The sequence below is a fragment of the Centroberyx affinis genome, unplaced genomic scaffold, assembly GCF_046629955.1.
Source record: "Centroberyx affinis isolate AG114_WGS23_722 - 3 ecotype Tasmania unplaced genomic scaffold, CSIRO-AGI_Caff_v1 ptg004174l_1, whole genome shotgun sequence".
NCBI classification, from domain to species: domain Eukaryota; kingdom Metazoa; phylum Chordata; class Actinopteri; order Beryciformes; family Berycidae; genus Centroberyx; species Centroberyx affinis.
Window position 1 is genome coordinate 24,543 of NW_027281930.1, and position 72,089 is coordinate 96,631.

The 72,089-nt window shown below is 41.1% G+C and overlaps 3 protein-coding genes across 6 annotated transcripts in view; 2 read left to right on the forward strand and 1 right to left on the reverse strand.

The window, feature by feature from the left end:
* Positions 1 to 3,362: 3,362 nt before the first annotated feature.
* On the reverse strand, positions 3,363 to 15,827 carry LOC139663937 (leukocyte elastase inhibitor-like). Of its 4 annotated transcripts, none has more exons than XM_071542728.1 (10): positions 15,694 to 15,827; positions 14,568 to 14,749; positions 12,473 to 12,592; positions 10,982 to 11,122; positions 10,670 to 10,787; positions 9,942 to 10,084; positions 8,459 to 8,536; positions 7,713 to 7,802; positions 7,442 to 7,622; positions 3,363 to 4,181 (listed from the first exon to the last, which is right to left on the reverse strand). In XM_071542728.1, the coding sequence occupies exons 2-10, from the start codon at positions 14,742 to 14,744 to the stop codon at positions 3,955 to 3,957; spliced, it is 1,275 nt and encodes a 424-aa protein (XP_071398829.1). In that variant the 5' UTR covers positions 14,745 to 14,749; positions 15,694 to 15,827; the 3' UTR covers positions 3,363 to 3,954. The 4 variants fall into 4 exon arrangements, with proteins under 4 accessions (XP_071398829.1, XP_071398830.1, XP_071398828.1 ...); XM_071542729.1 differs by having other exon boundaries at positions 12,476 to 12,592; positions 15,690 to 15,788; XM_071542727.1 differs by having other exon boundaries at positions 15,690 to 15,788.
* A 6,409-nt stretch (positions 15,828 to 22,236) lies between these two features.
* snx16 (sorting nexin 16) lies at positions 22,237 to 38,961 on the forward strand. The gene is made up of 8 exons (XM_071542731.1): positions 22,237 to 22,357; positions 23,993 to 24,538; positions 26,852 to 26,938; positions 29,934 to 30,082; positions 31,043 to 31,112; positions 32,113 to 32,249; positions 32,512 to 32,634; positions 36,055 to 38,961. The coding sequence occupies exons 2-8, from the start codon at positions 24,149 to 24,151 to the stop codon at positions 36,170 to 36,172; spliced, it is 1,074 nt and encodes a 357-aa protein (XP_071398832.1). The 5' UTR covers positions 22,237 to 22,357; positions 23,993 to 24,148; the 3' UTR covers positions 36,173 to 38,961.
* Positions 38,962 to 62,689: 23,728 nt separating this feature from the next.
* Positions 62,690 to 72,089, forward strand: part of LOC139663939 (agouti-related protein-like) — a 12,701-nt gene continuing 3,301 nt past the window's right edge. Inside the window, exon 1 of the mRNA XM_071542733.1 lies at positions 62,690 to 62,762. Within this exon, the coding sequence (XP_071398834.1) occupies positions 62,690 to 62,762 (73 nt within the window). The remainder of the gene's footprint in view (positions 62,763 to 72,089) is intronic.

The following is a 72,089-nucleotide window of genomic DNA, read 5'->3' on the forward strand; positions in this document are numbered from 1 at the left end:
CTGTACAAATGCATTGTGATCAGGGCGGGATCATGGTCCCGCGAGGACCCTGGGCACATGTCCTTGGAGGCCCCCCCTTTATCTGCAGAGGGGCCCTAGTGGTCAGCTTGCGCTTTATGTGCAGAGAGGCCCTAGTGGTCAGCTTGCACTGTGTGTGCCGAATGGCAATAGTTGTCAGCTTGCACTGTATGTGGCTTGTTCAACTAGTAAACTTATTAAATTTGTAAACTTGCTACCTACCTCTTCACTTGTCATTGTGGGACATGTAGCTAACCTTCAGCAGGAGAAACATCTGGCAAAGCGAGTCTGGTAACCGGTGACACTCCGTAGGTACATTTAGCTTACTCAGGCAGTCAGTCATACACCTGTCTCTTCGTTAGATGTCGCTTCGTGAGATGGCCTCTAGAGAGCGTCTTTGAGTAAGAGATGGCCTCTTGCCTATGGACTAAAAGCCACACTCAGTCCCACACACTGATAAAATGCCAGTCCCACACAGTGAGCCCCACTCTCCGCCGATTTACCTGCCGATTTACAGACATCCACATCTTCTGCTGCCCTGCAAACCCTAACGGTAGGTAACGTTATTGTGGTATTGAAGTGGCGTAAGTGAGTATGAAACAGAAATTAATCTTACACCAGAAAACTGTTAACCCTGTTAATTGCAAATAATTTGAAAATACCTATTTATGTTAGGGATAGGCTATATGACACATAGGCGATGTAGGCCTTTACAAAATAGAATATTTTTCCATAGGCTACGTATTTTTAAGTGATGAATACGTGGCTGCATATGCTTAGATGCCAGTCAGAATATATAGTCTAATAACAATTCTCAGACTCAGCCAGATTTACTATGCTGCACCGCAAGTCCACACTGACTGGAAAACTTGCGTACACGAGTTGATACTTTGCGAGGAAATGACCATACGCCCAGTTTTCTGTCGTACATTCGTTTCATAAATGAGGGCCATTGTGTCTGTCTGTCTCCGTAAATTTCAATTAATTCTCAATAAGAGCTGTCTGTTGTCCAGACAGGACTGATGAAAACGGTACAACCAAAACAAAGATAAAACTGAGAAATCCTGGTATAAAGTTGGGATGACTGTATATAGCTACTGTATTTCTGCCTCTCCCACCATGATGACATTCCAAAACAGCCCAACGGACAGAAATCTATTCGTCAATAATTCTGTCTGTTTTCCGTCGGATCAGTGTGGCCGCAGCTAGTGGAATTCAACACATGCGCCGTGGGCCTGTACAGCATCTGTACTTGTTCTCTTTAACCCCATAAACGATTATTCATCTTTTGTTTGGCTGACAAATATAAATATACAAAGATATAAATCTAATAACACAATGTATATAACATACATACACAGATGTATGCTAATAGCTATATACAAAACTATAAAACCTCTATTTAACAGCTAGAATTTCCCTCCATATTTATTGTAAGGATTTAATGTATTTTGAAGGCAATTCTAGCTGCAGTGTCTCTAGTTGGCTTGGTGCAGCCAGTACAACATCATATGCTTGTGTTTACTTTTGCCAGACCAAATTTTGTCAAACAACAAACCAAGTTACAGAGATAAAAGCTTCTACTTTAGTGTTGTAAAAAACTGTTTCTTCTGTCCACTACCCATCTATACATAATGATTAGGTTTGTATAGCTTACAGTACACGGTCTGTGTCTCTGCTCATGCATTTTAAGGGAAAACTCCACTCAAAAGCATTTAAACATTGCTAAAAAAAAAACAGATAATGGCAATGTACATTGCGTTGCTGAGTCCATTTTGTTGTTTGGTGGAGTATTTTGAAAACTGGGGGGTTGAAGATTTGTAATTTGTTGCATGTTGGGTTAGACTGATATGGGTTTTTGAAGTCTGATACCGGCCTGTATTGTTGCATTGTAGAGTGGCCAATAGGTCTGATCATTTGTGCCAATATACAGTCTGACCATTTTCATGCCAAAAAATTCCAACAGAGACAGCCCTCCTAAGGGTGACTAATGATCTTTTGCTTGCTGCAGATAAAGGTCTCTGCTCAAGCCTAATACTCCTTGATCTTAGCTTTTGATACGGTTGATCATGCAATACTACTCAATTGTCTGGAAAACTGGGTGGGGCTTACTGACTCAGCCCTCAGTTTTTTCAGTTCTTATCTTGCTGATAGAACTTTCTCTGTTGAGATAGGAAATAGCGTTTCTTCTTCTGTTCCTCTTAAGTATGGTGTCCCTCAAGGATCAATCCTGGGCCCATTACTTTTCTCCATCTATATGCTTCCTCTCGGCGATATCATCCACAAATATAATATACATTTTCACCGTTATGCAGATGATACGCAGTTATTTATTCCCCTAAATCCTAGTGATTCGACCATCATCAATATTCTTAATAATTGCCTTTCCGATATTAAGTGCTGGATGTCTAAAAATTTCCTCCAACTCAATGACAGCAAATCAGAAATCATTGTATTTATGCCTCAAAACTCAATCAACCTAATTCAATGTAAAGTTGCTAGCTGGTCAGCCAATATAAACCTTTCGCTAGGAACCTGGGTGTTTTTGGTTCTGACCTCTGTTTCAAGGAACAAGTCAAAAGTGTGGTACGGTCCTGTTTCCTTCAGTTGAGGAACATATCAAAGATAAGGTCCTTTTTGTCATTTGCCGACCTTGAGAAGGTTATCCATGCCTTCACTGCATCTCACGTAGCCTACTGTAACTCTCTCTATTCCTGTCTAAGCCAAAAGTCCCTCTCTCGCCTGCAATTAGTGCAAAATGCAGCTGCAAGGCTTTTAACTAAGAGTAAAAGGCGGGACCATGTAACCCCCATTTTAGCTTCTCTTCACTGGCTTCCTATTAGAATTGATTTTAAGATTTTGCTTTTAACTTTCAAGGCGCTACATGGTCAGGCTCCTACTTATATCTCTGACCTTTTAATCCCCTATGAGCCGAAGCGCAGCCTGAGATCCTCCGGCCGGGCCCTTCTGACCGTTCCCACCTCCCGGGTTGCATCTAAAGGGGACCGGGTATTTGCTGTCAGGGCTCCTAAACTTTGGAATGCCCTGCCTGAGAATCTCAGGCTAGCAAACGCTGTGTCTTCTTTTAAGTCTCTCCTCAAAACACTTTTTTATATAAAGGCTTTTGTTGCTGTAACCATTTTTTATAATGATTTTCATTTCATTTTATTTATTTGTGTTTATTTTCTATTCTGTTTTTTCTAGTGTTTTTATTCCATGCTTTATTGTGAAGCACTTTGTAATAATTATTTTGAAAGGTGCTATATAAATAAAGTTTATTATTATTATTATAAGCCATTTAATAACAGAACAAAAATATCACACAGAATATATCCAAAGCACACTTTTATTCCATTTGCATAAGCATAAGGACAAGCATAAGGATACACAAACCTTCATGTAAACTCTCGTTTTTTACATTCTGTTTTTTACATTACAACTACGTGTAATTGCACTTTTGCATGGTTATAATAAAGTGACTATTAAAACGAATTGTAATTATAATAATATAATATCATGATAAGGCTTATAGTGCAATCTGACGGTGAATCACAGATAAACAGTATTTGGGCAGGACGCCTATGCAAAGCAGTGTGGGACATAAAATGAGCTCTACAGTGCAACCGCCTAATGTGGCCATGATGAAAGGCATAGGATAGATTGTGTAAGGATGGATGCACACTACAAGATTTTAGCCACAATGAATCCAACCTACACAAAAATCCAACACCATAGTTTCCACTCAAAGGCGTTCTGGCAACATTCTGGTCTCCAAAATATGGGACGGCAAATCTGGGTGTAAGTGTTGGAGAAATCTTGTAGTGTGCATACATATTCATATATTTGTATATATCTTTGTATCTATCTATCCTTGTACATATCTTTTTCAGAACTTTTTCAACACAACAAGAACCGCTGCCCTACAGGACGTGGTGCTCATGCAGGGGAGCAGAATCGGCCGGCGAACAGGACGCTCATGCTGGGGTTGTGTCGGATGAAGAAGAGGAAGGGGTGGTCCGCGACGAAGGTGACGGGGATCGTGGCACAGCGCAGCATCATGACGGCGGCGGTGGCGGCGGCGGCCTCCGTTCCCTCCTCGTTGACCTCCACGAAGGCCTTGTGGACCACCTTGGACAACACCAGGTCGTTGGCCGGAGACATGCCTGTTGGCAGAAGAGAGGGAGAAAGAGAGAAAAACGTATAATACTTACAATAATCCTTGAGAAAACGTTTAGCTATAAGCTATAAGAGATGACTAAGTATTAGGGATGGGACGATATGCTTATCTCACGATACGATTTCGATAATTCGATAAAACCACGATACGATGTAATAAATAAAAGTTAAATGACTGTATGACTGTGCAGCATTATGTTTATTTCTGAGACACAAATCTTCCAATTTAGCAAAAGAACTAGCTTGCTAGAATGTAAACGACAATATAAAAATGTCTTCACTCTGATAAAATGGATTAGAAACAGCCGTGCAGTGTTGCAGACCGTTACAGAGGAACATAAGACTAAGGACTTGAAGGAGCTGGATCTGGATAGAGGTGAGCTTCCAATCGAGACAGCCCTTAGACTACAGTGATCTGTGGAGACCGATTCATTTAAGTTCAAGATGGTGGTGAAGGAGCAACCTCATACCAGCGTTGGGACAATAAAGAACCTTGAACTTCTCAGATTGGAGAAGACTTAAGATTGCAGTTGCCTGGTTTCTTAAGTTGAGGAACATTCTTCTAGAGTTGAATCAAAAGAGGAAGGAGTTGCAGGCTTCTGATGGCAACAGAAAAGGTGCAAATAGCCCATCCAGCCACTACAGTTGGAGATGCAAATGGTCAAATGAGCATTAGGAGGTCAGAGCTCGTCACCAGGTGATCTTTTGGAGGCTGAAATTTCCATCATTCACTATAGTCAGCAACAAAAATTCAAAGAAGAAATTGCTGCACTATCAGCTGGAAAATCTGTAGTTAGAGACAGTGCCATTTACAAATTAGACCCACTCCTGGAGGATGGACTCCTGAGAGTTGGAGGGTGACTGAGTAAAGCAGCAGTGCCTGAAGAAACAAAGCATCCAGTCATCCTGTCCAAAGATCAATACATCTCCAGACTCATACTAAAGCACATTCACCAACAATTTGGTCACAGCAGGAGAAACCATACACTGTCGAAGCTGTGCAGGAAGTTTTGTAACACAAATGCCAATTCAGCCATGAGAAAAATGATATTGCAGTGCTGCTCCTGTAGGCGTTATGGTGGAAGGGTAGGTGAACAAAAAATGGCGGACCTGCTGAAGGAAAGGATTTCTTCTGGATCTCCTTCCCTTCACCAATTTTTGAGTAGACTACTTTGGGCCAATCGAAGTAAAGAGAGGTTGAAGCCTTTGTAAGCGCTATAGCGTTATGCCTGGCAAGTAGAGCTGTCCACTTGGAAGTGGCACAATCGCTGGACACTGACTCATACGTCAATGCTTTACAGACATTCATTAGCCGGAGAGGTCAAGTTCCTCATATGTGGTCTTACAATGGTACCAAATTTGTTGGAGCAGAAAGAGAACTAAGGAAGGCTCTTGCCTTTGAATCATAACCGTATACAGGGAGTTCTACTTCAGGATGGTATCCAGTGGAGTTTTAACCCGCCTACAGGATTACATCATGGCGGTGTATGGGAATGCATCATCCACATGGTCAGGAAGGTTCTCAGTTCAGTTCTGCATCTGCAAACTCTGGATGATGACTTCACAGTTTCGTGTGAAGTTGAGGCCATATTAAATAATCTCTGCATCACCAAGCTCTCAGACGACCCCAATGACCTCAAACCTCTCACTCCCAATCGCATTGTCCTTATGAAAGGTAAACCAGTCTTACCACAGGGACTACTCAAGAAACAAGATCTGTTTGCTCCTAGAACGGCAAAAATGGAACCAAGAGAGAAGAACCTTTTTTCAGGCGGACATTGTCGTGGTGGTTGACGCTATGGCTCCTTGTGGCTCTTGGCTGCTTGGCAGAGTCCTGGAAACCTTCCCAGACAAGAAAGGTCTGGTGCGCTTTGCGTGTCTCCAGACAAAGACAAACATCTTAGAAGGAAGAAGCTTTGTCTTTTGCAGGAGGCTATAGGCACTTAGGGCAGTAAAGTAGTGACCTCTGACCCAAAGAACGTTATGTTTTAGACATGGTCTGTATTTTCTCAGTACTATTGTATACCTGGTAATTTTGACTCCCCGTGTTTGAATTTGAATGCAATTGTTGTGTCTGCCTACCAGTAACAATTAGGGGCTGGTGTGTTGGAGCCATTTTTGTATTGTGTTCATTGTGGTAATTCCCCTTTTTGCACAGTCGGTGGTATGTGGCGTATGGGGAAAGTACACATAGGCGAGAGGGTAATCACAGGTCAGGTGTGTTGCTTGCCGGTAGAGGCACACAGTTTGACAAGTGTAGCGTATATATGTAGGGCCTAACTATGTGTCGTTTACAAGCAAATTATTGATGGATATTAAATGCGTGTGGATCGGCGTTGTGGATGGACTTGATTATGTGCGCAATAAATACGCTTAGTATGGCTAAATGTATATGGACGTTTGGACATTGAATTATTAAACCCACACACCGCTACACGAAGGGCTATGCGTCAATAAGGCAAGTACGAGTATAGCAGCCCCTCAGTGGCTTGTAGACTTTTGTTTTTTTGGCAAGCCAAGTCACTACACATTGCATCCAGATTTTGAAAGACTCTTTGAATGATTTCTGAGCCCCGCCCCCTGCTTCATGAATATGTAATTTTCATCATCTGTGTGATGTCCATGATGGAGGAATTTTGTCTTGAGGAAGCAATACTATTGCAAAACATTAAGTATACCAAATAATAACAGATGCTTAAGAAAATATATGTATTCCGGTTCATGTAGGCCTATCCCAAATTTTAGCATGTGTTTTGAATTGTTGGTGGAGATTGAAGTTAAACCACCTCAGAACTTAGTTAGCTACTAGCTGCACTTCCTCCACAATGCATGTCATGTCTTTTTGTCATTCTTATATAGTTTTGACTTTGGGGTTATTTGGAAGAAGAATCATTTTTTCATTTTATGACATATCTGTATATTTCTGAAGGTGTTTTGTCAGTCAGTATTTAGAATGACAATCCACCAGATACTTAATTTATTTTGTCTCCATCTTGTTGGTGCTCAGTGCTGTGGTGTTTCTGCACTGCACTTCCCAGAGATCACCTGTCAATCAAACAGTGTTTCCAACGCTGTGACGTCTTTTTCCTTGGATTTTCTGTTGATGAAGTTTGATTTTCTGTAGGTGGTGTGGATTATTAATCTAACTTCTCAACAGAAATTAATTTAGAAATTATCAAGCAGTGGCGTTTTCTGTCTCTTTAAATGATTATGTGGACAGCTGATATGGTCCAGCCTCATGTCCTACCAGAGAAGTCACTCATTCCCATGTCAAAGGCGTCCACCATGCCCATGCTGCTCAGGATCTCCTTCAGGTCGTACTTCTCCTCCATCTTGAACCGAGGCAGGGCCACCTGAACCTCGACTGTGTCCATCATGTCTGGACGAGTCCACTCCACAAACTTCTCATAAGTCAGCACCTTCTCCAGCTGTGGGAGACAATGTCAACAATTAGTTTGTGTGTATGTGTGTGTGCGTGTATATATGTGTGTATGAGTGTGTGTGTGTGTGTGTCGTACCTTCTCCAGGCCTGTCGTATCGTCCTCCATGTTGTTGGGCAGGAAGATGAGCATGCTGAGGTCCTTCCCCTTATAGGGCATCTCCAGGATCTGTCCAACACAGCGGGTTGCAACCGTTACAGCAAGTGCAGACTGGACTAGTAACAGCTTGACTGTTTCTTTTGAATCAAAAAGCTTGCTGATAAGATTACATACAACAACAAAAAAAACATGAACACATTATTGTGATTATGTGATGGATTGAGTGTTTGATTGGTGGCTTAGCTGATTTAGACTTGTTTTTCTCTAATTCTCTATTTTCTGTTACACCCAAAGACATCATTCTCATCACTTCAATTTTAAGTTACAGATATAGTTACCTTTATGTGAATTAGTTTCATGGTTATGAATAAAAATTAAAAAATATATCTAATTGTGTCATGTTGGAAATACCAGATCTGGATCACCACCAAAATCTAATCAATTGTTTTTTGGCCCATGGCTGATCTGTCCACCAACTGATGGAAATCCATTGGTAGGTTTTTGAAATATTCTGCTGATGGGCAGACAGACTAACAGGGGCTAAAACAGGGGCTAAAAAGCTCAAAAATTATATGTATATATACAGTATACGCTAATTATTTGACCAATTTATTGATTGAAAGAACGTTGCTGTTGCTTAGTCAGTTAATAGGAATACAAATAAAATTGAGATGGATTGAGTGACTTGATTGATTGATTGATTGATTGATTGATTGATTGATTACCTGGCAGTTGGCCTCGGGGATGAAGGTGAGAGGGAACTTAGTTTTCTGGTGCATCATCTTCACCGGCTTAGTGTCATTCTGAGGACAACAACAAACAGAACAAGCTCTTTTTTCACTGAGCTTCTAACTTGTAGCTTGTTATAACTGTCATGTATAGCATGGCTGTCTTTGATGAGTCCCATCTTCTGCACATTCTGCCTTCTTCAGACATTCTACATACTGCATGTATAGTGTGTACACTAAGCAATCTGTCATGCTCCTGTTACAGTTCTGACCTGAAGACTCACTTTTCAATATCCTGTGGTGTGGAAGTGACGAAAGTCTAATGCAACTTTCTCAGCAACTTTTGCATTAGTGAATCATTTCTCAGCAAGATAAAGAAAGGTCAGGTCAAATGTGTGGAAGTCTCATGTTGCACAACTCGGGCGTGGCCGCAGCCTCAAACTTGGTGCACTTTCTCAAGCACCACCTTTTTATTTCTTTACCACTCTGTGTGGAAAAAAAGGTGTGTCTGTCCACGCCACGAGGAAGACTCATAAATCATCACAGCTTTACTGGACCGTAGCAGCCCAAGAACGAAAGGATCTTTGATGTTTAAGGTCTTTGGAGGTCTTGGAAGTTTGGAAGAACCAGTGTGAAATGTTACCATGCCGCTTCTGGCCTTGACTAACAGACCTATGTAATGCAAAAAAAATAAAATGTTTCCTACAGATCACCCCTTTCTGTCTCTGCTTTCAACGGTTACCTATGGTCAGGGTTCCCACTGTGGCCCTGATGTAAAATTCCATGACTTTTCCATGACTTCCCATTACTAAGTCAGAGCGCTTCCATGAAGAATATGATTCCTTGCTGGTTTGGCAATGTTGCTCTTAAAAGGTCCCATATTCTACGCTTCCCAGTTTTTTATTTTATGTCTTGAGGTCCATTAAAAAACGTTTGTATGGAGTCATGTACCAAAAACACTCTCAATCCATTTTTACACTTTTTCCAGCATCTCTCTGAGCCTTTCCAAGAACAGGCTGTTTCTGTTGCTGCGTCTTTAAAGCTCATTAATATTTACGACCCCTCTGTTCTGATTGGCTAACCGTGTCAAGAGTGAAACGTGAGCCACCACAGACCGGCAGCTAATGGCAGCTACAGGTAGGGAAAACTCTCCGGCAAATGGACAGTGAGAACCACTCAACTGTTAGTTGTTGCCTATTATTTCTTACTATTTCTTACTAATATTTTTATCTATGAGCGAACCTTTGTGACGCCACAAAGTTACAACAAGATAGAGAAAATCACTTCCAAATCCCAACCAATAACTCCCTATCCAACTCAAAAACAACCTAGTTACATCATCCTGTATTTTACCAGTAACCCTGCACATGCCAGTGATTAGAAACCTCAGTTATAGTATATTCTACCATGCAATATCATTTTAGAAACCAATACAGACTGTTGCTTTCTTTGGTCAGTTTTTGCCTTCGTATAATGTTACCTTGTTGACTCTAAACTGAGTGTCTTGGGTGAAGTCCTCCTTGAACTTCTTGTCCCAGTTGCCTTTGAAGTAGATGGCGTTGACCAGCACTAGCCTGGTCATGTCGTCCACCACTCCTTTGACCAGCACCTCCTTGATTTTATCTGGTGAACGGCACAGACACAAACACACAAGGAACCGATGACGTTTGAAACAAAGATGCAGCACTGGATACAACAGACTATAGCTTTGTTTCCATCCAAAAGTCAAGCAATTTTTGAGCCAACTTTATAAATGATGGAAAAGTTAAATGTGCATTATCACTATTTTAAACCTGCAATAAGGGATTTCAGACCCTATAACCAATAACCTATAACCAAATATCGACACACGTGGGCCAGCTGTGTTGTGATTTCTGTCACCCTCTAGTGGTTGGAAAATTGCTTAGTGTAGTTTTAATCAGAAAAACACGACGACAAGTAAAATGGGAAGAGTCTTTAAGCTATGTCATTACTTATTTGACAAATGCATTTCCAATACTGTTTATAACAGAATTTCTACATCAATACAAAACTTTCCCGCTTAAGGCTAACATAAAAACCGCAAAAATGTACGCACTCATGCTACTGTAAGACATTTTGCTAAAACTGTCCACAAAATGGCATACATGTGTGTGTGTAAGCTTGTCTGTCTCTCTCTTCCCAAACACATGGTTGATTTTGATGAGTGTGTGTGTGTGTGTGATCCACCTTGGGTCTGCTTCTCCACCCAGCTGTTGATGTTGTTCCTGGCTGCCTCTGGACTGGTTTTGAAGTCCACAGACTCCAGCTCTGCATTGTAGTGCTTCTTGGTTTCTGCTAGGAAATCCTGAAACCATCAATATGCATTTAGTACTACTGATTCCTAAACAAGCTAATTCATTCATTCATTCACAGTAATGGCACAAAAAGGTATTACAGCCAGCATAAAGATTCCTATCTGTGCCTCTCATTCCATCAGGACTACCTTTGTGTAGACACACCCACACCTGCCCATACAGGTGCACACACACACACACACACCTCAACAAACTGGTAGGACTTCTCTCCATACAGCCTGTTGGCCAGGCTGAGGGCGTACGGGGCTTCAGGCTTGTTCAGCTCGCTCATCAGTTTGCTGAAGCCCACATGGACATGCTCCTGATCCTTCTGGACGTTCAGGCACTGCGGACAGCCGGAGAAGACCAGATTTACAGAGAGGCATTGAGCTAGTGACAGAGGAAGACTAGTTTGAACCAAGTTAATATAGACTATTGTATAATGGAAAATGTGGATTTGAAGGAATACCACAGGAATACCCTTTGGTCAACTTACCTGTTGAGTAAAGAGAACACAGACCAGCCTCCTTCCGTTGACCATCATCCATGTGTCCCCATAGAGATCATTGGCTGTGGTGCTCCATGCTAACACTTTAGCAGACACTATGGTGAGTGATAGTAGGCGACTAGCATTATCTCAAAGTGACAAAATGAGAACTTGTAGCAGCTCTAAAGCTAAATGGTTAGTAATCTTAAATTTTATTCAGCTTAGTCTGGCAGTTTTGTGTAATCATAATAAAAAGGTCAGTCTTCATACTTTGGAGATAATGCTAGTCGCCTACTATCACTCAACATAGTGTCTGCTAAAGTGTTAGCATGCAGCTCCAGAGCCAATGATCTACTGGGGACACATGGATGGTTTTGGTGTCTATGTTCTCATGACTTAAGAAGTAAGCTGACCAACGGGACAATCTCCCTTCCTTTAAGTTGCAGACTTGTCAGCAGTGTCAGTTTTTCTTTATCTGAGAACACCACCCGCTGCTGTTTGCATGTCAGTTTCACATCACAAAATTCCAACTCCATATTGGGTGAAGGAATATGGAAAAGGAACCGTAGATGAGAGTGAGACATGAGAAAACAGCAGAAAAAAGAAAAGCATTAACACCATTAACACTGGCGTAAAAGAACCCAAGCAAATGTCAATGTCTCTTTCCAGAAACATTGGCAAAAACAAAACCAACCAGCCACCAACTCTGATGTTGTTTTACAGTCATCTCCATTGTGGACAAAAAAAAAAAGCCCATCTACTTTTCAATGGGCAAATTCAGTATGGTGTGCATCCAAATCAGCAAGACACCAACCATCAACTTAAACTACAAGTTCATAGTCAGAGTGAAGCTTGATAAACTGGACATCAACTACATACTGTATAGCACATACAAGGGTAATATCAGAGTGATATCAAAGTTGTACCTTAAATAAAGTGACAGCTTAACTTGCATGTAGCATGTTGAATTTACAGTATACAGCACATAAACCAGGGTTGCTCCCTTGCATCGCTCTTTAAGCCTAATATTTCCCAGTTGTATTTAGAGAGACGAGAAAGATCGGACATCAGCAAACAAGTGTGAGATTCTCCCAGGAAGCACCTTCTCCTTCCCTGTAAGGATCCCCTCACCAATGACACCAACCAGCCCCTCTGTTAGTACAATGCCCCTCAGTTAGTTCATCATTCCTTTACTGTTGGCTCTGTTACCACCTTCAGCAGATACTGTGGCAGTCTGCTGAGCTGGACCTGCTGCTGCATCTGCATCTGCATCTGCATCTGCTCTGCTCCTGCCTGCCTCGGCTGCTCTGCTTTAGTGAAGCAGAGGACCTGGAGGTGCAATCAGTAGCGTTTCCCATCATTAGGATCACTGTGAAGTTACACGTGTGTGTCTGTGTGTGTGTGTGTGTGTGTGTGTGTGTGTGTGTGTGGAGGAAAAGAACAGACCTATCAACAGACTGTGGTATGTGTGACGTAATTGTTGGCCAACGGGTTAACAATCAGGTTAAGACGCTGCACTCTCTGGTAACTAGGTAGTGAAAATAATCCTCACAGCAGCCTCATGATACTGTCGCCTCTCCTCTTTCACACACACACACTCACAACACACCCAGGTACGCATGAAGACACACACTTTCATTACCACAGCTGATGACTCAGCATCACACTCTTCTGTTAACCGTCAACGCTCCTTGCAAAGTGCCATGAATGTATAAGAATTTGTTTCGGTGATACTGGTGAACAGACATATTGACAGCTTACATAGTAACACAGCACATACTAATGCAAATGGAGGGACAGCGGAACTAAGGTTGGACTGATATGGGCTTTTGACGGCTGATGGTGATACCGATATTTCTGGATTGAAGCTGCCAATAATATATGTGATAATATGAAATATATTTACATTCAAACATTTTCATACCAAAAAATAAAATAGGTCTAAATATAGGTGTAAGCCTGAGCAGAAGCTCACATAGGTTGCAAAGGGACAATGCTGCAGGCTTTAAAAGGTCAAATAACCTGATGTGCATTCACAACTGCTGCTTTTAATGTTTGTACCATCAAACAGGTCCTTTGCCCTTTTGACTGGGCCTTTAGTTTACTGAAATTAAGCCAAGGATAACATTAAGTGCTACAGGCTGCTGGTCGTTATTATGGAATAAAAAAAGATATGCTTATAGACTATTAGTTATGACAGGGTCTCTCATAGGTTTTCATGTCACATACCACCAAACAGACATATTGTTGTTGTTGATTTAGTGTTGAACTGTAGGACTGTATATGCTGTACACGCAGAATAAACAGTGGTTGGAGTGAAATCTGTGACCACAATAGTCATTATTATAGATTTTCTAATTGGGAATAATATGTAGTGAAATAAATTATAGTGGGATTTTGCTGGAGACCTCCTGGAACCTCTTCAAGGACCCCTGGGGGACCCAGTCCCCACTTTGACAACCACTGAGTTATGACAGCCAGACAATGGGACAAAACGTTTGCATACATGCTGCTGGACTGATAAGGTGAGCCGATTGCTTCACCGTATCCAAGGTGTTTATTGCCCCTACACTTCCACATTCTGTATGTTGTTCCTATAGCAACACAACAGAGAGCTGCCCACCATAAAAACTAAGTGAGTCAGAACAGATCAGGCTCCAGACACTTTTGCTGACACAACTGTGTTTCATACTGAATGAAGGCCTATGCATAATAGTCCCATGATGTCACATGCATTTTCTACCAATAAGGTGCTTTACCATACACAGCTCATTGGCTGTGGCTGTCATTTGATTATAATCATCTGTTAATTTATCATAATCACCTGTTATTTTCCTACCAAGATGGCCAAGTGGTGATGTAACAGAATACTATGATATAGATCTGGCAGAACAGGCACTGTCTCCTGCCACACCCACTCCCCTCTGCCAGACAGTTACTTTAAAGTAACTGTAACTTTGCCTTATGATGATCACCAACTGGAGATTATTGTTTTACCCATTTTTCAATTCATCCATACATCACTGGTCCTAATATCAATCTCAATATTCTCACCCTCTGAAGGTAAAATCTGAACAGACATCCACAAAGAAGGATAGAAAATAACTCTGTTGAACCCACACCTTTTCTTTTGCGGTAATGTAAAAGAAAATTATTGAAATTCCAACATCCATCTTAACCAGGTACACTGCCTTGCAATGACATGTGAATGTATGCTGTAGAAACACTCCTCAGGTTCAAATGGGTGTGTTTTGTGGTATTCATTTTCAGTGGGAGAGGTGTGTGTGTGTGTATGTGTGTGTACCTCTGACATCTGTGAGGCTGTGTTGCCCCTGGCTCCCAGCAATACCATAGCCAGAGCTGAGGAGATGCTGAAGGGAGAGTAGAAGACATTGCCGGTCTTGTTGTTTTCACTCAGCTTTTTGAACAAAGCCAGGGAGAAGCTGGTGTTGGCCTCGGTTAGTGGGGTTGATGTTGCCATTGTGTCTGATGCAAAGAAAATACAGCACATTATTAATCATTACATTATCAACTGTATCTCATATCCCTTTAGATCTGATATGTTATATTATCTCTCCTACAGAAAAGCTTTCGCCGAACTCCATTGAAAAATCTGGCAATTTTACGTTGCTTTGATGATCTGCAAACGTAGATACATGATAGAACATGACTTAAGAACTTTTACGAAATAATAGTACCCAGTCTTCATTTCGGCATGCAGCCAATACACCAAGCAGCACTTATTTCAAAACAATTTTAACTTTAAGAATTGGTGCGCCTGTTATTACTACGATCTTCCACCTAAATACACCGTGATGGGTAGTAGCGAATCGTGTGAACCAGTTATAAAAGTTGTTATTTTATTGAAATTAAGAACTGTTTGGTGGATTACACGTATGCCGAATTTAACAGCAGACCGTATTGATTGGGAGGAAGTCTTAAGTCATGTTTTACCAGGCACGATAGGCAACGCAACATTAATTTTACAATTTCTTCAATGGAATATGGTGTACTGTAGTTTCCATTTAAAAGAATGGCACCTATCGGTACTGCTATTCCTTATGGGATGGACTAGGCATTAGTCAGTCAGTTTAGGCAGACAGCCGGGAATGTCGCATCATGCCGTATCATTATAGACATTATACTTATTACACTGTACTACAGACCTAAAATCAAGCAATGGACAAGCAACAACATCAAAAACCCCTTTTCTGAATGTCTTTGAGAAAAGTTACAATCCTGAACACTACTGTCACTTGTTTTGTTTTACATAAGGCCTGTCCCCATCGAGAGGCTGTTCATACAACTGTCTCAGAGAATTAGTTGTGTATCACTAGTGGATCAAAATGACTCCCTACAACCCTCATCACAACCCATTTATGGGACTGAATGAGGGATGAACCTCCCAACAGTCTCCTGTACTTACTTACAGACGCGCTTCTTCTGGTCGACAGATGATCAGTACTGTGTCTGTCACAGGAAGACTTTCTCAGGTTGAGCCATCTGCGTTGTATTTACTTGGTCGACACGCCCAAGCTGTCAAAGTGCACTTCCTCATTCTCATGTGTCAGTCTACGGCAAGCCGAAAGGGGAAAACTAGGTTTGAACAGGTGACACTTGAGCTCCAATCAAAGTGCATTGGAGACGTTACAAGGGCTGATGCGTTTCCAAGGTTGGATCACATATGGATCGGAGAAACGTAGAGATACATTATTCAAAAAGTAGAAAGCATATAAAAGAAGAGAAGCAGAATCTCAAAGTATTACTTCTTTTGACTATTGCACTCCTAACTATTGGTTGTGTGATGTAGGGCAGTTTGGAATACAAGCTTACCGTATTGTTGCAGTCATTCTAAGGTCTTTCTGGTTAAAACTGTTAGCTAAATGTCTAACATATTAATGTAAGATGTAACCTTGCCTATTTTTTACATCAACCCAATAGCAAATGTTCCCAAGCTCTTAATGAAGTTGTTGTATTTTAGTCTAATTTCGTCTAGACCCACTTGTGATTGTGATTCTGGTGGTTAGTTGATGTATCTAAATTACACAAAAAATAAGACCAAATAACTGTAAAATGTTGACTATTTGTAATGTGCATGACTAGCCCCATATAAAAGATTATTCATCTTTTGTCACTCTGACAAATGTCAATATACAACTAGCTGGCTTGGTGCAGCCAGTGCAACATCATATGCTTGTGTTTACAATTGCCAGACTAAATTTTGTCCAGCCACAAATCATGTGTGGTTATGATTTTATCTGCAGTTAGCAACCAACTTGAAGGTGCGTTGCTGCCATCTACTGGACTGGGCTAGAGGCATGGAGGGCCTCAACTCTACCTTTTTACTGCCCACTACCCATCTATATGATTAAGTTTATATAGCTTACTGGTCATGGTCTGTGACTTTTTTTTATCCATGCACTTTAAAGGATACTTTCACGCTGGTAAAAACAGCTGTTGGCTGTTGACCGGCCTGTATTCTTGGATTCAGGAGTAGCCAATAGCTCTGATATGTTGTGCCGATATACAATAGCTTTAAATCTGACCGTTTCATGCCAAAAAAAATCAAATTCTGTGTGTTCCCCCAAATTTTAGGGTGAGAGAGCCTGTGGATCAGCATTTAGACCATCATGTGACACTAAAACTCTCCACTGAAACACAGACTCCCTTCATGTCTGACTAAGATCGCCACAGACTGTACTTACAGTATTGTGCAATGTTGTGTAATGATACAGCTGAAGGACAAATACTGAGCCATTTTTCATGATATAATTCTTTTTGTTAGTATGAGAATATTAAGATTTTCTATGGAGGCATCTGTTCTCCTCAGACCAAAGGTTGAAGAGTATACAGACCATGAATATACAGCAACTTGTGTGACATGAACTAATACTATCTATAATCAAAATGAGCCTCTCATTCTTTCAAACACACACACACACACACACACTGGTAGCCAGTGATGCCCAACTCCTCTGGAACAGTTTAGGGTTAAAGGTGTCATATTATACAAAACTGTTTTTTACTTTCCCTTCCAGATGTAAGCATTTAGTCATCATATCTATACCCTCCGATGAGGCGGCCAATCAGATCAGTCGCACACAGGCATCAATGGCCACAGAAAACAGACTGCTCTTTACAGTGGAGCTACTGAGAACCCTAATGTAGCCTATAAATTACACATCCCTTAAAAATAATAACAAAATGACCATACTTTTAAATGCTATGACTCTTTATTGCTATGGAGATTGTTATTTTAGAGAGAGCGGCCGGCTGGTTTCATCATCTTCCAGATACGACGGAAGAAGGCACGCACTCCTTCTTTTTCTTCTTCTTCTTCTTCTTCTTCTTCTTCTTCTTCTTCTCGTTTTTGTTTGCATCTGTGGAGAGAAAAAGCACCTCTGGAGTCTGAAAAAACAAAAGACAGATGATTTAATTATCACACTTAATTGTTAAACTGATCCTCTACGTTTAGCGCAGATATGTCACCAGATATCACCAGTCTCCACACTGACCAAGGACACTTTCACTGACTGTGAGCACCAAGGATTTTAAATAAATAAAAGTGTGTCAAGTACCATGGTTTGTAGTTGCTTTAAAACAACACATTTTTTGTGTCATAATGTGAAAACAGCTAGCATTACTAGCTCAGAAATCAGCTCTTCATCCTGAGAGTCTTGTGGAGAAGCTTTCAGCGGGTGAAGCTCCTCTTCCGGCCCCTCAGAACTGGCGAGGTGACGGTGAGGCGGGCCGGCTGCGGCGGTCTGGACTCTGTAGTCCATCTCCTGGACGGCACACATGACGGTCTCCCTGGCGGTGAAGACGTCCGGCAGCGTGAATGATGTCAGCCGGTCCTCAAACCTGTTGTAGACCACGGTGATCATGGCTTGGGCCACTGATGCGGAGATGCGACTCAGAAGTGCTGTTGGAAAATGTCCAAACTGAGAAAGGCAAAGATCTGCTGTGTCTGCCAGCAGTGTGCCAAGCTCAGCAGTGGCAGCTTCAGCCCTGCTTCCCCCAGCAGCAGCCATGATGGGACGCTGAGCCTGGGATGGTTTGTCCTCAGCTGGCTCTGGATCCTCCAGAAAGAACTCCAGAGCAATCTTCACCACCTTTGGCACCAGGGTGGCAGTACGTTGCTGAAGCATCTCCAAGAGTGTTACTGGTTTTGCATCAACAGCAGAGGCTGGCTCAATGGTGCCGGTTAGGCAATGAGCAGCAGTGTTGCTCAACCTGTCATTGCAGGACAGGAGGATTGCACATCCTCCTCTGCTCTTGGGTGGATGAAAGCAACGAACATCTGAAGGCCCTCCAGTGTGTCCTTCATGTGACAGGGAGATAAAGAGAAGAAGAAGAGTGAATCTGACTGACTCCTACAGTGGAACTGGTACAACACAGAATATGGAGTTCGCAAAGTAAATATATATACCACATATTTTTGTTATTTGACTTGTTCTGAACTGGAATGTAGCATTTATTTCATTCAGCTCATTGTAGTTTTTACGCTGGAGCTTTTTTCCTATACTTTTTTAGTCTCTGGTCACAAGGGGTTACTTTGTTTTTGTAGATTTCTTATATTTTTCTGAATAAGTCCACTTATACTCAATCAATTTGGATGACTTTCACTTTCCTAATACAATAGACCAGTGCCATGAGGAAATCATGAAAAATGTTCACTTGTCTCATACATACACACACACACGCACACACGCACGCGCACACACACACACACACACACACACACACACACACACACACACACACACACGTATTGAGTGTGTGAGATTTTAATATATTCCAATGGAGACTCACTAACCAAATCCAATTCCTACACATAGTGCACATGCATGCACACACAAAGACATACATGCATTCCTGTGAATGAACACACCTGTATATGCACACACTACACACACAGACACACACACAACAACAACATGAACATGCACATGAGAATCTTGTGAAGGGAGGCAGATTTTGCCAAGTGGCAGCAGATGCTCTTATGCCTGATAGAGATGCCACATTTCACAGTCTGACCTCTCAGTGTGAATGTGGGATTTCACTTCAGTGAGTGTGCGTTAAAAACACTGGCACGGGTCTGTTTTACACTGGCAAGCTGAATATGTTTGTGTCTACTGTCCAAACAGATGGATGCAGGCCCGCACACTGTACCAAGCCAAGGATTAAATCAAGGAATATTACTTGATAGGTCTAATAATAATACACATAGAAATAAGTTGTATACAAACAAGATATACATTCACAATATCTGTCCAAACGTGTGAATACAGTTTGTGCTGTTTGTTGGTAAGAGGGTGAATCCCATCAAGGTAACTACTGATGAGGTTTGCCTACAGGTACAGGATGATTTGAGTGTATTAACTAACATGTGAGTAGCATTGGCATGTTACTTTAATAGAGATCCCTTTTGTGCTTCCAGCCTCCAAGGGTCTCTATTGCATTGAGATCTGGACTCAACTGAAGTCACTGTGCATCTGGCACCAAAGATCATCCCATGTTCAAAGTCGCTTAAATCAGGTGTCTTGTAACATTCAGTCAAACAGTAACTGAACCTTTCGACCCTTTCTACATGCTTTATGTACTGAGTCAGTCCAAACTAACAAGCTGTTTGAGTAAAAGCGGAGCGTGCGGATCGGAGAAGATGATCCTACGCAATTAAAGCATCAATGCTGGGGCAATTCATTGAGAACTCTTATCCAATCATTTAACTTAAATTCTAGACAGACTGAGGTTGGCAGCTTCTTCCTATGAGACACAGAGAGGGAGAGAGAGAGAGAGAGAGAGAGAGAGTGTTGGCAGCCTGGGCGCTCCACAGTATCAGGACTTAAAGAGCCAATTCTGTTGGTATCTCTCCTCAGTGATTCATCAACACAGGCATTTTATCTCCCATAGCACTGAACACACTTAAACACAGTTAAACATCTTGAGCTGTAATTGTATTCCTCCTTCATTTGGCCAGGAAGGTCCCATTGACATACAATATCTCTTCCTCCAGGGAGTCGTGGTCAAGATGACAGCAAACGCTTAAAGTTTCACATAAACACAGACTACATAAAAACATCACAATAGGCAAAAACCATCAATCTACACCATGAAGTCTGGTCATGTAAGTTAAATTATTTCTGAGTATAGATGAGAGTTGCTTGAGTAGAAGTGAAATTACCAAATCTACTTACACTACCAGTCAAAGGTTGGACACGTGCATTTTTCTTTATTTTTACTATTTTACACATTTTAGAATAATAGTAAAGGCATCAAAACTGTGAAATAACACAAATGGAATTATGCAGTGACCAAAAAAAGTGTTTAACAAATCAAAACTATCTTATATTTTAGATTCTTTAAAGTAGCCGCCCTTTGCCTTGATGGAAAGGCAAAGGCTTTGGAAAGAAATTCATACATAGGCATCATCTTCTCTATTTATATTTATTTATAAAAATAAACAGATTTCAAGCATTTAAGCATAAGCCTTTATATCAAACGGTAGTAGTAAAGTAGTAGTAGTATAGTGTAATATACTGCAGGTAAGTGTTGCAAAGTAATTATGAATTACTTAACGAATTCAGGTATTTCAAGCAAATTAAAATACTTCAAGTGAATTCAAGTATTGCAGCAATTAAATGAATCAGAGCAGGGAATTCGATAACAGAAAAAATAACAGGAGCAGTATAAGTGACTGAGGTAATTTCATTAAATTATGTCCATATTTATGGATTCACAGTATTGTGCTGAAGTAATCAGAATAGGTGAATTCATTTCGAGTGATAGAAATGACATTGCTGACAGTAAGGATGATTGGCAGTACAGTTCACCAGGGTGTGTCTGTCTGTCAGAGGGTAAAAAAAACTGATCCTGGGTCTGCTGTCGCTGGACTGCATGCTGCAGTATTGCAGTCCATGGTCAGGTGGGTTGGATCACAAAGTATACAACAGTCATTCCTCTCTTACTGCTTGTTGTAAAGGTCCAGTATGGGTGGCAGTGAAGATAGTGGGCTGTTCCTGTCCCAGTCTGTGATGCAGACAGAGAGGAGGTAAGTCCACAATCAGCTTTGTGGATGTTGAGAGACAGATTGTTGTCTGCACACCACGCTTCAACATGTTTCTCCTCCTCTCTGTAGGCAGACTCAACAGCCTGTGACTCCACCACTCTCTTGTTGCCAGCCAACTTAATGATGGTGTTGGAGTCCTGCAGGGCAACACAGTCACGGCTGAACAGAGAGAACAAAACCCCGGGCTTACACAGCAGCTGACAGTTTACCACCCTGCAGGAGAGAAACCATACAGCTGCAGGCTGTCTGAAAGAATTGCACTATCGATGTGGAGTGGAGTGGAATTTTAGTATCACGTCGTCTCCGAGGCTTTACACTCCATCAAGAAAATACATCTTATCCAGAGTGCAACAGTAGAATAAGCTTAAATTCCTCCTTCACCAACAAAAGTGCATAATGAAACAAATCTGTAAATAAATGTACAATACCTGCCACAAAGTAGAAAACAGCTACATTCAGATTTTTATTTATTTATTTGATTTTCTATAATATTCCATTATTTTTCCTTTAGGGTCTTTTAGTCTGTCTGGGCTACTCAATAGTGAGTTATAGTGACCTTATGGTAGTTTATGGTATTTTTATGTCCTATGTTATCACCATAATATTCATACAGAATTCCTATAGGGATTCATAGCAATCTAATAGTTTTGCTGTATATTTGTAGCCTATATAGCCAACTGTATAAGTATTTTGTAAGTGAGCATAGGTTAGGTCTGCACTAGGACTGTACCACACATGCAATATGATGAATAATGTTTAACCAACCATGGGATGCACGGAGAAAACAAATGTTACTACTAGTTACTGTATTTCACAGAGGGTTTCTGCTGCATCAGAGGAGTTACAGCGCCCCCGCCTGGCTGTTTTGAAGCACTGCTGCTGTCGCCTGTATGCAAACAAGCCAACATGAACCAGGGAAGGAAACAGATGTTGCAGTGGATGAAAAGCAACGTGCTAATCAGATATCGGTCTATATGTGTATAATAATCTGGATTTCGGAAGGCGGAGGGTATTGGCTTCCTACGGTAAGTAGAAATCCCTTTATCTCGGTCTTGTTCGATGTAGTGTCACCGTGCGTTAACTCTAGTTTTTTTTTACATAAGCTGCCTGTCCTAACCTCGAGAGGCTACCGGCTAACGTTAACGTTATGCGATAAACGCTTGCTAGCTGGGAGCCCAACTACGTTCCGTTCTCTGTCGTATGGAGAGAGGGTCACTCATCAATTCGGCATACATCTAATATACCAAGCAGCACATATTTAAGTAAAAATTTAACTTTTAGTATTGGTTCGCCTGTCTCCCTCCACCGAAATACTTCGTCGTGTACGATAGCGAGCACTGTGAACTGATTATAAAATGAGATTTTATAATAATAAAGTGTTACTTGGTATGATGAATTTACCAGATGACCCTAACGATTGGTAAAACGTCATGTTGCACCAAGTATGCTGTACCTGTGTCGATAGGCAAGGCAACGTTAAACTGCCAGTTATTTTGAATGGAGTTTGGCGTTACTTTCTCCCAGGACAACGGCATCTTTCGGGGCGAGCTAGCTGGCTAACCTACCTAATGTTAGCATTAGCTAGCAAAACGTTGTAAACGTCGTTAGCCACTTCACTTTAGAAACACTTAGTAAACAAGCTATACATCCAGAGTTTGTTGTCATGTAAGTCCTAATGGTGAACCGACTGTTTCGTTTCGTAACGTTATCCCATATAACATTACTTTGGTTACATTAAGTGGTGTGCAAATCGACTGCATGAATGAGTGAAGGGTTTTCTAACGTCAATATTATGTATGTTAGGTTATGGTTAGCATGTGGCTATAGTTTTACTTAACCTAGTGGAGTTACTTTGTGGTTTTGAGATTCATTTAACGTTAGCATTTCATTGTGTGTGTGTGTTGGGGGGTGTTTGTCTCTGATGTCACATACAGGTAACCAGTCTATTTTAAGGTTTTCATTTCTATTCATAGAAGAGCAGCTTTGGCTGGCTTCAGTGCTGTTTCTCTCCAATGCTCCATGAATGTGAACACATTCCAAACAAAGCAGCTGATTTCACTTATTAGTTCCCCCTCTCTGGTTGAAGGTGTGCCATTCAATTCAGTGAAATCAGTTGGTGTAGTGGTTGGAATGAAAGCCTGCAGATTCTCAGCCATCCATGACACATAATTGCCCATCCGTGGTGCAAGCAGTAATCAATAATAGGCCTACTCCATGCCCACTCTTGCGTAAAAAGAAACACTCAGGTTTACTTGTTCCTCTTCCTCACAGTAACTCAAATCAAAGCATCATGTCTCACTCTTGGCTGCAGCATTCAATGGGAAGGAGGAGATGTCTTTGGAACAAATGGACAAAAATGAATCAGCTGACAAGATGATATGACACAGAAGTCATCCACACATCTTCATAGGCTATATCCTTCATGCATTTTACGCATGATGCACAAATCCATAAATTATGAATGACACTTGGCTCATGGTGTCAATAATTCATCTGCCCTCGCAGTCTGTTGCCCTTATTTCAGGACAGTATTCGCTGACACACTCTGCTCTGTGAGTGTAAATTTAGCTGAATTCTGATTCTGCATATAGGGCAGCCTGTAGTCAATTTTGTAAATGCTAAATAGAAGGTATTCAAATTCAGTCTTGTCTTTTTTTTAGTCGGGTCAGCAGAGTCTTCATCATCCCCTAGGCTAAACGTCACTGCCAGACCCCTCCGTCACACAGCGGCATACTGAAGAAAGACAAGGTCGGTGTCGCTGTGAAGAGCTTCGTTGACGGCAGCGGTGGTGGGGAGATTGACCACGGCTCAGGAAGATGGCATCACCCTTCGTGCCTGTCCCCATGCCTTTGGACAGGGCCTTGTCCGGAGGTAGCAGCAAGCTCCGACGGCCCCAGCGAGCTTCGTCGCTAGGCAGCGTCTCCAGCAGCTCGGAGTCCTCGTTCTCCACCACCAGGGGGGCCGGGGAGGACCGCGGAGGAGGAGGATCCCGGTGCCTGGAGAGAGGCGGCCGGAGCCGGACGCCGCCGCCCCTCCAGAGCCCCGTGACGCGGGCCAGGGTGAACGGGACTCTCGAGCCCTCGGTGGAGTACTCCAGCTGCCCCCGCTCCATGTCGGACCCCGCAGGGAGCCAGCAGGGCGAGGAGAGGCCCATCACCCCCACCGTGTTGGGCTATGAGGTCATGGAGGAGAGGGCCAAATTCACGGTACGAGACCAGTGTAGGATCAGTGGCCCTACCCACAACTATCCAACCATGTTCACTGATCAAATTGACGATTTATCCTTTCATTGTTTTGCATATTTAGACATGTAGGTTGACAGTCTTTGAACCTATACATTGTTTGCTATTGTCCTTTATTAGTGTATTTGACAGTGACAATGCACATTAATAAACATTTCTGTAAATGTGCCATAGTTAACCAAAAAAAAGGCAAATATTCATCTGTAATCCCTGGTCAGATGTCATTAATGACTACCTAGAATTAAAAGCAAAAAAACACAGTGACACACACACTACCAGAGGACAAAAGAGTGACAGAACAACACTTTAGCAGATAACACAAGGATGTAGGCATGCTAACTGAGAGTAAGTACATTAGTGAAAAGCCACAGGGCAACCTTAACTAAGTACACAGACCTTGATTAGTAGGATACAAATGGTGTACGCAAACAGCAAAGGCATGGAGAGACAAGTTCCTTAGCACTTTGTTAGAGAGGAGAATAAGTAAATAAATTTAGCTCACTCCAGCACAGGCGCAGGATTGTGGGCTCTGCTGAGGTAAGAAGAGAACAGGCATCATTTACATTTGTATTATACAACATGTCGATGAGCTATCAGGGCACTTGTGCATATCGCCTTAGCAGAGTAGCCAGTGTGACTTTGAGTATGTGTGTCCTCCAGTTCAGTCTTAATTACTGTAGTGAGTTGTGACACCTGAGATTGTTCAGGATTGTGTCTGTTACACACATATTTCAAACGTGGTGTATGGATATGTCTTTTAAGCCCATGTGAGCCGGGCATCTCGAGTGTATAGTTTGGAAAATCAATCAATCGCAGGTCAGGGCAGGACGTGATCAGAGTTGATGTGTAAGCTGAATTTTAAAACAGTAGCTCTTGACTTCCTCTACGCTCATTCTCTGTCAAAATACATTTAAAGAGAAAACTGATCATCTTTTTGAGCTTCCAAGCTGATGTGTGTTAGGTAGAAAAGACTAGTGATCAAACAGGACCACTTCTGACAGTCAATTTTGGGGCAAATAAAGCCTGCAGAGGGTCGGTAGGCTTATCCTCTAAAACCCCCCCTCCCCAGCAATCAAGGGCAGAATCTTCATAGTGTTTTGGACTGGAAAGTGCAAAAGAAACCTGTGTTTTATTACCGGGGAATGTGTGAGAATCTAAACCGGGTCGTGAAGAGAGGCAACTGTGACGTGGTGTCGGGGAAAATTGACTTGTCCGAGGATATCTGAAACCATTCCGCCTAGGGACTCAAATTTTAGCATTAAGGCTGTCATTTTGTCTGACACCTTGTAAGTAACAGGAAACTAAAATGCCCCGAGCAGAGCTGCAAACTGAGTAACTGTAATTCACCTCGCAACAGTTTTGATTAACGAAATGTGGTGATGACTATCGAAGTCATGCATTATAGTCACAGTAAAGTGAGGTCCTTTAATTAATTAATTAAGGCTCAGAGTGATTTACACAAGCGCTTTCCCTTCCAAAAGTGAATCATATTTCAAAGTAAGGGCCACATTTCAGTCTTTCAGATGATGCTCATACCCACATTGACAGACCTATGGCATTGATTAATGTTAGCAATGAAGTTATTCTAACTATTGTTGACTATTTTGATACTCTGTGTTGTACAAATGAATCTATGCTTTGTTGTTTTGGCAGGTAACATTTTTTCCCTTTGATAACTCAATCTTGCATAGTTTCAGCTTTATCTCCCTTTTCTGATCAGTGGAGCAGACACAGAAGGTTCTGTGTCGGCTTCAAAGACACGTTTGATGTTAATTTGTCTAGTCTTTTCCACAGATTACAGAATTGCACATCCGCCATAGCTAAAGATGGTATTGGGTTCACCTCTAAATACAATGTTTATTCGCCACTTGCATGTCAAACCTTCCCATTTTTGCATGTAATTGTCGGCCTTTCCAAGGCTTCAGTCTTTCATTGAAAGTGTTTATCCCTCAAGGCCTAGTTGTCTGTTTGTTGTTCCAGCCTTTCTGCACAGACTGAATCTGACGACCGCTAAAGCCTGGAACTGGAACTTAATTCTGTGTTTGCGGTCAGCATACATGCAGGCCTAACACAAGTTGTGAATCAGAATTGTTAGTTTACGTTGTGTTATCTCATTTAGATACTGTTAATAATTGCCAAACTGTAGTGCTTTTGTTGTTATCAGTCTTTAACTAGTTTATTGACTGAGTATTGAATGCACTGTAAACCTGATACATGTTTCACCTCTACTGTCGTATCCAAGGCTTATAGGTTGTGTGTATGATGTCTCTGCTGTAGGTATACAAGATCCTGGTCAGGAAGACTCAAGACGAGAGCTGGGTGGTATTCAGAAGATACACAGACTTCTCCAGACTCAACGACAAGGTGCGTTTGTGTGCGTGTATGTGTGAGGGGGCTCAATTTTCAATTCGCAAACATGCCTCGGTTTTCTGCGGACACTTTGCTTGTGTCCGTAAACTCTTTTCTCTCAGCATGCTTCCCTTGTTTTTGAGTGCATTGTGGAAGTGATTAGCGCTACACAAAGGCCCACTGTTTCCCAAACGGCCCATAGGCCAGAGCCAACTAGGGGAACAGGTTTGGGGAGGGACAGTTGGGTCACAGATTGCAGATGGGGAAAATTATTAGACCATGTGTTGAGATGATGATTACTTGTGAAACCGCTGGGTTCTGATGCAAAAACAAGCCAAAACAAACTCTGCAGGCCTGCGCAACATGCACGACTTGTAGGTATTCTTCTGTTAAGGAGACATCATGTTTTACTCATCAAGGCAAAGCATAGTGTGAAAACAGGTGGAACTAATTCAGAGTAGCATAGTAGCGCTAAGCAAGAAGAATGGAAGCACGGGAGAGGGGAACACCCAGCATTCAACAAGGAGAGAGAGGGTGTGGACATCCTTTCCCTCCATTCCTGTGGCTTCTCCATAGAGGCAGGGAAACTGATCAGGCCGCACTGAATGGTCCTTTGCTGTGGATGTAACCCTAGAGCCTTGTTTGGTCACACCTCCAACTATTTGGAAGATTTTCACAGCGTGTAGTGCAGTTTTTTGTATAACTCGCACAGACAGACATTTGGATGATTTTTCTATGTCAAAAAATCAAGGAAAATCACAATGGCTATATGGCTATTTCACAGGACTTGCTACCTGTATATGACCCTTAATCGTGCACATGCAATTCAGATAACGAGGCAGCATAAACGCCAAGCATGGTCAACACTTGATTATGTTTTCAATAGACAGCACCGCCTCCGCAGTGTGCGGCTGCCAATAATAGCTGGCGCCAAGCATCGTTTGTCTAGCTGTTTGGCCCTCATCCGAGATTCCTCCATACACACTGTTAGTTCATGCACATGGCTAAGGCTACCGTATGAAAACAAGTAGCTGGCGTGCATTCTTGCGTACACTCACACACACACACACTCTCACATACACACACCAAACCTCTCCCTCCTCCTGAGGTAACAGACATTGGGGCTCGTTTCAATATTTCTCAAGGTGTGAAATGCTGACTGAGTAAAGTCAAATTTGCTTTGTCTATGTTCAATTCTGTAATAAATGACTGAGCACTACTTGAATATTTACATTAAATGTTAGGAAGGCAGAGGCAGAGATGGAGGTAGGCATGGATGTCAATCAGGCTTAAAGCCCTCAGGAGGCAGCCAGCTCCGGACGTGGAACAGCAGACTTCAGCCAAAAATGAGGCAGAGACGGACAGCAGGTTAATGGTAGAGTTTAATCAACCAAGCACACACGTGGGTCTGCAAAGTGGTGGACAGTGTGCAGGGGTTCTGCTTAGAATATGTAGTTGTCTGCACGGCCTGTTAATCACTAAATCAGGATATAGATATGGATAGGAGCAGGTGATTTTCGCAGCCTCTGAACAGCCGCTGACACAAGAGAGAAGCAAGATGTTGATGTTCTCTGGATAAATTATCCGGAAGATAATTTTAGACTTATCAGTACAGCTTGTGTGTACTGTGCTGAGAATAGTAAAAATAGCTGATGATAGTGAGTGACCTAATCCTGACTAAGGCCTGTGAGACACACAAGAGGAAAGCACATGCTCAGTTTTTAATCCCATCAGCAGTTCTTACTTGTGGGTCCTTAAAAAGCCTGAAAAGTATAAAAATGTCTTAAATACAGTTATTAGCAGTCTTATGTTTTGTCACCATACTCTTATAGGTTTCTTGTTTTTTTTACCAAGTTTCATTTTGATTGTTGACATTCAGTGGTATCTAGTCAAGGCAGTGTTAGAAAGTAAAAAAAAAAAAAAGGCTATTCCATCCACATGCATGTTCATGGCATGTTTATATTAATACAGAACAGGGTTAATACAACATGCCCAACAGGTTTTGCGTGGAAAAACACAGTAGGACACCGTGTCCTTAAACATTTAATTTCCAGCCTTAATTTCCGCAACCGAGGCTGCTAACCTGTCAAAGGCTCCATCTACCCGCTGAGCAGTTGCGGGGGGGTGGCAAGGTGAAATTTCAGAAGGTGTCTGGCTTAGCGTGTAAGCACTGTTCCTCCTGTCAGACGGTTATCTCTGATTGAGGCCGGGAGAGCCAGAGGGGTAGCCCTGTGTTTTTTTTCGACTTTCCTCAGGTCCCATGACTGTTAAAACAGTCAGCGGGATGAGTGTCATACCGATGTAATTTACTCCACAGCAGGCCAGAGGCACGGACTATCACCGGGCTACGATGGCTCACCTCAAAGCACTTCACTCTGCGCTCAACAAACCGCCTCCTGTTTCCCTGGCACATTGCATGATCCAATTGAGATTGTTCTGTGTCTTTGTACATGACATTATCTGATGACACACGCTTCCCTCGCTTCCCACTGAACATTAGTGACCTTGTGGGTGCAAATTGGAGGGGGAAGAACACGGAGAGTTCTTTGCAAATGCTTAGGTTGAGCTGCAGGGCGCGGGGTCAACACACGGTCTGTTCAAAATGTAAATTGAAATTCACATGATAATGATAGAGCCCGGTAATGTCTTTACCAACCCTGACGGTTTTCCAGGATGTCCAGAAAGGGATGTAGGTTGGAGGCGGAGGACAGGACCTTTTCTCTGTTTTGCACCAGTGTGTTTATTTGATCAGAGCATGTGATGTAGAAGTAGCAGGGTGTGACTGTTTGAGGGCTCACCAGCAGATATTGTTTCTTTCCTTCCCTGGACTGAATGTTAGTTGTGATTAACTTTAAAACCACCCTGAGCTCTCTTGTACCCTACTGTATGTGCAAGCATGTGAGTGACGTCTAAGTGCGTGTAATGCTATGTACAGTATTCATCTATAAAAGATGTTCTTAAGGAATATGAGCTGACCATTCCTCACTGTGTGTGTGTGTGTTCATTCCAGCTGAAGGAGATGTTCCCGGGCTTCCGCCTCGCGCTGCCTCCTAAGCGGTGGTTCAAAGACAATTACGACACCGACTTCCTGGAGGACCGACAGCTGGGACTGCAGGCCTTTCTTCAGAACCTGGTTGCTCACAAGGACATTGCCAACTGGTGTGTGTGTGTGTGTGTGTGTGTGTGTGTGTGTGTGTGTGTGTGTGTGTGTGTGTGGGAGAGAGATTGTGTGGAAAATCAGTCCATGTAAAGGCAGACATGATCATACAGTGATTTTTAGGTTCCTTTTATGCTTTAGCTCTCATATAGCCCAGGATCATTACGGCTATGTATAGACCTATTTTAGACCAAGCAGTAAATACATTATTACAATGAATAAACATCTGTAAATCCAAGCTAAGACGTAGACATCTAATAAACTTTCAACCCCATTTAAACTTAAATTAGCCTAGATGGCTATGGGCCATTTAGACGTGTTTTAAACGTCTAATCAACGTAAAATTGCTCAGTGGGAACGCATGATTAATGCCAGATTGTATCTGGATACGTTTTAGCCCGATTACATTTACACCTGGCGTTAATATGCCTCTCCATTGCCACATTGCCATCCGATTGCACTTTCTCACGCACGCATACATCACTTCCTTCCCCATTGTTTACGTTTTGAAACAGCTGCGGGTGCGGGTCGTTTGAAAGATGGTGACCTGCTCATCAAGTTGCGCTGTTGTATGCACTTTTTGGCAACAGCAGAGGAGAAGGCTGTTTCATGCAGCTGCTTTTATTTCAGCTGTGGCCAGTACCATGCTATTCAGTGGACTGGATGGATGCAGGTATGGAGTCAGGACTGAAGTATTTCCGCCTACGTAGTTATTGTATGTGGGCTGAAAACGCGATTGCATCAGGTGGTTTGCGCAATCGGATTACAATCCATCCTCAGTGTGTCTTGAGTGCATTTGCTCCGTTTTTTTATGTGGTTAAGTGCTATCCCGTTACAGTCCGAGCACACAAGACGCATGTTGATGCCAGTTGTAAAGGGGGTCGGTGTGTTTCCAAGCACAGACACGTTCATAGATCACACACACACACATATGCACTAACACCATTTTTTCTCCTTGACAGCCTGGCAGTGAGAGAGTTCCTATGTCTGGACGACCCACCCGGGCCCTTCGACAGTCTGGAGGAGAGCCGGGTAAGTGTGTGTGTGTGTGTGTTTAGGATTGAGTTAGGTTAGGTTACACACGTGGGCATGTGTGCTCATGCATGTGTGTTTGTGCTGGTATCCATGATCGATGTTTCTTCAGGCCTTTTTAAGAGGAATTTTCCCCCAAATCCCCTGACACTTCTCATATGCATAAACAACTGGACTTCCAGTCTGCCCACAGTCTTTTTGGGCTGTTTTCTGAACCAGCCTGCATCTTTCTGTCTCTAGCTGGGTGTTGGAGGTTGAGCAATGAATCAGCCAGGCCAACACGTTAGCTTCTTGACCCCTCTAGTGGGGAAAAACAGGAAATCACAATTTACCCACCTGTAAATCTGTCGCAACCTTGCAGTTCCTCCAAGGTGGATGAAACAAAGCAAACCAAAAAAGATGACATAAGTAACCTACTCTTGGAGAATAGAACACGTTTGTCTCTGCTGTAATATGGAAAAAGACACACTAGTGCTTTAGGTCTCACTTGATAGGGTAGCAGACTTTCATGCATGGCTCCCAGGTTTGGCAAATTAGGCTTTTGTATTTGGTTTCTCAGAGCCAAATAGGTCGCAGCTTATCACAAATTATGTGCTTGTCAACATTAAAGCTTTGTCCACCAGTAGCTTAATTATTTCATTTTTCCAGTTTTACCTACTTGGAAATGATTTAATGGTGGCTAAATAGCCACTGCTGCTATTTGTTTTTTCAGCCAGCCTGTCTGTCAGAATTTAGTACACAATGCAGCTACTGCAAGTTGTGATTATTTCATTTAATTTCAAATTGCCACTGGTCTCCCTCTCTGTCTTCCTCTCAATAATTCCATCCCTTCTTCTCCTCCTCATCCTTTCTTTCCCCCTCGCCCTTACGCGCTACACCCCCACCCCACCATCTTCTTTTGGCATCCCTACTCTCTCTTCCGCCCTGGTTTTTTTTTTTTACTATTGTCAACAATCCTCTGTTTTTCTTTCCATTGTTCACCATCCCTCCCTCCCTCCAGGCGTTCTGTGAGACTCTGGAGGAGAGTAACTATCGTCTTCAGAAGGAGCTGCTGGAGAAGCAGAAAGAGATCGGCTCTCTGAAGAGGAGGCTGGAGGAGAGGGAGCAGGCCATCCTGCTGCTGGAGAAGCATATCAAGTCAGGACACACACACACACACACACACACACACACACATACAGACATACAAGATATAGGAATAATGGAGTAGACACAATTCCCATGTGATTATTACTAGTTCATTGATGTTTTCAGTGCTACACAGCATTAATTGTTGCTTTTTGAAAACTACGTTTACGAGATACGGCAGGTTGTGTGACTGTGTGTGTGTGTGTGTGTGTGTGTGTGTGTGTGTGTGTGTGTGTGTGTGTCCGTCCGTCCGTCCGTCCGTCCGTCCCAGTGGACAGTGTGTGAGCCCAGAGTCTCCATGTGGCCTGTCAGCGCAGGGCAGTGACAGCAGTGCAGACGCAGACGTGGAGTCATCCGCTGCCGAGGCTGACCAGGACATGCCTGAGGAGAATGGGTAACACACACACACACACACACACACCATACAAATACACATGTTAATGCATGTGAAATGTAGGCGTACACTGAGCAGCAGACACCACACAAACACATGGACTAATCACACACACACAGGCACACGTTTAATCATATACGCCCCTGCTCCCCTTTTTCCCTCTGCAGGCTAATCCATTTAGCCCTTCAAATTAAGTTAAAAGCCCCTAGTAAAATCCACTGTGCCTCTCCCACTCTCTCTAGTACCATTATGTTAATTTCCTAATTAGGGATGGGATTGGCGTTTAATCACATTGCCTTTTTAAACGAAAGTTATGTAACCGACTACCCGGCTAGTCTAAAATAAGAGGCTGATGTAATTTGAGATCTATTTCATTATGTTTATTCACACACACATATTTATATGCACTCAAATACTGCAAATCTAAATTTCGATTAAAACATGTTTCCCATTTAGAACACTGAGTGTAGGCCTATATGCTCAGGTTGTGAAAACGCATAGAAATGAATTTATGGCTTATTAATGGTGTAGGTTTATCATTAATACTTTGATCCTACGTTTTGCCATCTTATGCCGTCGCTACACAGCTGACCGGGAGCAACCAAACCCAGTGAGGGAAATAAATCTCTCATTCTGGTATTTATGTGTGCTTCAGAAAGAGAAGCTATTGCCATTTGCTATTGTATGGGCAGAAATCCTTCAATCCAAGGTTGGACTAGCTTTCTTTTACTGAGGCTCCCTCGACAACGCTCTTATGATATTGAACTTGATTGATAGGTCCTGAGCAGTGAGGGCCTTTCCCACTCCAGCCTCTATCACCTAATCACATTACATAGAAGGAAGTGTTCATCTCAAGCCAGCTGGCAGCTCCACAAAGTGTATGCACCTAACCCCCAGGCAAGAATAAGCCCTGGGCTCTGTTGTTACCGCCAGCATGTCAGGATACATGCAGTGAGTAAACAGTGACTTTATGAATAGGAAGAGACCTAAAACTGAATGGTTATGAAGGGTGATGTTTGATTTTCCACAGCTGTAAAAGGGAATTAATGTAGAAGAACAGAGTGAAGGTCATGTCCATTACTTGCTAACCAAGTGCAAGTGCAAAATATTTTTCTGAACTTATTACTGATCATTAGCATAACACCAGGTTTTAATTCAGTACCACTGACCACCTAATGAGCCGTGGCCCTGCTGGTGTAATTGCTGCTTCTTCTGCCAAATGTGAGAAATCAGATCTGAGATCACGTCTCCTGTTTCTCATTTCGATTTACCCCTGTTAAGCTACTTTTCGTCAAATTCACTGCAGGACCTCATGGTCCATATCACATGGGAGACCGTGGTGCACTCTGCAAGGTATTACTCCCACTAGATTCTGCAAATTGGCCTGCTCTTTACTCTGAATAGCTCTCTTTCCACTGATTGTGTTCCTGACTATTTCAAGAAGGCAAAAAGCCCCTTTTTTTTTTATAAAAACACGCCTCAGTCCTAATCAACTATAGACACATTTTTAAGTTACTTTTTATTTCTAAAATTTTGGAAAATGTGGTATCAAAGCAACTTCTGCTGTAGAAATGGTGTGGAAAAAATAACCTTACAATTTCCAATCTAGATCACTTAGTAAATTGGTCTTAGTCAGTAAGTTGGCAGTACCTAGACAGTAATGCAGCTGTCTAGATGATGTCAAGAACTGCGTGTCCCAAAGTTTCCTTCAACTAAATTAAACTTCAATTGGTCTTGGCTCTGAACTCATGTCTGGATAAATGAATTTGTCTTTTAGAAATGATCTTATTGGCTTTTATTTGTTTATAAAGCTAACATTGATTTGACCTTGATTGACCTTTTTATCACGTTTAAACTTTTCCCTTCCCTCCTGTTTCTTGCCCTCGTGTTCCACAGCAGTGCCGCCCCAATCTGAAATAAGAGCCCAGTAACATGTGAGGTACTGAATATACTGGCTATGCAGGCTGAACCTTTGGCGTACTGTCTTTCTGTATCCTTCTTCCCAGTAACGTGCATCCCACTGTTTCTCACTGTACTGCATTGGCAGTGTCCTCTTTTGTGGTATCAGGGTGTAAAATACCTGCAGCAATGGTGTGTATCAGGTTTGGGGTCAGTTCACTTTCAGTTCACCCAATTCAGGGAAATATGAATATTGAATCGGAGTACAGGTCAGAAAGTAAAGTAAGTTTTGAAAGCCAGAAATCTCAGCACCTGGCCAAGTAATCGCTGAGTTACTGGTTTTGATCAACAACCCTATCAACCCCCTGCAGATATATTATGGTCATCATTATGATCATGCTTTATCATTAACCAATGAATATCATTTCACTTAATATTTGGATTGATTGAGCTGAAACTGATTTGTCCCCAACCCCGGTGTGTATTCTCTGTACTGTACTGCGCCCTGCGTCCCCTTTGGCTGTGCCGCGGTGCTACCCTGCATCGTACCTGACTAACACCCACGCAGATGCCGTTAGTTCCTCTCCTACACGCGGTGATATATGCTCACCAGGTCAGCGTTGTGTGTCGTTGGATATCAAGTCTTTCCTGGACTTCCTCGCTCCTCTCTCCATCCGTTGTTCTGACACCCAGGGCAAGTCAGCTGGGGTGAAATCACCCTCTCAAAAATGTACAAGTTTGGTTCCAAAATGAGAAATCAACTGTCTGAAAAAGCGGTTTAACTAAAGTCCTTGGTTGGCCAAATAACACTTTTGGAACAGACTGGAACATCTATATTTTAAGAACATTTATTGATGAACGTCAGGCAATGATTTGTTGACCAAAATGGACATTAGCATTTTGGAATAGAACTCTTCAGTTTCTTCTTTTCTTGTAACTTTTACATGATATCTCAAGCAAAACTCTATAAGAAAGATAATGAAAGTTAAAAGCTATGGCTCTTAAGGCTTCTTATGACTGCGCTTGACCATCAATAGAGACTTAAACTAAGTTGATCGAATTGAATTGTGTGGATTCTGAACTTCCTGCTCTAGAAATTGCAGATTGGGTCGGCGTGATGCACACACATACACTATATATCGGGTGTGTGTATTATGAGACGATTAGACGATCAAGTCGCTGCCCTGATATATTTCTCCATTATCTACCAGGAAGAGAGAGAGGAGGAGAGTCGGAGGGAAGACTTGTCATCCTGTTGTGTTTGCAGTGGACCTGTAACTGTAACTGTAACTGTAACTGGCTGGTGTTTTGGTGTCAGTAACATGCTACATCTGTCTCTTCCCACACGGACTGATCATCAGTCGGTCTGTTCTAGCATTTCTCCTTTACGTTTCTTCCTCTTGGATCCTCTTGCTCTTTCTTGCTACGTTTTGTCTGAACTGTACGGTCCTTGGACGAGACAAATGTTGACTATTTTCTGTCTTCTCTGTCTTCCATCTGCCGTCACCTCCCTCTCTCCAGTGGTAGGTGCGAGGTCCAGCCGGTGCGATCTTCTGCCTGTTGGTGTGGGCCGTCGCTCAGCGTCTCTCCTCCGGTCATCCAGGTCACCCAGCTATACCACCGGCAGCCGGAGCACTAACAACCAGTGCTGGTCCTACTCTTCTCCTCTTCCCCTCTCTCATTCGTCTCCTCCTCCCCTCCCACACCACGGTTTTGTTCTATGTCCGTCTCCCCACTCATTAGTTTTATCCCTTCTTAGTCTTGCCCTCTCTTCGACTTCACCCCTCCCTCCTTTACTCCCCCATCCTCTCTGTCTTTTCCCTCCCTGCCTTCCAGACTGTGACCACGGTTTCACCCCGTAATCTCGGAGTGGAATCTAAAGAAGCGAGGCGGATGGGGAGCACTTTACTCCTTAACCACCCCCCCCCAACATGCCTTCAACCCAGGATCTGAAGATTAAAGGGGACAGTTTAATACTGGAACAGCCCCTTCCACTTCACAGCAGATTTTTCCCCTGTGGATATCTGTGAGCGACTTCAATTGGTCGGGGGGAAATTTTATCCGGCAACAATATTTTTGGAACACTTGATATAAGAATCTAGAAGATTGACCCTCGTTCTTAAGACCGAGATCCTAGTTGATCTTCCTCAAACTGTGCGGGGGGTTTCTCAGTTCTTGGTCAGTTCAGATCCTCCTGCTGTAGAAACGGGTCGCCCGACTGGGTCCACTCGACCCAGCGGTCACAAAGCCAAAGAGTGGCTTCTTGACCAAACACTCCAGGAAGTTCACTTGAAGACTCACGCCATCGGGTGTGTCTGATGACTGACGCCCTCGTGATGCATTGTGACAATCCACGGAGAACTCGAATCCATCACATTGATTTCTGCGGACATCCATTGTCTTACATCTACTTATTGGTGAGAGCAGAGGCCCTCTTTTCATACCTGTGAAAGAACACCCCCATGTGGGTATAGATGGTAAAGGCCTAGGCGACAGGGACTCAGGGTATGGAGTGTTAAGCGGGTGGAGAGCGAACGCTCGGCCAAGACTTGTGACGGGCTGCTAACAAATCTGGATTATTACAGTACTTTGATCTCTCTTTCTTTCTGTTGGCACACTGTCTACGAGTACGTCAATGTCATTGCTTTGCACTGCCATCCACTGTGTCATTGCGGTTATAGATAGACCTCCTTACTAGAAACCTCATTGTGTTTCATTTTCGGATGATGAACTCAGTTTGCATCTGACACCGTGGTTTGAAACCCTGCACCCCCCCCTCTTTCCAGCGCCATGCATCTTTTGCAGTAAACCAGGCGAGCTGTAACATACCAAGAGAGGGCCAGGGCAGTGTCGCATACTGTTGCTTTTTGAGGAGAGAGTTGGTCTAAATGTCGATGCTAATCAGGTCATTTCCCTCCCACATTTCAGTGTCTTTGTTTTACACACACAGATATTTGTGCGAAATATATATTTGCCCCAATGGGTTGCTTATGTAGACATTGCTTATGCCAATTCAGTGAGAATGCGTAAATATTTACAACACTAGACCTCTTTTGGCGTTTAGGCTGTCGGTTTCCTTAATGTCTACTAAGGACATAATTAAGTACGACATGATTATGATTAAGGCATTCATAAACGCAGTTGTTTCTATATTTTATTATGATTAGTGCTGGATCACCTGGCACAAGTCCAGAAGTCATGGTCTTTGAGACTCATTAGCGAATTCCAGTAGCAGGGCCAAGTGAGAGCTGACACTAAATTTTTACGGCAAAGGTACTATTGGCTTATTAAATCATCCCCATTGTAAATAAGGTGCAAAGTAGATAATATTATTTCAGGAGGAATTCAGTAACATAAGTAATTGATGAACCCTAGCTAGCCTTGTTTGGCCATGTAACAGCAACAAGGCTGTTGTTGTTAGGCCTACACGCAATCCCCAAAAGCCATACTGTAGGCCTTACGGGGCATATAGCTTTCACATGATAGGTGAGATGTGTTGAGGTCCAGCTGTGAAGGTTTTCACAGTTTAAGTGAAACAGTTAAGCTTATAACTGTATAATGTTGAGTTGTTTCAAACTTGGCCTGGAAAGGGTCATGTGATGCACTTTATGGATGAATGGGAATGCGTAATGTTTGGATATGGTTTTACTACTTCACTTGTTTGAAACAGAGTGCCTTTTCTATCATTCAGTTTGTCTTGCTTCCCTTGCTGATCCCGTGTGTTAGTATTTGATATACTGAATAAGTTTTGTTTTGTTTGTGTTTTTTGCTTCTGTAAAGTCCCCTCAAGCATGGTTCTAAGTGCCTTGAATTTCTTTAACTGAGCGTTGCTTTTTATATGTTTAAATTGCTTTTAGCTCTGTAACATTTCTGTAGGACATTAAACAGTTTCACTATGTTACTCAGATGGAGAGAATGTTTTAAATGACACTCGTATGTATATGTAGTTGCTTGGAATGAACTGAACTGACAACACGTTTTTGTAATAGTACATCATGGCATATTAATAATGAGTCTTAGTTGACATGTTGCACTATAAAAGATTTATACAAATAACATTTGTTATCACTACTGTTGTTCTGGGTTTAAAGGGATAGCTCACCCAAAAATGTGATCTGAAATGAGTAGATAACGCATACTATAGCAGAGATGTTTATCAGAATTAAATTAAATGAAATCATACACAATTAAACTCAAAATGATGTATTGAAAACACATGTATTTTTCCCTGTTCTACACGATCACTAGAGTACCTGCTTTCTTTGAAATGGGGGTGTCCTTGGTTTGTGCTTTGCTTTAGAGTTGTTTTGATGAGTGAAATGAATTGTGCGGTAAGTTCTCTGTGATCAGTCTGCTGAGAAGTTATTGGGGCTGCCATACAATTATGACTCTTTCTAAAAGTGTGATCTTTTCAAAGTATAATAAATATTTTCCATGAAAAAAAGCCTCTTGCTTAACACGGTTCTATTTTTTTTTTTAACACCTCAGCTGAAACCCAAAAGGAAAACTGCAATTTTTTACCTTGTCTCACAAATCTTCGCAAGTTATTACTCAAACTTATAAAAACTGACATTTTGTTCGTAAATAGAAGACTGCGGTTTCAGCATAGTAGGGATCATGTGCCCGGTGAATACTTTTAGGACTCCACTGCACCCCCTTTACCCCCAGTACAGCCTGAATGTTTCTGAGCATGGATTTTACAAGGTGTCAGAAACTTACCACAGGGATCTTGTTCCATGCCGATGTTCAAGTACTACACAACTCTCGTCTGTTACCTCTCAGCCGCAAGAGGTGTGATGGATGGTCAGGAAAACGGAGAGCTTAACCATTCTTAATCTTATTAGTCTGTTGCATGGGAGACAGAGGAGCTATGCTAAATTCACCTGGCGGTCTCATGTCAGTCTTCAGTCTGGGCATGTAGTTCTAGCTTCATGAGGAGGGGCCTCAGGCATCTGTCAATGAAAGTTTGAATGCTGTTCCAATTCTGGTTTACAGTCGCTCACACAGATGTGTGGGTCTAGTCATCACCTCTGAGACATTTACTGACACACATGCCGTATCCACTGATCAGTTACATGCTCAACACTCCACAGCAGACCAGCCACATTCACATTCACACAGTTTGTAAGGTTCACTAACAGGCACAAAAATCATCCCAAACATAATCACCTGTGCATCATTTAATATGTTGATGCTTCAGTCTAGCAACCTTTCTCAAGACAAGTCCCTAGACCAAAACCTCAACACTAATTGGTGCAGAGATGGCAAACATTTTTACCTTTATTAGTATTACCTTTTGTAATATTTATTATTGAGGTTTGGACTGCTCTCTCTTGGGAGTAAAGCATGTTCTGTGCTTTTTATCCTTATTGATTTCAACATGATTGGATACATGACAGTCCCCACTTTGCCTCCAGAGCAGCCTAAATGTTCTAAATGTAAATCTTACATTAGCCTGTGTGGGCCACCTGTTAGCTTACACAATTCCCTGCCATTCTCCCTCCACCCATGTCATCACCAAGCTGTTTGTCCCCCTGACAGAGATGTTTGGTTTCTGTTGCACCCTTCTCCATCGACCCAGAAAGTGTCATGTGGAAAGTCTAGGAGGATGTTTATACTTGTCAGATATTTGAGCACATGGCACAGTTATACACGAAAAGTCAGGAGAGGTGTGGTTCTTCTGGGACGGAAGTGAACCGATTCACAGCACTGTGTAGAAGAAGGGAAATAAGAGATTGTTTTTGGACCACATGGGGGAGACAGTATGACATTCTCCTCTGCTTTTAACAGGGGTTAATGCAATCATCACCCATCTTTTTTTTTTTCAGCAGTCTCCATACATGAGACATACCCTCTTTATAAGCTGGGCTCCGACAGTTTATGTCTTTTATGTTGACTTTATTTATATAATGCTTACATAATTTAACTAAGCTTCCTAGTAATAACAATGTGATACTTCACTGATCCCGTAGGAAGATTTTCTTTTCTGCTGCCTCCCTACATGGAGGTCAGAGGTCAGGGAGAGATCTGTTGTGCTGACCTATAGCAGATATATAGTATAGCGGATATCTATATGACATTTGCTTGCCCTGTTTCTGATCTGCGCATGTCTCCACGTTCATATGAATTGGTGCATATCTCTGGACACTTTTCTGTAAACGTGCTACCTTCATCCATAAATACATCATCATTATGGTAGTGATAATAAAAACAGATAACAATGCATGCAGTTAGCACATTGTCACTTTTTCTGTACTTCCAGCTTTTTGATAATCTAGACAGCTAATAATGTACACAATCCAAATCTGCACAGGTTATCTACATTTGTAATTTGAATATATTGATAAGATGTACTTTTTTTTTTTGCAATGCACATCTACTCACCAAGAGACTTTCTGTAAATAAGTATGGCCTTCTCTAGAGCTCTTAATATAAATATGAGCACATTTTTGCACATTATGTATATATGCTATAAATTCACATCTTCTTATTCTTATTCTCATTTTCCGCTTACTTATATATTGCATATATATGGATATCATTCTTTATTCTATTTTTTTGGTCTATTCTCATGTATTTGACATATTTTTCATTGTTCTTTACTGCTGCTATTTTGTACACACTCTTACTGCTGTAATCTATACCTTTGCATACTTTCATTTATACATATACATATTTTTATTCATATTTTTCCACCACATATGCACTACGTATGAGCCCGCCCCCCACAGCTATAAAACCCCCCACTCACCTGCCAACGTCATTAATAAACATCGAACAAAAAGTTCAGAACTTTGTGTTTGGTAGATTATTTCTCTGTTGTAACAATGCTTCTTGGCAATACATTTTATACCGTTGGAAAGCCTGTTTATTTCCCTTTTAAATGGTGCCTCATTTGTAAGGAACATGCATTTGTGGGATGAGCAGCACAGCTGAGTATGTGGGTTGCGCTCATGAAAAATTTGCCAAATCTTCTCTGCCAATGCCAAACAGCTTATTCTGCTGTTGCTATTGACTCTTGTTTTGAGCTTCCGGTACCCCCAGGTGCTGCCAATCAGGTACCTGATTGGCACCTGCACTGGAACCTGAACATGTGGAGGAACGTTATGTTCAGCGATGAGTCCAGATTCTGCCTACGGAAGTTGGATCGTAGGGTCAAAGTGTGGAGAAGACGGGGAGAACGCTATGCTGATCGCTGCACCGATAGAGTAACACCTTTTGGTGGAGGCAGTGTGATGGTGTGGGGCGGCATCTCCATCACTGGAAAAACGAGGCTTGTCATCATTGGAGGCAATCTCAATGCAGAGAGATATCGAGATGAGATTCCGCAACCGGTGGCGATCCCATATCTCCACAGTCTGGGACCGAACTCCATCCTCCAAGATGACAACGCTCGCCCCCACAGAGCGGGGTTTATCAGAGACTACCTCCAGAATTTGGGAGTAGAGAGAATGGAATGGCCTGCCAACAGTCCTGACCTCAACCCAATTGAACACTTATGGGATCAGCTTGGGCGTGCCGTTCGTGCTAGAGTGACCGACACAACCACGTCGGCTGACTTGCGACAAATCCTGGTTGAGGAGTGGAATGCCATCCCACAGCAGTGTGTGACCAGGCTGGTGACCAGCATGAGGAGGAGGTGCCAGGCTGTTGTGGCTGTGTATGGTTCTTCCACACGCTACTGAGGCTCCTGACTGTTTGTTAAATGAATAAATCGTAAAATTGCCAATATGTCTTGTTTCTTCCTTGTTACTGATAGACTTCAATCATCCAATCCACCAAACAACACCAAACAAGAGTCAATAGCAACAGCAGAATAAGCTGTTTGGCATTGGCAGAGAAGATTTGGCAAATTTTTCATGAGCGCAACCCACATACTCAGCTGTGCTGCTCATCCCACAAATGCATGTTCCTTACAAATGAGGCACCATTTAAAAGGGAAATAAACAGGCTTTCCAACGGTATAAAATGTATTGCCAAGAAGCATTGTTACAACAGAGAAATAATCTACCAAACACAAAGTTCCGAACTTTTTGTGCGATGTTTATATGACATTTGCTTGCCCTGTTTCTGATCTGCGCATGTCTCCACGTTCATATGAATTGGTGCATATCTCTGGACACTTTTCTGTAAACGTGCTACCTTCATCCATAAATACATCATCATTATGGTAGTGATAATAAAAACAGATAACAATGCATGCAGTTAGCACATTGTCACTTTTTCTGTACTTCCAGCTTTTTGATAATCTAGACAGCTAATAATGTACACAATCCAAATCTGCACAGGTTATCTACATTTGTAATTTGAATATATTGATAAGATGTACTTTTTTTTTTTGCAATGCACATCTACTCACCAAGAGACTTTCTCTAGAGCTCTTAATATAAATATGAGCACATTTTTGCACATTATGTATATATGCTATAAATTCACATCTTCTTATTCTTATTCTCATTTTCCGCTTACTTATATATTGCATATATATGGATATCATTCTTTATTCTATTTTTTTGGTCTATTCTCATGTATTTGACATATTTTTCATTGTTCTTTACTGCTGCTATTTTGTACACACTCTTACTGCTGTAATCTATACCTTTGCATACTTTCATTTATACATATACATATTTTTATTCATATTTTTCCACCACATATGCACTACGTATGAGCCCGCCCCCCACAGCTATAATACCCCCCACTCACCTGCCAACGTCATGACGTTGGCAGGTCCCTCTTCTGCTATGTTCGCATTTAGACTATATTCTATTTTTCTTTCCTGGTTCTTATTACTGTTTGCTGCTGCAACCAAATTTCCCCCAAGGGATCACTCATCTAATCATATCTTAGTAAGAGTGGTAATAAACAAGAGAATTCTACTGACCACTGGGGAGTTAAGGCAGGTTCATGACCTGCTGATCTGAAGGACCAGTGACTATTAAGTGTTCATGGTTCATTTATCTTTAGTAGCTGGGATTTACTTACAGCGAAGGTGTGAATGAGAACCAAATGTCACATTTATATGTCCTGTGTGTGTATGTTTGAATGGACATCTATTACTACAAGGCTCTCTCATCAGGTCAATAACAATGTCTGTGTCAGACAGCCAGACAGATTTCCAAAATCTAAAATGTTGTAAGGTCCCTTTGTTTTGTGACTCTGAACCCAGCTGTGATTCAAGATTCCAGCACTAATGCTCATTTTCAGTGTTTGATTAGACTGGCCTGACCTCTCAGTAGCCAATTTATCAACTACACCAAGCCTTTCAGGAACATGGGCTGCTCCCACAAGACAGCAAATCATGTGGTCTATGTTAGCAGGCAGACAGGCTTTTAGGGATTCAGTTACTGTTGTACTGCAGTGGTTCTCAAACTGGGGGTTAGGACCCCCCAGGAGGGTCATGAGATGATTCACGGGATAGGAAAAAAACATATTTCTACTGTACAAATGTATTATTTTGTAATTTTTGTTTTCATTTTTTTTATTTTTCTTGTGAAATACTGAATAGTTTTCAGCCTCTAGGAAAAGATGATTGACCTAATTGAATGGACTTTGACTGTGGTATGATGGTTGCCAGCCTGCTCTTGTAGACATGTGAAGCATGACACAGTCTAGGGTTTACCAGAAGTGTCTGGCAAACAAACTTCCAGTCCAGTGGCAGTCCTGTGGGTAAAAACAGCTCATCAGTAAAGAAGATTGAAGGACAATGGCAAGAATCTATGCACCGATAATCCAGGGTCCTCATTTATCATCGTGAAGGTTCTAAATACAATTTTGAATGTTTGTACATACAAAACAATTGGTATTAATTAAATGTGCATATAAGTAATCTGCCTTGATAAATGCCACATTTTGTAAATCACCATCATCACATCACTCATTTTCATAAAGATACACCTCTAATTGACCATATATGACATTCCTAAAAGTTAGAAGTCAGCTTTTGTTCTCCTTCTTTTTAAAGGGGGGATCCTTCTAATCTGAACAAGTATAGGCCCATCTCTAAGTTAGGTGTTTTAGAGAAAGTTCTTGAAAAACAAGTGAGCAACTGAAGGAATGTTTATGCTCAAAGTGTATTTTATACCAATATCAATCAGGCTTCAGGAAACAACATCGCACTGTCACTGCTGCTTTGAAGGTGGTAAATGACATTATTGAAGCACTGGATTGCAAAAGATTTTTATGTTGCTCTCTTCATTGATGTGTCAAAGGCTTTTGACACGGTTGACCACAGTGTCTTGATCAACAGGCTTCTCATCTAGTCAAGCTGTGTGATGGTTTGCTAACTACCTTTCTGGAAGAACTCAGTGCGTACAGTTTGATGGGTCCACCTCACCTGTTTTGAATGTTTCTAAAGGCGTGCCCCAAGGCTCAGTACTAGGCCCAATACTGTTCACTATTTGTGTCAATGACCTTTGTCACAATATACCAAATGCTATGTACCATTTATATACTGATGATACCATAATTTACTCTTGTTTGTCTTCTGTCTTGCAGGCTCTTGATTTTTTGCAATCTGCTTTCGATGTTATGCCAATTAAAGTTGGTATTAAATGTATGTATTTTAACCTCACAAGGCAAAAAAAAATGAGTTAGTGTCAAACTATAAGTATCTGGGTATCCTAATTGATCACCGTCTATCTTTTAAATCTCACACTGAAAATTTCTAAAAGTTTCTAAGCTTAAACTGAAGTTCAGGAATAAAGCCTGCTTCTTCTTTAAAGCTAGGAAATACCAGGTTTTAGTAACAGTTTTGCAATTGCTTGATTATGGTTATCTGCTTTACATGAATGCGTCTTACGTACCACTGTACCCAGTACGCCAGAGCTAGATGGCCTTCTCTGTACGTATGTGTAGGTGTATCCACTGGTACAGTTTCATTTATAAATCCATCTTTGGGATCCTTTCATCTTACCTGTATACTGACATGTCCAGAATCCTTGGACATTATGGTTTACGATCACAAAATCTTCTGCAGATGTCTGCTCCTCGCGTTCAAACTGAGCTGGGTAAAGAAGTCTTTAAATACGCACTACAGAATGATTTAAAACTATCTGATGTGATTTCCTTTGGTCAATTCTCTTCTATTATGGGGTCTAGAAGTAACTTAGACAATGTATTTTTGCACTGTTTAAACTGTGTACTTGATTGTTTCTATTAATCTTGATTGTATTTAATTGTGCTATGTGACTATGCTTACTTGAGTGTTTTGTCTTTTTATGTTCTTGTAAGCAGCTTTTATGTACAGTTTGTCCTCCATGCTGCCTTCTTGCCCAGGTCTCTCTTGCAAAAAAGATTTTTAATCTCAGTGAGATTCACCTGGTTAAATCAAGTTTAAAAAATAAATAAATACAAAATATATAGTAATCACCTTCCCTTTAAATGCTGCAGGAGATGTCATTGATGTCTCCCCCATGCTGAAGGAAGGAAGAATTTTTCTGATGGTGCACCAAAAAGTACTTTCTGGAACCCTGGCAGCCTGGCAGCAGGTGTGAGCTGCAGTAAACTCTACATGCAGAGCAGTGGCAGAAATTAAACAGGCACAGACCCTCGGCGCATGTGTTTAATTCAATTCAACGCACTGAAGCATTAAGACATGGTTATCGGTTAAATAATTCCACTAACGTTACTTAAATACCACAGGTAGTAACGTTACATAATGTTAAAGGGGCAATGTTTATAGGGCAACGAAAGACGTGGATGTATGTGAATTAATGGAAGAGAGTGGGGCTCAGTGCAAACTAGTAAAATAAATAGTGACAACCGAATTTATGAATGAGAGTGAATTTGCATATGTATGGTACACACTGGAGCAGAGCGGAGTAAAATAACCAGACTGTATGTACAGGTAACAGGAGTCACTCCACTCAATCTCGCAATGAAAAGTAATAATGTAAATAATGTCTGTAACCATAGTAAGATTTACTTCAGACCAATATGCCAGCTACCATTGCCTGTATTTCACTTTCACTTGTATTTTCAGTTTACTTGACACCAGTAACCAGAGGCGTCAATTTATCAATAAGATCTTAATAAACCGCCACTGACAGCAGCATCATATTCTCTTTATCCACCGCATGAACTTGATACTTTTAACCACAACATTTGGGCCCAAGACCCGCAGAACTGGTAGGAACAGACTGGATAGGAAATTTGAGAATGTCTCAGAACACTTACCTCCGTCTCTTTCAAAATAAGGATGATAATGTTACGTAACAAAACAAGTGTTGCGTCTTACATCACCTGACAACCAGTTGTCCAGTCCAGTTCTGGTTCACACTACTCAGACTAACCGAATCCGCTCTCAAATTCAGTAGTCAATACCTTAATTTTCAGGTAGTGAGTTCGGTTGTAGAATGCGGTTCTCTCCTTAATAAGCGAACTGTGTGAACTTAACAGAATTAATAAGGAGTGACAACTGTATTTAGCTGCAGTGTAGTGGCATTTAGCCCATAGACGAGAGGCCATCTCTTAGTCAAAGACGCCCTCTAGAGGCCATCTCATGAAGCAACATCTAACGAAGAGACATCTCACTAAGCGTTACCTGACTGACTGACTGCCTGACCTGAATTTGGCTTGTGATGCCCTCGGCTGCGCCATGGGAAAAACAGTTTGACCTGAAGACATTTGCCAAAAGAATACAAATTATAGTCAACAAGAGGGACGTTGCTGCAACAGGCGGGGGGCAGAGTGAGACCAGCCTGTCTGAGGTGGACCAGCCACATACTCCATTCTGTCGATCATGGTGTTGCCCATTCAGCCACAAACAAGAACATAATAATAATAATCTTTATTTGTATAGCGCTTTTCAAAATAAAGTTACAAAGTGCTTTACAAAACATGATGAGTACAACATACTCAGGAGTCCAACATTGTCATAAATAAGATAAAAATAAGTAAAACAAGAAGCATAGACACCAAATAAAACAAAGTTTATAATAAAAGCAATAAAATAAAAGTGATAAAAATGAATGAAAACAGACAGAAATACTATAAATACTATGAAAAAGCCTTCCTGTAAAAGTGGGTTTTAAGAAGCAATTTAAAAGAATGCACTGAATTTGCTAGCCTAAGATCCTCAGGGAGGGAGTTCCACAGCTGCGGGGCTCTAACAGCAAATGTCTGATCTCCTTTTGTGACAAGGCGGGCTTTTGGAACATTCAGGAGGGTCAAACCTGAGGAACGCAGGCAGCGGCTAGGCTCATATGGAGCTAATAAATCTAAAATGTAAGTAGGAGCAAGGCCATGTAGGGCTTTAAACGTAATCAGTAAAATCTTAAAATCACATCTATACCTAACAGATAACCAGTGAAGAGAGGCGAGGATGGGTGTGATATGGTCTTGTCCCTTGGAATTTGTTAAAAGTCTGGCTGCTGCGTTTTGTACGAGCTGGAGACGGGAGATGGCTTTTAGGCTGAGCCCTGAATACAGGGAATTACAATAATCCAGTCGCGATTAAATGAATGCATGAATGACTTTTTCAAGGTCCGTTTGAGACAGGAAAGTTCTAATTTTTGCAATGTTTCTAAGTTGGAGAAAGCATGATTGAACTACCTTAGTGATTTGTTTGTCAAAGCAGAGCTCAGAGTCAAAGATTACTCCCAAATTGCGGGCGGACTGTTTAACATTGGAGGATAAGCTCCCTAGGTTCTTTTGCCAGTCACAAATCGAGTTAGGAGAGCCAAATAGAATGACCTCAGATTTGGACTCATTAAGTCGGAGGAAGATTTGTGACATCCAGCACTTGATATCCGAGAGACAAGCCATAACACGTGAGAGGTTATCAGTTGCACCGCTTTTAAGCGGGACGTATAGCTGGGTGTCGTCCGCATAGCAGTGGAAATTAATATTATAATTGCGGAAGATCTGCCCCAAGGGAAGCATATAAATAGAAAATAATAAAGGACCAAGAACTGAACCACATGAGAGGGGGGCTGGGGATGAGGAGACTTCTCCCATTACAACAGAGAAGGACCTGTCAGAGAGGTAGGAGCGAAGCCAGGCAAGAGAAGTGTCTTTCATGCCAACACAGTTTTCCAGGCATTTTATCAGGATACCATGGTTGACTGTATCAAATGCAGAGCTCAAGTCAAGCAGGATTAAAATTGAACAAGCCCCAGAATCATCTGCGAGCAATAAGTCATTTGAGACCTTAATAAGAGCTGTTTCTGTGCTATGCTGGGCACGGAATCCTGATTGAAATTGCTCAAAGATGTTACTGTTATTCATAAATGAAATTAATTGTGAGGCAACAACCTTTTCTAAAATTTTTGATAAAAAAGGTAAGTTTGAAATTGGTCTAAAATTGTTAAAAATTAGAGGGTCAAGTGTAGGTTTCTTCAGGAGAGGTCGAACTATTGCATGTTTAAAACTGGAGGGGAATGAGCCAGTAGACAATGAGCAGTTAGTAATTGAAAGAATATGTGGGCCAATTGTCTGAAACACCTCCTTGAGAAACCTAGTGGGGATGATATCTAATTTACAGGTAGATGAATTTAACTGAGAGACTATCTCCTGTAAGTCCAGCATTGAAATTTGTTTAAAGTGAGTCATACTGGCAGAGGGTTCAGTACAGATACAGATGTTTCTGGATTCCGGTGCAATCTGGAGCCTTATGACAGAAATTTTACTTAAGAAATGTTGGAGAAACTGCTCACATTTCTCAGTGGATGCTGCTGACTAGGAGGAGGACTAGTTGATTGTTTGGAATAAGACCCTGGGGTTGTGGCAGCTGTTAACAATCAAATTTGAGAAATAGGAATACCTTGCTTCCTTAACTGCATGCTGATAGGCATCAAACATCAAACTTTTAAGGGTGACAAGAGATACCTTGAGTTTGTCTTTTTTCCATTTCCTCTCAGCTCTCCTACATTGCCTCTTTAAATCTCTTGTGTGGTCATTTAGTTGTGGCAAGGTGTTGGGTTTTGTGCTTTTCATCTTAATAGGGGCGATGTCATATAGTCAGGCATGTTCTGTTAAAATGATTTACTAGATCATTAGCAGAGAGCCTGTGCTGATTAAAAGTATTGCTGGCAGAAGCAGTTAAGAACATTTGGCAAAAACTGCTAGCTGACTTGATTAAAGGAGCGAGAGCAGATACAGGTAGGTGGCTTAGGAGCAGGAAGCGGGAGCAAGGTATGAAAAACATTGTCAGTTTGACTAAAAAGTCGTCTAAAGATATAACTGCACTGTGCACAACAAAAAAATGCCCACATAGGCATCTATGAGACATCCTAATCATACAGGAAACTGCAATGGCTTCAACCATTTACCAGAGAAATTCTGGTTCGAGTAGTTACGCATCAATATTCAATACAAATACTTTCATAGGATATCGATTTTGAATGTAGGAAACAATGTCAGCGAATAATGCAATAAAAGGTGTCGTGGTGCAGCTAGAAGTCGGCCTTAATGCGACACACTGCTGGACCGCGCTGGTTTTGAAATGCCCACAGTGATGTGGCTTACAGCCCTTCACTCAACCAATTCTCATGTTATTACCAATGATTTCTGGACACTCAACATAACGTGCAATTGCCCGCATATTTAACTGTGGGACTTACAAGTCCGCACACCAAAAAAATTCTTGTCTAATTTTCCAAAATAGTCCACACAGCGGACATATGGACAGCAAATTCAACTGTCTTTTAGCCATGACGCTGTCTGAAGTTTACCATAACACACTCTGCAGAGCAGCTCACTCATGTGACGTGATTACTATGCGCTTGTTGCTACTTTCTAATAATATAATCACCTGTCTTCATATGGAAATGAGACAGTTAGGTTTTTGGAAGGGAGGGGAAAGGAAGAGTCAACTATTGTGAGTATTACATGGCAGACACAAAAAAAACAAAAAAACTTTCATGCCACCAGGTGCTGGGTCCACGCAAATAGGTACCGGAATGCAGGTAGTCCAAAACCATGAGGTGCCGGATCCTGTTCCGGCAGGATCCAGCACAAATTAAGCACTGGTTATAGCATGGTTAAGAGGCTTTTCACAACAATTTGGTGTGGTACCAAAAACTATCCCAGGTTTTGGTAGCCAATGCTATGTGCACAGGACACTGTCCACTTTTAGTTATTATTGGCAGCCAGGCTCTGTGGAGGACATATTGTTGTCCTTAAATCCTAATTGTTAGAAATATGCACACAGTGGCTGCATTTACATGCATGGAGTAACCCAGCGATTGGCCTGGTTAAGGTCTAATGTGGGTTAACGTGTTTATATGAACCTTTGATACCCTGCGATTGGGTCTCCCTGTCTCCATGAACAAACCAAATTCCTGTCTACCCGTGGTGACCAGGCCACAGATAAAATGGCCTGCTGGCAAAACAAACAAAAAAAATATGAAAAAGATGTGGCTGCCAGCTACCCCCTATCTATTTGACCAAACAGAAGATTACTTTTAATACAGGGGGAGGAAGGGATGATCCCAATTGTAGTAGTAATATTAAGGACTGCTTTTGTTGTAAACAGTTTTTTGTTGACATCAAAATGTACTCATAACATTGTGTGAATCTCAGTTTGTGCAGACCAAAAATGAAAGGAGTTAGATGCTTCCATGCCATAGTAAAGTGTTCAATATCAGAGTAAGCCAGGCATCTTAACCAGATCCCTCATAATTGGACTAGGATCTTACCCAGGTTATTCTAACCCAGTTCTGATGTTTACATGCGTCAACCGAAAACCAGGTTACTTGAGCAACTAGGTTATAGGCACAGACTTCTCTGTGCATGTAAACATAGCCAGTGACTGCAAAGTGAACACATATGGGAGTTGCACAATTTCTAATAGTCTTTGTTGTTTGTATTCCCTATGTTTATATTTTTTATCAAGAAAGTAAATGATCTCAATCTGTGTGGTTGTGTGCATGCACATTTGCAGTATGACCGAGAACAACCACAGAGACTATGAGAACCTATGAAAGTAAGTGGTTGTTGTTAGTGTGTGGGCATGCGTGTGTGTATACATATGCATAAGAACTAGTGACCTACGTTCTGATACTTGTTGAAGGTTTGTAGGGCAACCTGGGGGAATCTAACAGTTTGGCATAACCAATGCAGTTTTGAACGCAAATCTGACCAATGGGAATATGCAATGGATCTTTCACGGATATTAGCTTTTAGTGGATAGCCTACAGAGGGAAGGGAAAAGTATAAAATAAAAAATATAAAGGACATTTCCTTAGTTTATTTTTTGATAATTAATTTTCCAGGTAGCCTAAAGTGAAAAGTGTTTTGAGCAGATTCTTTTGTGTGTGTGTGATTTTGCCATTTCTGTGGCTGTGCTGTGACTACGCCACGAGATTGCACTATGACTCGTGGGAAGCCTGGGAACCCGTTGCTCACTCACATTGTGAAAAACATTAGGTAGCCATGCCAGCAGCAAGAATGCTTCGAAGAAAACGGCAAGAGTCCTATTTAGGATTATTTTGACCAGATAAGGTAACAGCAAGTTCATTGTTGTCCTACGAAATTAAACGTACACTTGAAAAGCTTCCATGAAGAGGCCAACCAAGATTTCGTCGAGTCTGTTGAGGTGAGACAGAGCAAATCAGAAGCTTGAGCCTTTTGCCATTTAAGTGCACTAATTTCTATCGTCACCAGTGGGTGCTGTGTGGGAGCTGGCGTGTTGTTTGGACTGTGGACTTGATTGTTGGTAGCTGCCTCCGCTTCTCATTGTGTTGAGAGCAGCTACAATGAAGGGAAGCACGATTCCAGTGTCTCACTTATTGTCCTGTTGCAGGTCAGTGTTCGTATGCATAAGCATGTAAAATGTAATGGAATACCATGGTAACATATATTTAAACGTGTTAACGTTTTGGGAGTGTGAAATTGTGCATTTTATACGGTAGCAAGAATGTTAGATCCCCGTTTGAAATCGAATGTATAAAAGTCGCGCTAACTTTTCCTGTGTTAACGAGGGGGGTTGAACAAATCTCGGTAGTTCGTTCATTAGAAAATCAACCTGGTGACAAGATATGCTCCTGTACGCTTGAAACGTGATATTTTAATGTGTTAATGGATGTTTACAACGCATTTTACCAAGTTCGCCTTTAGGTTGGTGTCGGAGGACATCTGGTTGTTTAGCTTTGTAGGTTTGTTAGCTAGCTTGCTCATTCCCTTTGTAGTCGGTTTAGTAGCCCATGTGCGTGGGTGAGATTTAGCATTGAATTGGTTTCATGAACAGTAGCAGTAGTCTAGTTATTTGTTTTAATAGGAATACTGTGAGTAAATGTAAATGTAAAGTTGATTCCATATGTCTATACACTATGCATATTGAGATGTAAAGTGAAGTTAATACACTATGCATATTGAGATATAAAGTGAAGTTATACACTATACATACTGAGATATAAAGTAATGTTATCCAAAATATATTGATGTATAAGATGGTTGATTCACCATACACTGGAAAAACTGACAGACTGTACTGAAGTGAATGGAAGTTTAATAAATGATTGTGTTGAGAGCAGCTACAATGAAAGGAAGCACGATTCCAGTGTCTCACTTATTGTCCTGTTGCAGCACATCTTCACTGTAATACCATCCTGGGAGCGGGAGGTGTTACACTTACGTCACTGCAAAGGCCACTCGAAGTTCAGCAGGAACCCCATCTACAGTCCCTCGGAAATACAGCTTCCTCTCATGCCATATGGAGGTCAATATGTCATCCACTAATCACTCTGACGAGGCAGAGAGTCTGATAGGTGAGATGAAGAAGTAAAATATCGTGGTCCAGCACGGAATATTCAGTGAGACCCCATTGCAGTTCTGGAGAGCAGAGGAGGCTGTCTATCCAGAACTTGCTCCTGTGGCTTTGGAACTGGCTTAGTGTTCCTGCCTCTGTGGAGCGCATTTTCTCTGTGAGTGGAATTCTGTCATCTGGCTTGAGAAATAGGACGACCACATCTGTTTAGACTGTTTACATATATGTTCCCATCTACATTTTATGGCCTGCAGTTGCATTTTGTTGAATTTTTCTAGTTAGTGGTCATTCCATACGTTTTTCTTTTGCAGTCATGTGGGTTAAGAGACAGCTCAAGGGGAGTTGTTATTTGACTGTTATTTGACACATATACACAATCGCACACATACAGTGATATGATGATCTATAAGTATTTGAACAGTAGGGGCCAACCAAGCTTTCATCGAGTCTGATGAGGTGAGACAGAGCAAATCGGAAGCGAATCATTTGTCAACCAGATAGCAGCGCAAGGGAGCGCCAGGCAGTGCACAACGGAGGAAACACTGGCACAATGCTTCAAACGACCCGATAGCTGGCCAGTGAATGCACCCAAACATCGTAAGCATGAGGAGGAGACTGGGATGTCCACACGTTAGACACATGGGGCATAGGAGAAGACAAAGTGTTGCTCATTGTGACAGATGTCGAAGCCGATGAGTCAGCAGACGTCAAAGATTCATGAGGGTCAGTCAACAGGAGTTGTGGTCGGGGTCAGAGTCACACGTGCCAGACTCAGACACAGAGGGGAAGCAGACAGCAGGCCTTGGTGACTGTTGATACAAACTAGTTGGATGGTGACATTCTGTTTTGATTTGAAGTCAAAGTAAAAAATGAGTGTGGAGACATAACTTCAAACTGTAGTTTGAGGTTATGTCTCTACACTCATTTTTACACTCATGTTATAACATCATGGCTGGTGTGATGGCCGCATATACAGCCACACATTGAATGTCGGTGAACACTCCACTCAACTTTTGGTTAATTTACTTTTGTTTCATTTAGTCATTACATTTTGCACCTTTTACAGTCACAATGTACATACACACAAGCAAACAAATAAATGACTTGACACATGGATTTTTGTTTCATAAAGCATACTCAAAACTGTATTAGCAAATAAACACTACATGTTTTCTGATTTGCAGCGCGCACATTTTAGTTAACATTGTATGATTTATATTGCTACTTTGTTTCAGTTTGTTTCATGTTCTAATTATAGTTTCTTTGAGGTACCGGTGCTGTTGGAATGGTGTCGGGTCCATGGCTGCGCAAAAGATGTATTAACTGCACCTGTGCATTTAAGAAGCTGGAGGCCGGGCGAGAAAACCATTTTACTCGCGAGAAAAAGAGTGCTTCATAGTTACTACAAATCATTTATGCATTTTTTATAAACATTTATTTAGTCTGTAATTGATTTCATAACTGTCGGGTCAAATATGACCCGAAGACAGTCTTTGTACCCTGATAGTGTGTACAGCTTATATAAAAATATAAAAAAGCTAAATGTTTCACTTTTCCTAATTGTAAGATCACTCCAGGAGAAATCATCGAATTTCATGCAGTTAAACTCGGGTCATTTTTGACCCGAGGACAACACAAGGGTTAAATATTGTTTAGTTTAACTTTAGTTAAGAACAGATGGCCATGTTGTGTATTATTTGTTTAGTCTATGTCTATCCCCCCTCTGGATTTATTTTGGTTTGGTCAGCCACTATGTTCCCTCACTGTGTTATTTTGTCAGGTCAGTTTGTTCTGTTCAGTTGTGTTTAAGTTGAAATTGTTTGAGTTGAATTCTGTTCAGTTGACCTCTTTTATGGGCCCAGAATTATTGTTACCTCCACCAAGGAGGTTACATATGTTTTCGGTGCTGTTTGTTTGTTTGTTGTAGGGTGTAGCATGGGCCAAGGAAGAACCCATTAAATTTTGGAGTGGATCCGGATCCGACTCACGAACAAGCAATAATAGCACAAACCTTGGCGGAGTGCCCTTCTAGTTTATTATAGATCTTGCTTTTTGCATTTATGTTATCTACTTTGAGTTTTTGGGTAATAAAAGCCCTTTTTTTTTTTAAAGTACACCTGCGACCCCTTTGCCTGCTTGCTTGCTGGGTTGGAATTAACCACTGATGCCTTTTGACACAACTTTAGGACTATTTTTGCAAGTTTCACACTTTGATACTTGAATATAAATGAATCCATCTTATTTTTTCCCTATTTTCGTCTTTGCTACGCCAAGAACTGGACGACCAGCTAGAAGATGGGTGTAGCCATCAATTCCAGAGAATCCCATGCCTTGCCCACACCCTTCAGCTCACACTGAAAGATGCCATGAAGCACCCAAGTGCAGAGTCAGTCATAACATACATGCTATGCAAAAATGGTAAAAAGTGGTAAAACTCTGATTCGTAAGCACTCACAGAATGCTGGGGACCAAAGCTGAACCAATTACTTGAAGATTTGGACACGGACACACTTCTCACCAGTGACTGAACCATGCTGGAGAACCTTGTGAAGCTGCCTGAGCCTTTTGCCATTCCCATAGACCAGCTTCAAGTGACTGCATAGTGACAGCCAGTCACTATGGGAAGCCAGTATGTCCAGTGCTGCTGAGGTCATTGTGAGTTTGTTTCGCTGACTTTCTGAACCCTGATTCAATTAAGTTTGACGTGACTCCAAGCATTTCATGCTTGTGGAGCAATAAATTTGCCAATTGTTCAGTTTAGCCCTAAATCTCCTTGTGAGTCTTTCCAAGCTTACCACTCACTGAATCTAGGTAGAGGTCTAGTATCTCTTGTGCTATAGCCAGTCTGGACCAGAGGTGCTACACTAAACTGTCCCCTAATCTGTGGATTTCCCTGAGAATTTGTTGTATTCTCCTGGTGACAGCAGCCTCAGCAGAGAGGAGCCTTTCCAAGCTGAAGCTCATCAAGGCCTACCTGAGTTCATCAATTGGACAAGATCGCCTCAGTGGACTTGCCATAATCAGTATCATGAGACTGGCTGGCAGCTATTATACGATGACATCATCGATGACTTCTAGGAAAAAAATCTAGGAAGCAAAAGTTTTGAAGATGACGATTTTGCATAGGGCTGCCAAAAAGCTAGAAACGGCACTGCTTGCAGGGCCCGTAAAGCTAAGCAAACATAATGTATGCAGGAAATGGGAAGGTCAGTGAAGGCCAGGTGGTGGAGCAGACAAGTGAAGAAGGATCTCTGTCAACGTTTCTAATTTATCTTTTGGATGGAATGTGGGAACACCTTGCTGCCAGAGATCGTCCGTCAGTGTGGGTGATAAGAGAATGCTGTGGTTTGCAAGATATATTTTTTTTAAAATGGGTGCCCAGGGGCAAAGGAGGCATGGGCCAATTCACAAAGCCAGCATCACTGTGTCAAACAATGCCACATGAATCTTTTCTCAAAGTGTCCTCAGAGGAGCACTAAAAAAAAGCAAGGAAGAAATACAGCCACGATATGATTAATTGAACAGCTCCCAGCTCCCAGTTGAACAGTTGGGTAATAAATAACACCCGGGCTGTTTGGATGCCTGTTGAAAAGATACAAGTGACCATAGGGAGAGGTCAACAAGAATGTAGTGAGTAGAAAGTACAGATTTTTCTTTTGAAATGTAGTAAGTAAAAGTAAAAAGTCTTCAGTGAAAGAAAAACTTGAGTAAAGTACAGATACTTGAAAGTCTTACTTAAGTACAGTAATGTAAGTATTCAAGTATTTTTACTTTGTTACGTCCCACCTCTGACCATAGCCAGGGTTGTCTTAACATCAACGTAGCACTTTGGATATAACACCAAGCAAAGGGAATTACATTTTCAGTGTTACAGTTTCTCATTTTGTGAATGGAGCAGCATCGAAGCTCAAGCAAGCCCTATAAACCACTTAAAACACATGCAAAACTGTTACCGCGGGCAACAAAGTAATGAAGCTGATCCAACAGGCCGTGCAGAGGATTGCATCACTCAAATGAGCAAAATACAAGCCCCATCCTTTTTTGTGGTTTTGTATTAATGAATATGTAATATTGGGTGTTTCTAGCAAAACGTGGGGAAAATATTGGGAGTATACAAATAGCTTAATCTGCACATCTACTGGAATTTACTTAAACTGAAAGTCACTGCGAGAAAGGTAATTCCATGTGTAATATAATATGTAGAGGGCAGGTATTAATATTAATCAGACAGCGGGTGTTTTCCAACCATTCCAACCACCTTTTGGAGGAACTAAGGGATGATTTACAGTCACCCATAGGTGTCCTGCAATATGTAGGCCCTACTGTTCCAGTGTTATTATATACAGATATATATATATATACTATTATTAACTTATATATACATTTAAAAACATTTATAACATATAATAATTTATTTATAACTTTATAAAGTGATTAATTAAATTCACATTTTAATGATACATTTAATAAAATGGTTACTGAAGAACTAAATAAAATGTTAAAAGGTATTTAACTATAACTTAATTTTTCCATTTTTCATTCAAGGTTCACGTTCTCCAGGGTTGAAAGCACTCCACACATGCAAAAACCTCATTTAAATGTGATTGTGTAAACCTGGCATAGCTATAGTTATAGCTAATTCAGTGGGTTATTGATATTCCTCCTTAAATGTCCATCCATATATTGATGATTCTTCCTCTTCATCTTCATCCTCCTCCCTGTCCTCCCATCTGTTTCATGCAATGTAGAGGAGCATGGAGCACACAACAGGCTCAGCACAGGATGAGAGGTTAACATATGCTTTCTCTGCAGTTGTCAGTTTTTGTGCTTACAAATCACACACCTCAAAATACATTGCAAGCACCAAACGTCTGCACCCAGCAACGTCCATATTTTACACACAAAAAATGCCTGCTGTCTGGTTAGTAAATCAAAATCTTCTACTTGCACAGAACTTTTTTTTTTTTTAGTGCAAATGTTTAATAGATCTGAGCCTGAAAGCCTCAAATGGTTTATCAGTCTGACATTCCTTATAGTTACAGCTATAAATGTATAAATAAAGTAAATAAGCATCTGGAGTGATGCTTATTTACCTCAACAGAGATGCCAGACGCCAGCAAGGCAGGTGGAGAGAGATATTGTCAATGCAAGGAGAGGATAAAATGGTAAAACTCCCCCTATAAACCTTTGATAATGTCTGGCAGTTTCTGCTGAACTCAGTGGAACATCATGTGTGATTGTGTTTGTCACATGAACGAAAGAGTGGTGCTGTTTTTGATTAATCGCTTTATTTCAGGACTTCATGGCACCTCCTGAAAATGTTAAGGTATGGTCTAAAATTATTTAGGAATCTTTGTGGTATTCCTTTAGGTTTAAGTGAGATGAGGATAACGTGGCAAAAGGTGGGTGGGTTCACTGAAGATCTACATCAACGTCTGTGTTAATTAGATATATCTAAGCTCAAATGAGTTTTCCAGTAGTACTAAATGTAGCTGACTGAAGTTTGGTTATGAAATCAGGCTTAAACCGATTTTAGATCACGTGCCTAAAATCAAGGGGTTCATTTTTTAACTGGTAGACTCAACAAGTTCTTAGAAGCGGTCTGTCTGATGCCAAAGAGCACACTACTGACTCCTGGCCAACTGTTCCTTTTGTTTCCTTTATTTCCACCAAAACCACAAAAAGACAAAGCTCTGCTAGCAGGCGTTGTAACAGCTGGTGGGGTTTCAGTGAGTTCCCGGCCAAAAGGAGACACGTTTGTGTCTCTTTCCCATCTATAAGCTCATCCTCCTCAGGTGAACCACGGAGCACCTCAAGCCTTCCTTTATGCTGACTGCAATCTGGTTTTACAATGCTGCCTGCCGCAACGGCCTGAGCCTCCACCAACTTGGAGGATGTAATGAAGCAAGAGAGTACGCACTTTGAGAACTGTGCTGTTGCTCTGCTCAGCTGGGGACGACTCTCTAGATCTGCGTCCGGATACATCTGGGTGCTTATGCTTTAGGCTATTATGTACATTTGATGAACATTTTATGCACAATTTGCCCTACTTTGCCCTGCAGTTTCCTTTTTATATGGTCACAATGTTTTCATATGTAACTTCCATCCCCCGTTGATGTGAAATTCTTGCAAGTTGAGGATGCTGTTTAGCCTCTTTGCCCTCATTTATTTGTATTACACGTATGGAGGTTATTTTGGGGATTTTTTGTTTCATAAATAAATAGTGTGAACATGACACAAATAAAATAAAATTCGAAGAGCTAACTAGCTCATGAACGCGCTGTCATCACGGTCGCTGTGAGAACGCGACTGGACTCGTTCATGTGGGCCAGGCCGGGCCGGGCCAAGGGAAGACACATAATGCAGATGTATTTTCGGCCACGGAAGTAGGAGTCGTAGAAGCGTTTTTGGTGCCAAAGGATATCTTCAAATCTGACTGGCTGGAGGAGACTCTGAAAATAAAAGCTATTTGTGGATCAGTTTGCCCGTCCTGCTATTAGGAGGTGAAGTGATGCTTACATGCAAAAAACAGATTTGTGAACCAATTATTTTGTTTGTAAGATATGAAATATTTGTGGATCTTATTTTATTTGTGTAACTTTCATGTTTATTTTGTGGATCTTACTTTATTTGTGTCATGTTCACACTATTTATTTATTTATGAAACAATAATACCCCCATATACATGCTATACTATGTGTTTTTTGCGATCTCTACCTGCATCTAGTCTTGATTTTTTGATGTTTTGACTGTGATTCTGCTGCTGCAACAATGCATTTTCCCCACAGGGATCATTAAAATTTAATCTCTCATACTATTATCATGCCTTAAGATACATCCAGCCTGCAGACACTACATTCACAATGAATGGGCCATTTGGACCTGAACTTGTTTATTGTTATGGGAGACCGTAGTGAATATTCACAGCTAAAACATGGCTCAAAGCTGAAAGTCTGTTATTCCCCTTTGGGAGGATCATTACAAAATTTCAGTCAATCAACACTTAATCTCTGTCCAAAAACAGAAAAATGACACTTCAGTAAACCCCAAGACACCAGTCCAAGGTCAACCAGGTGATGATGGCTGGAAAACATTCAGGCTGTCATTCTGAACAGACTTTTACCACAATCTGCTCATATCTGGTGGACTCAACAAAGTCCAAGATGAATCAAGTCCAAAATGAATCCTGTGAACAGACAAAGAAAAAACTTGCGGCCGGATGAAAACCAGGAAGAAAAGCCAGATGGCCAACGTCTCTCATCACTCCATGAAGAAGAATCCCACAGGGAGAAGAGGATCAAGAAAAATGTGAGGGGTAGAAACATGAGACAGAAATGGTTGTTTCTTAATGTCGTGGTCTGGGAAAACTTGTCTGATAACACTTAAGACACCGTTTGTCAATGTCCACTGTCCCAAATCAGTCAGTGAAATAATAGTTGCTCTACCAGGTAGTCGATTTATCTTCTAGGCGCTGATCTTTGGGCACAGTTTACCTTTACTGGATAACTTGACACCTCATTGTATCCGTTGAATGTCAATGAAATGAATACTTTCTTTGCTTCAGAGTGCTGGGCGAACATAAGCAACTGATTACAACTTGATTTCTTTCACTTTATATCAGCAGGAGGAGCACAGAGAGGGCGAGTGAGAAAGTCCTGAGTGCTTACATGTTATGAGAAACTAGCTTTGGTACCTTCTCACGATGGATCACAGTTACAAAGCGGAGTGCAAGGTAAAGCTGAGGTTAGAGCCGAGTTCCTGTCTTTGAAATCGGAGAAATTTGCCAATATCAGTATGGAAAGTGGATCTCATCGCATGTCCAGCTACGTCTCCCTCACACGTCGTCCATGCTTCGAGAACATGCTGAACTTTCAGTAGGATAGACTCTGCACAGTGATATTCCTCGTCTACAAGCCGAGCAGGATCACTAGAACATCACTGAAAAAGAGCAAAAACGCAATGACTTCTTTTTTATCATTGTTGTCCAGGGCTGTTGTCAATCGAATCCAAGTCAATTCCAAGACCAGCTCCAGTCGAGTTTGCGTCCAGCAGGTCCAAAGGGGGGTCGAGACCGAGTCAAGACCGAGACTAGAGCAAAGCGAGTCCTATTCAAGACCAAAATAGGTAAAAAGCAGTGTACATACAGCATACTCCCAAGCAAACAAGGCTCACCAGCATGCTGATAGCTGGAAATGTGCAGCTGGTGGTGGAGTGGACCGGTGTGCCAGACTGGGAAGCCATTCATGTGTAGCTTGAGTCTGAAGTGGAAATACATTTCCTGTCACCACTGTCCGTCCTGGGTAATTTATGAAGGAGAGTGATCTACCAGCTCTAGGTAAACAGTTTGGTTGTCTATTTAAAGTAATACATTATTCAGGAGTAGCACTGAATGTGTCAACAGAGAAATGTGAATGGAAATGTTATTAATCTGCTGTGCTATTCTGATCCTTCACAAGCGGGAGGCTTAGTGCTGCTGTTGAGAAATTCACTGTAATATTCCTGTAACACTCCCATTGGGATTTATAATGTGTCTGTACTGTGAGGTTACTGTACTTTAGAGTACTTTTTATTTCCTATGTTATCACTATAATGTTCCTGTAAGGACTTGTAATGTGTCTGATGAATTGTGAATTGTGAGTTTACAGTGACCTTATGGTATATATTTTCTGTATATATTTTTTTTAATCGGTGGTATTACTTTATTATTCCTATAATATTCCTATAGGGACTTGGGCTGATATTTGTCTACTATCTTTCTAAAAACTTATTATAGGATTATAATAATAATAATAATAATAATAATAAGTTTATCTATATAGCGCCTTTCAAGAACAGATGTCACAAAGTGCTTCACAATAAAACAAAGAAAGGAAAATAATAAACAATAAACAAGTTCTGTTTTAAGAGGTAGGGCTTGTGTGAATTAGTTCATCCTGTGTGACAATAACAGAATAGTGGATATACAGCAATATAGCTGCTGCTATATAATTCCCATTATAAGGCACCTACAGGTGGGTGGCAGAAAGAGAGATGGGGGAGAGAGAGAGAGAGAGAGAGAGAGAGAGAGAGAGCATCTGCATTCCTTCAAAACAAAATGTCAAAATGATGACATTGCCTGTCATTGCTGCTTAAGTGTGTCCGGCAAATAACTTGAACCATCTGGGTCGCCGGTGTTAATGCTGCTGAGAGGCGTGAAGAATAAGGGGGCGGGTACAACCCTGCCTTTTAAATGAGAGAGGAGAGCGAGAGAGTGTTTGTAAGAGAGAATAAGACATTAAAATAACAAGTTTGACACTGTAGGCTACTCCCGGGGAAATAGAGCGTTTTCTCCTTCTAGTCTCCTTGCTGGCACCAGAGGAAAGGTAGATGGGGAGAGACAGAATGACGCGCGCAGTCTTGTGTTTTTGCCTGCTGCAAGTGCTCATTGTGAATGCTGGACGTTTCACAATGGAAAAGCGTGCAATCGCCCACAAGGAGTTACCACCCAACCCCAGCAGAGATCAAGCCCCTCGGAGCGCAGGTGAGTGTTTACACTGGCTTCAGCTCCAGGCGTTCTACTTTCCTATACTGACAATTACTGACAATTCCTATAGGCCTACTGACAATTACACTGACATGATCAGCTCATTGATGGCTGCCATCATGTCCTTTCTCAGGGTACAAGGAGTACCCTCATGAAAAGCAATTAAAGTAATGATGTAATACATTTTAAAATGCTACTATTCAAATATCACCGGGGAACTCAACTAAAATGCAGCAACTGTAGGTAAAAAAAAGTTGCAGGCCTATACTGCAGAAAATCCTATAGAAATAGTATAGGAGAAAAATCCCGTAAAGGTCATTCTAAACTATTCCAGTGATACTATAGCAGATAAAAAATAAAGTCGGACAATCTCACTAGAAAGTCACTACTGAATACCACAAACACTCATAGTTCATATAGGATTATTATAGGAATATTATAGTGATACTATAGGAGATTAAAAAAAAAGGAAATTTCAAATACCATAAAGTCGGAAAATGCCCTGTGAAGTCACTACTGAATACCACAAACACTCTTAAGTTAATATAGGATTATTATAGGAATATTATTGGAATATTACAGTGATACTATAAGGGATTTAAAAGCCTTTTTTTTAACTCTGCTCCTAAACTGTGGAACACCGTGCCAAAGAATATTAGAGAGACGGGCTCTGTAAGCATTTTCAAACGACTGCTAAAAACTTACCTTTTCATCTTAGCTTTTAAATAGCCTTCATTTTAACTGTTTCTGTTCAGGATCCCAACAGAGCTGACACGGGCAAGTACGAATTTTCATTGATCTTGTCCGGGTGATGCTAACTTGCACGAGTGAACACTATTTGTGGGGGGGACAGAGCTTTACCCTGTATGATTCTCATCCATCTCAGGATGGTGAGGTTTTTGACCAAGAGGAGAATCTATGATTCTCGTCTGTCTTTGGCAGTGAGATCTGACGTAAATATCAGATCAAGAGTAGAATCAGGGGAAAAGAAAATTAAAGAAAAACATATGGATTCACTCACAATGTGCATCTAAAAGTGGGAGTATTTGTTGTGTTCTTTTATCTTTCTATTTTACTTGATTTGATTCTTTTAATGCAATGCATTTTGCTTGTTCTTTTATATTAATTTTATCTTTTTATCTGTCTTTTATCTGCCTTCTATCATGCCGTCTTTTATCTGCCTTCTATTGATGTAAAGCACTTTGAGCTGCTGTTGTGTATGAAAGGTGCTATACAAATAAAGGTTATTATTATTATTATTATTATTATTATTATAAAAGAAATACCATTAAATCGGATAATCGCACTATGAACTCACTATTAAATTAAACACAAACACATTAAATTAACCTAGGATTATTATAGGGATATTATAGTGATACTAAAGACCAAAAACTATATATAGCCTACCATAAAGTCTGAGAGTCCCACTATGAACTTACTATTGAGTACCACAGACACAATAAATTCCTACAGGATTATTATAGGAACATTATAGTGATAACCATAGGAGTCAAAAATGCCATAAAGTACAATAAGGTGACGATACATTCACTGAGTACCAAAGACACGCTAGAAGTTCCTGTAGTAATATCATAGGAATATTATAGCGATACCATACAGTGGTCGGCAACTAGCGGCCCGCGGGCCAAAACTGGCCCGCCTGTAATAGTATCTGGCCCGCCAGATGACACTGAAAATCTCTGATCTTGCCATGCTTTGTGTCGTGGTGCCGTCGTATATTGTATTCCTTGCAAACTGCAACAACTTCGTTGCAGATTAGACAGACTGGTTTGGCGTTAATAAAATCAGGTAAGATGAATGCATACTTTCCTTTCCATTCTTCTTTGTACGTCCTACCTTCGCTGTCAACTTTTCTTTTCATTGCTTTTGACAGTGACATTTTGTCTTGCTAGCTATCAATGTTTTGCTAATGTCTCTGTGCACACAATGTAACCTCCCGCACAATAACGCGGGTAACGATGTAACGCGAGAGTAACGTACGTCGGATATCCAATCCTGAGTCCATAAAATAATTATTACAATACGTTAGATAGGCTCAAAGAAGTAGTCATTTTCAAAATGGAAATGATACACATTTAGGCTATTATTAACTGTGTGGAGAGTCTGTCGGTGATTAAAGACAGCAGTCACATTATCAGCAGGTTACTATTAAAAGCTGTTTTATAACGCAGCCACAGAGTGGAGCAGGAGACAAAGCAGTAATAACACACTAATAACAGTCTGTAGCAAATTCAAGTTACTTTATTTTAAACAAATAACTTTCTTAAATTACTCTTTTGTACAATATATAATAGTATAGATTAGGGAAAAAAAGTTTTGTTTGGTAGAAAAAAAAAAAGGTTCTGTCCAAGATATTATGTTTTGGCCCACCATTCAGTTGCTTGGAAAAAATTTGGCCCGAGGCCAAACGTACTTGCCGACCCCAAATACCATGAAGTACAATAAGGTACCACAGTAACACAGATCAGAGCCGTTTCTTGCTATACGCGGACTACGCAGCTGCGTAAGACCCCCGCGACCGCTAGGGGGGGCAGTTGCGCCACTGTATTTTTGTCCTCTTCGAATATAACCTAAATGGCCACTTTTGGTAACCAAGCGTCCTCATGTGTTGTTCAAAAACACATACATTATAAGCACATAATGGCGAAAATAAAATGCATTTGTTGTATGCTAGATAGATCAAAAAGCAGCTATTATTTCGAGAGCTCTTTGCCTTACAAGCAAACCAATTTCAAAGTCAGTTTCAGATTCTCACGTATTGACATACAACGCTGTTAATGGCCTTCGGACAGATTACTATTCCAGTATCTTGGTGCCTATGGCGTCCAAAAGGATCCTTCGGGAAATGAAAAAAGAAAACGGAAGAAAGCAGAGGGAAAACAACGCGTGCAGAGCAGAGGTAAGACATATTGATTAAACGCATAACCTGTTTTATGGGCAATGTATTTATACCAGTCAGCGATCGGTGTAAAGTTACCCGAACTGACTGGATAGCTAACGATAGCAACACGCAGTTTGTTTTCAGAGCTGGCTAGGCTAGCTAACGTGATCTATGGTCAGAACTGTGGGCACGCCTACCGCCTCTGCACACCGTGAGGGGAGAACGGTAGGCGAAGGTCCGTTCAAACATCTGGCAATTTGTTTCTGCATTACTTATAGGCAAACAACGCATATGGAAATATGACGTGAGACTTTGTTATTAACTGATAGGGTGTTCTGGTAAATTCAGCATGTATATAATCATCCAAACAGCTCGCATTTAATAAGTGTTTCCCACAGGTTGACAATTTAGTTATGGCGGTGGTTGTTAATGGGAGGGGGGATTAAGCACCCTCATCCATCATACTATAAAGCAAGGAATCTCTGTCTGTCTGTGTGTCCGTCGCATATCTCTAGAACCGTTCGTCCGATCGACTTCACACTTGGAGGGTGTATTGCTGGGGACCCAAGGACGTGCAGTGTCGGATTTGGTGCAATTTGGACACGCGACACGTTCAATATGAATAAACTTTGAATAAACAAGTGAACAACGCTCTGTGCAGCAGCGGCGCGAGCGGGCACTGCACTAGTCATTACAAACACGTTTCACAGCCTACTCAAGATTTCCAAATATACCAAATATGTCATGCTGAATTACAGGGAAATATGTATAAAATGATGCACAAGACATCTGGATCTTTCCATTTGATGTAAATGTGCCATAAAAAAAAAATGCCGTTATATATTTCACTCACTTCAATGATGCGTTGGAACGAGCAGATACAGAATATGTAGGCCTGTATAACATTGTCCTACAGTATGGAAAAGGTATTTTTAAAGCTGCTTAAGGGGACATTTTTAAACTACAGTAACTATGGCAGGCCGTTTTAACATTTAATCCTTAAAATGCACTAGTCACTAAAATTAGGCACTAGTGCTTATTTTCTAATGACTAGTCACTATTCTTCCAGTTACTAGTCACTAATGTAATTTTACCAACGAACAGGTTTTGTATTTCAACAGTATTACAATATGAGTAATAATTATGATCAAATATGTTCATTCACCTAGAAACTTTATGTCTCTACAGGAGCACTTCTGAAATACTTTGGAGGACCAGCCTCAGCACAGCCAGACCTCTCTGCTGGTCAGGGGACACCAGGTCCATCATCATCTTCCTCAACAGACCCACAAACACCAGATGCAAGTACCTCTTGTCTGATTTGTGAAATTATTTGGCATAATATAGGCTATATATTATTGGATTGTTAATTGTCATTTGCACTTTTATCCTGGTGCTAGTGTCATTTTAGAGTACTCAATTTTATTCTTGTTCATAAATTTATAATTTATTCAAAGTATTCTGTTTTTGAAAAAAAACATTTTATTTGTTCAGTATTTACAATTTGCATGTTTGTTTTGATTTTGATGTCTTAACAATGCAACTAAGTTCCTGAAATTAAAAGATGTTTTTTATGTGAAAAATGCAGCATTCGGTCTGATTTATGGAATCTGTGTCAATGCAGATTTGATGTGTATTCATGAGTGCTTGAAATAGCGGGGGGCCCCGAACAAGATTTTGCATAGGGCCCCCAACAAGAAACGGCTCTGCCACAGATATGATATAATTTGTTAAAAGACGATTACATTAATATTATAGCGATTTACTTATTTATTTATTTTTGTTGAGACGTGGAAGGAAAAGGTCATTTATAACTTGTGACCTTCCAAAATGTAATTTAGCGTGTTTAATAATGTCTAATATGGAGCTGATGCAGTTATCCATGTTCAAAAGGGCTATTTCCAGCCCTATGTTGTCTGTGTGATGCTGCTGTAGGGTATACGTTTGTCTAATAGCCATTTCCCTGGAAAACCTGTCAGTACAAATTAAGTTTGCCAATCTAATTATGATATTTACTTAATGTGTCAAGTACTTTGTGTCCTTGTGATTTACAGTTACTTAATCTCAACAAATTAATTTTACTCAAACAGAACCTGAAATCCTGTTCATAATTATTTTGAATACAGGTTTATTTAAGTACTGTAGGCTATATTCTTATTGCCCAGGTCATAACACATATTTGGAATGGCACACGCTCGGGTTTCATTAGGTGGCTGCCTGCTGGGCACGCTACTAAAGTGACGTCATATCGTCTTCACTTGTCCTGTTCTGTAGTGTAATGTGCTGCCCTTTGATCATCAACATGGGTCGACATAAGCTAAACTAATGTGTCCCTTATGGTATTTGCATGTCAAAGAAATTCTTTACAAGAGGCAGCTGTTTAAAAAATGTAAATACATTACACCACTTATAGAACAGATATGTGACATATTATAATCCCCTTCAACCTGGACAGATGGGCAAAAAATTAGGTTGATTTTTTTTTTTTTTGTCCGAATGCAGTTGTATGACTGTTCAAAATGAACATTGTATATACGTTTTGTAGTTCAAAATGCCCTTATATGCCCTTAAATGGGTGTGCTCATCTTAACTGGACCCCTACCCTCACTAACTGTAAACTGATCTATTGCCAACCTCTGACAGGTTGTAATTCTGAAACTGCAGCATCCATAGGCAAGATATTGGTTTTCAGATTCCCAGAATCCAAAGCTACAAATGCCACACTTTTATAAAGGCAGTGGAAATTGGATATTTTAATGTACTCAGATACAAGCAATGTAAAATGTGGCTCAACTAAGGCCACTTTCCTAAATTGGTTTTCTGTACATTGCAATTTCATGCACTGTATTGCTGCAGGGTCTGATTAATATATAAATATTCGGCGCATCTTGTTTGTCTCTTTCAAGTAGTTCATGATCAAATTCTATCACATATTCTATCACAGGCCAGTCAGATTGTTAAAGCTGAAACTGGATACAAAAGTTGGAAAATGGAACATATAATACATTATCTAGTGTGTCTTTGGATATAAAACAATATAGAATGACAAGAATGCAAGTCTTGGTCAGTTTTTAATGTGGTGGCCAGGGTTTCCTTTTACAGTATATTGCTCTATAAATGCTGACAGACTGTAAATTAAGATGACATTGAGTTGGGTTTATTCTACTTTTTCCCATGCATTACTGACTGTCATGTTTACAACGATTCATAGTTATACAAGGGATATGAGATCCTTTTTAATAGATGCCACTGTCTAATTTTAGCGGTGTTACTTCTCTATTATCTTCACATGTTGGTCCTGATAGGGTTACAGTCACAGTGACAAACACCTTTCCATTTAAAGGGTTCAAATGGAAACTCTCAAACATGACACAACACTCAAGTTTGATGTTTCAGTCCCAGGAGGCCTTCAGCTCCCGCTGGCATCACATGTCAGAGCACATGACAACATGGAAATGCGGAAAAATCTTTGGAGAAAACTGCTTTATATATGTATTATACTACTTAAACCTGCAATAAGTGATATCAGACCTTACAACCAATCCTGAAGCTAATGTGTGCTATGTGGAGATTTCATTGAGACATAATGATATAAACCAATATCCAGCTGTGTTGCTGTTTTCACCTCTTTTCTAAAGCTTGTTGTCAAATTCCGCTCCGGAACGAAGCTCCTCTCGGTCCGTTCAGTAGCTTCTCATTGTTTTAAAACTAGCTCATCTGCTCCCTTGCTGTTTAACAGCGGCGCTCACCCCCTCCCGTTCCTGAAATAAATTCTCGTAATGACGGAATCGGTGAAGTACGGAAGAGGATTAGGGCCACATGAAAAATTTATTTGAGTTCTGAGTTTAAAGTCAGAATTCTGAGATTAAAGTCAGAATTCTGAGTTTAAAGTCAGAATTCTGAGAATAAAGTCAGAATTCTGAGATTAAAGTCAGTCAAATAAATTTTTCACATGTGGCCCTAATCCTCTTCCGTAGTGAAGCGAGCGAGTAAATCTGTCAGACCAGTAAACTTGTTAAACTAGTAAACTTGCCTATTCACTTGTCACTGTGGGACACGTAAACGATCTGGTAAAGCGAGTCTGGTAACTGGCAACACGTCTCCGTAGGTACGGTTAGGAGCTATCAGCCTTCATGCACGGTGCTTTGTATGTCCTTCGTAGGCCTCCGTAGTGCAGAGGCTTTGCTTTGTGCTATTTACAAATGTGTTGTGTTTCTGTCGCCTTCTAGTGGTCAGAAAATTTTAATTTTGCAGCTTTAAACCCAACTGCTCCTGCTTTGTCAAAGCATTCATAACTGGAGCAATTTTGTTCATTTTCATCTTTTCCTGTTTCATTTGTCTCGCAGTTTACCAATTTACTAATTTCATTTCCTTTCATTGAGAGCATTTAACCATGTTAGAGTTAGAGACAGAAATTGTTTTATTACTCAGGCTTCCTTTACCAATACACAGGATTTGACGGTACAATCCCTTCTGCCATAATCCAGGGTGATCATTCATACAGAAGGCCAATTCAGATGTCAAAAGAATTATGTTCATACCTAGAGATGGTGACTGTAGTGGACATCAGGCTCTGCAGTCATAAATCTACAGGACCACCAGACAGGCAGCACTGTTCACCAGCCACCTAATTTAAATGTTATAGGGTTGAGTTGAGAGTGTGGGTGTATCACTGGGGTTATTAAGTGGGCATGGCCCATAAATAACAATAGTGGTAATCATACATTTTATTTGTATAGCACTTTTCTGGACACTCACAGACACTTTACATCAAAGGCAGATAAAACACAAAACAACAGTGTTAAAGGCCTGCAGGAGAAACAATAAAAACACTACGTAAACATTAAAGGAAGTTTTAAAAAGGTGGAATGAACATTTAATGGAGGACAGCGGGGGGGGTGTAAGGTTTCAGGAGGGAGGCAATGTAAAATCACTACTATTAAGCTGTGGGAAAGACAATCTGGAAAAACAGCGTAGATGCCCTCGGGAGCAGGGTGGGTCATCGAAACATAATTAAAGGAATAGTTTGCCCAAAAATGGAAGAAGTACATTGCAGCTTTCTCCAAAACAGCTGAAGTTGCCGGAGACCTGTCTTCAGAATAACGGAAAATAACCATAAAATGGCTCTATGCAGCTCTCCCAGAATAATCCAAGTCTCTTGAAACCAAAAGATCCCGAAGTGACTTGAAAAGACCGACATTTCCACCATTATTTAGCTGAAATCGCCACTCGTCACGTTTGCGTGTGGCTAGGTAAGACTAGTTCAAATTAGCAGAAACAAGACTTCCGGTTTGACTGTTTAGCCTTCAAAATAAAAGCATGAGATTTGAAAATAGGTAGAAATACTGTTTTAAACCAATTACTTTGTATTTAATCGTCAAATTCAATAAGTGAGCTAAACGGTCAAACCGGAAGTCTTGTTTCTGCTAATTTGAACTAGTCTTACCTATCAAGGCCGGGGTGTGCACAAACATGACGTATTTTGAATTAACAGCTAGAGTGGTGATTTCAGCTAAATAATGTTGTAAATGTCGGTCTTTTCAAGTCACTTTGGGATCTTTTGACTTCAAGAGACTTGGATTATGCTGTAAGAGCTGCATGGAGACATTTTATGGTTAATTTCTGTTATTTTTTGAAGACTGAAGACAGGTCTCCAACTTCAGTTGTTTTGGAGAGAGCTGCAATGTACTTCTGGGGATCTCTGGGACTGTTGTATGGACTAACAAACTTTACCCGATTTTCTACTGACATTGGGGTGAGTAGATAATGACTGAATTTTCATTTTTGGGCGAACTATTCCTTTAAGGAAAGAAGCGAGGACAACAATTATTTGGGCTGTCCTGGGGAAACATTCCTAGGAAACATAATTTTTGTGAATATTTTGGCCTTTAGCTCCGTGAAGTTCCTTACATTGTTTAAAGTTGTGCCAATGGTCCAGGATGCCCCTATCCTATTATTCCTGCTGGTGTCTGCACACAGTCAGCATAGTTGGAGATATCAGGGCTCGTTTTCCTCCTTCACAAGAAGACATTTGCTGCCATTCATTCTTGTCCAGTAGAGCGTTATGTTTTAGCGTTATGTTAATGTGCTCGACTTAAGTGTTTTCATATCAGCACATGTGTTATGTTACACTCTACTTCCTGTCAATCACCTGACACCCACAGGAAGAAACGGAAGTCTCCTCCAGGAAATAATCCCTCAAAAACAATGTCTCCTCTCAAAATTTGTCACATCCATGTCTTTGTATTTAGGGTCTTTGTTAGCCGGCACAGCAGTTAATTACAAGCTAGGTTTGACAACGCAAAGTTTGTATTTTAAAAATGACCAAAAAAAAACAAGCACGCATTGTAAAATGGCTGCGGGAAATGGAAACTCAAGGTAGATGGAAAGAAATGGGCGGCAACTCTAAATGTCACCGG

What these genes read in the sequence shown, in the direction of transcription:
- LOC139663937 (XM_071542728.1), bottom strand. Translation starts at nt 14,744, where the DNA reads ATGGCAACATCAACCCCACTAACCGAGGCCAACACCAGCTTCTCCCTG. An exon ending in AGTCCTACCAGTTTGTTGAG is followed by an intron (nt 10,788 to 10,981) that starts GTGTGTGTGTGT and finishes TGATGGTTTCAG; the next exon opens with GATTTCCTAGCAGAAACCAA. An exon ending in TCCCCGAGGCCAACTGCCAG is followed by an intron (nt 7,803 to 8,458) that starts GTAATCAATCAA and finishes TGTGTTGGACAG; the next exon opens with ATCCTGGAGATGCCCTATAA.
- snx16 (XM_071542731.1), top strand. Translation starts at nt 24,149, where the DNA reads ATGGCATCACCCTTCGTGCCTGTCCCCATGCCTTTGGACAGGGCCTTG. An exon ending in AGGAGAGGGCCAAATTCACG is followed by an intron (nt 24,539 to 26,851) that starts GTACGAGACCAG and finishes TCTCTGCTGTAG; the next exon opens with GTATACAAGATCCTGGTCAG. An exon ending in ACAGTCTGGAGGAGAGCCGG is followed by an intron (nt 31,113 to 32,112) that starts GTAAGTGTGTGT and finishes CCCTCCCTCCAG; the next exon opens with GCGTTCTGTGAGACTCTGGA.